The 70,630-nt window shown below is 42.8% G+C and overlaps 3 protein-coding genes and 2 long non-coding RNA genes across 11 annotated transcripts in view; 3 read left to right on the top strand and 2 right to left on the bottom strand.

The window, feature by feature from the left end:
* The window catches only part of LOC118393468 (uncharacterized), a 5,839-nt gene extending 1,825 nt beyond the window's left edge, over positions 1-4,014 (top strand). The window contains exon 3 of the long non-coding RNA XR_004827562.2: positions 3,191-4,014. This is a non-coding gene — a long non-coding RNA (uncharacterized LOC118393468). The remainder of the gene's footprint in view (positions 1-3,190) is intronic.
* Positions 4,015-6,355: 2,341 nt separating this feature from the next.
* On the bottom strand, positions 6,356-7,948 carry LOC118385000 (cytochrome P450 2F2-like; the record flags this gene model as incomplete). Its single annotated transcript, XM_052523352.1, has 5 exons — positions 6,356-6,576; positions 6,876-6,888; positions 6,974-7,078; positions 7,645-7,684; positions 7,801-7,948. Coding segments are annotated over 5 exons (444 nt in total), but the record flags the coding sequence as incomplete, so codon positions are not given.
* A 6,833-nt stretch (positions 7,949-14,781) lies between these two features.
* LOC118393474 (terminal uridylyltransferase 4-like) lies at positions 14,782-34,804 on the bottom strand. 7 transcript variants are annotated; one of them, XM_035786177.2, is made up of 29 exons: positions 34,700-34,804; positions 33,231-33,823; positions 32,901-33,061; positions 31,473-31,601; positions 30,978-31,155; positions 30,193-30,281; positions 27,831-27,882; positions 27,424-27,493; positions 27,033-27,159; positions 26,599-26,718; positions 26,234-26,419; positions 25,715-25,889; positions 24,056-24,624; positions 23,766-23,916; positions 23,469-23,555; positions 23,253-23,356; positions 23,081-23,138; positions 22,848-22,951; positions 22,470-22,673; positions 22,248-22,325; positions 21,902-22,079; positions 21,770-21,817; positions 21,381-21,463; positions 21,036-21,172; positions 20,606-20,766; positions 18,933-19,030; positions 18,125-18,731; positions 17,607-17,783; positions 14,782-15,347 (listed from the first exon to the last, which is right to left on the bottom strand). In XM_035786177.2, exons 2-29 carry the CDS (start codon positions 33,730-33,732, stop codon positions 15,259-15,261), a joined length of 4,722 nt encoding a protein of 1,573 aa, XP_035642070.1. In that variant the 5' UTR covers positions 33,733-33,823; positions 34,700-34,804; the 3' UTR covers positions 14,782-15,258. The 7 variants fall into 7 exon arrangements, with proteins under 7 accessions (XP_035642070.1, XP_035642115.1, XP_035642081.1 ...); XM_035786222.2 differs by lacking the exon at positions 34,700-34,804 and adding an exon at positions 34,543-34,692 and having other exon boundaries at positions 21,057-21,172; positions 31,485-31,601; XM_035786188.2 differs by lacking the exon at positions 34,700-34,804 and adding an exon at positions 34,543-34,692 and having other exon boundaries at positions 31,485-31,601.
* A 246-nt stretch (positions 34,805-35,050) lies between these two features.
* On the top strand, positions 35,051-44,540 carry LOC127907296 (uncharacterized). Its single transcript, XR_008064090.1, has 2 exons — positions 35,051-43,374; positions 43,502-44,540. It is a non-coding gene; the product is annotated as an uncharacterized LOC127907296 (long non-coding RNA).
* A 269-nt stretch (positions 44,541-44,809) lies between these two features.
* Positions 44,810-52,251, top strand: gpx7 (glutathione peroxidase 7). The gene is made up of 3 exons (XM_035786236.2): positions 44,810-45,042; positions 47,265-47,526; positions 51,433-52,251. The coding sequence occupies exons 1-3, from the start codon at positions 44,914-44,916 to the stop codon at positions 51,594-51,596; spliced, it is 555 nt and encodes a 184-aa protein (XP_035642129.1). The 5' UTR covers positions 44,810-44,913; the 3' UTR covers positions 51,597-52,251.
* Positions 52,252-70,630: the final 18,379 nt, after the last annotated feature.

A 70,630-nucleotide genomic window follows, 5' to 3' on the forward strand; every position in this document is an offset into this window, starting at 1 on the left:
TTACCGAGAACAAAATATATCTACGTTTTTTAAAAATCTTTCATCTCTCTACGTTTCATACACCCCTTCAATTCGCAAGTGGCTGAATGTATTTCACTGGAGAAAGCATCCGAGCGAAAGAAAAAGCACCTCTCTGTCTTACTATGTGAAGCACATCTATCTGATGCTGTCTGGTCAAAATTAATATGACATTGTTTCTGCCCATTGCATTGAATGCAATGGAAGCCAGCAGACATTTGGCCTCCCTTGATAAAAAAGAAAGAAGCTCAACTGAGTGAGCTCAACTGTGAATGGTCCTGTTGCAAAACAACAAAAAAGTGTCAGGTTTGCTAAAATCGTCCCTTTCTTAAATTAGGCATGGATGGAGACAGGGAATTGAACTTGTGGTTTTACTTAATTCTCCGTACTGGCCAATGATTATAACAGCGATTCTGATTCAACCATAAATTCATACATTGTGCCCCTGACCTGAGGATGGAAGTTCAACATGTAGCTAAATGTAGCTAGCTGTCAACTAGCTGGTAGCCTAGGACAACAAAAACTAAAAGCATGTAGAGTCATAGACCGTTTGAGTAACATGAAAGAGAGGAGGATGGCATTGGCGATTCTCTTTTTCTACTTAAACACACATGAATTAGTACCATGGATGATATTTTGCTGATGTTGATTGGGCTAAATTGTTTTTTGTATCTTTGTTGTCACTGTACTAGACTAAGCATAGGTGATTTGATGTTGAAATGGTGCTGGAATAGGGGAGTCAGCTCCTGTTTCCTCTGCGACTTGCAGTAACTCTTCCGTGTTCCAAAACAATAGTTGTTTAGTAGTCCGAAAAAGTTGGAAATATTAACTTGATTGGCCATGTAAGATCTGGGGAAGGGTACCAAAAAATGTTTGCAGCATTGAAGGTCCCCGAGAACACAGTGGTCACCGTCATTCTTAAATGGAAGAGGTTTTGGATCCACCAAGACACTTCCTAGAGCTGGCTGCCTGGCTAAACTGAGCAAACAGGGGAGGGAGGTCCTTGGTCAGGGAGGTGACCAAGAACCTTATGGTCACTCTGACAAAGCTCCAGAGTTCCTCTGTGGAAATGGGAGAATCTTCCAGAAGGACAACCATCTCTGCAGAACTCCACCAATCAGGCCTTAATGGTAGAGTGGCCAGACGGAAGCCACTCCTCATTAAAAGGCACATGACAGCCCGCTTGGAGTTTGCCAAAAGGCACCTAAAGGACTCTCAGACCATGAGTAACAAGTTTATCTGGTCTGATGAAACCAAGATTGAACTCTTTGGCCTGAATGCCAAGTGTCACGTCTGGAGGAAACATGGCACCATCCCTATGATGAAGCATGGTGGTAGCAGCATCATGCTGTGAGGATGTTTTCCAGTGGCATGGACTGAGAGACTATTCAGGATCGAGGGAAAGATGAACGGAGTGAAGTACAGAGAGATCCTTGATAAAAACTTGCTCCAGAGTGCTCAGTACCTCAAACTGGGGCAAAGGTTCACCTTCCAACAGGACAATGACCCTAAGCACACAGCCAAGACAATGCAGGAGTGGCTTCGGCACAAGTCTCTGAATGTCCTTGAGTGGCACAGCTAGAGCCCAGACTTGAACCCAATCGAACATCTCTGGAGATACCTGAAAATAACTGTGCAGTGACGCTCCCCATCCAATCTGGTAGAGCTTGAGAGGATCTGCAGAGAAGAATGGGAGAAACACCCCAAATACAGGTGTGTCAAGATTGTAGCGTCATACCCAAGAAGACTCGATACTGTAATCGGTACCAAAGGTGCTTCAACAAAGTATTAAGTAAAGGGTCTGAATACTTATTAAAATGTCATATCTGTTTTTATTTGTAATAAATTAGCTACAATTTCTAAAAACCTTTTTTTGCTTTGTCATTGAGGTATTTTGTGTAGATTGATGAGCATTTTTTTTTATTTGATCCATTTTAGAATAAGGCTGTAACTTAACAAAATGTGGAAAAAGTCAAGGGGTCTGAATTCTTTCCGAATGCACTGTATATATCACGGTGGCAAGGCATATGAACTAACAGGTTATAGAGCAAACAACTCAATTTCACAACACATAGGTTGTAATATGGCTTTTTTCACTCTGGTTTGCTTTCTCTGGTGATTTTACCTAAGCACCGACATTGCAATTATCCTCCATAGAATTTATTTTCCAATTTACAGATTATGTGAATATTCTAAAATCTACATAAAACAATATACGCATTTTCCTACTGGAGATGTGTTTCCAACTGACTTATTGTGGATAAACGGCTGTGCGTGATGACCTAGTGCAAATAAAAATAACTTCTGCAGTTAAATTCTCTTGTACCGAATGAAAAATACAAGTTAAATGGGTTCCATGGCATTATCAGCATTACTGATGGTTTTGTCACAAAAACTGTTGTTTTATAGCAAATGTGCGCATTATTAACAGCAGCCAAGCATCGATCATCATATCACCAGAATAAGACCCTCAATATTGATTGGACACTCACCACCTTGGATACTCACCACCCTGTGAAGTTCATCATTTCTTTAATCTGCTAATCAACTGCATGCTTTCACGAGTCGTAGTGAGAGGACCACTTAACATATCATCGCATGACTCCCCAGTTTACTTCGACATGGTCATTATATCAATATTTGTGCATAAAGGCGTTCCCACTGCCATTCCTCACATAATTCATTTTACACACAAAAATATCCAACCATGTCGACCAAACAAATTGTCTGTCGGTGTTTATGAAATTCTACCGGCATTTGCTGTTTCATCAGCCCAGGTTTTTAAAATGAATGCGTCAGGTAATTAATGAATGCGTCAGGTAATTAATCCTCATGAAATGTTTGTATGGAAACCTGGTGTCTGCAGCGGCTCTTGTAGTGTAATGAGTAGTGTAATGAGACAGACAGGGAGAGCGAGCTCGTCCATGGTGCTGGACGAACCCTCAACCTTCTGGCCGTTACATGCTGACCACACCGCTCACGTTACGTGTGCGAGCTTTCTAATTCTGAGGGGAGAGATTCTGCAAGTGATATACAGTACAAGGGGAGTCATTATTGGATCAGACCCCCCCCAGTACATTTTTAACTATCCCTAATTTGGTTATATTACAACAATGAGAGGATAGCACCTGAGTGCAACCTCATAAGATTTTATTTTCTTTTTCTTAAAAAGTAAGGACTTCTGCTAGACCAGCAGCCCCTACTACTGCCCAGAACAGTTACCTGACCAGACTGAGGAGCAGCCTCCATGACCTGATGAACCAGCACCCAGAGGGAGTACCCCTTTCCCGTATGAGTCAGGCCTGCTCTCTCCTCCTGCACCCGGAGGTAATTAAGCTCTATCCCTCCACCAGGTACCTCTTGGCCTCCCTCCCCACTGTGGTGAGGCTTCAGGGGATCGGGGTACAGACCCTGGTGCTCCCAGCACTAAGCCATTGTGGAGGTGGGACGGATGCTGGTCGCTAGCCTTCTCGACCTGCCAAGCAGGGACCAGGCCGTCCGCAAAGAGACTGATTTCAAGATTCCAATCAAAGCCAAGACAACAGAAGAACCTCAAATGTACACAGCCCATAATGATATCAGGGAAAAGCATTAGGAAAGTCTACATACAAGACAATGGCACGTCTTTTACAAGACGGGATACACACAATCAACACGTTACTCACCATGAAAGCACACGCCTGTGAATTACAGATGTATGATTTTTTACATTTTTAGACTGTGGCAATACAATTCATTCAATTATTTTATATTTATGATACATCATGGAAAACAAGATTTCACTTTAAAGTGTACATGTTTGAACCTAGATACTGTGCCCAATTTTATTCATGTTTGACAGATTTTAGACAAGTAAACCTAGAACGGTACATAAACCAATCACTGTTGTGCAGCGTCAATTTGATTATATTTTTCTTGGCGTGATAAGCGACATACTTTACCATATAATAACAGTTTTCCAAACATTTGAATAAAACATTCTGAAAAACATGGAAAGTGCTTTTTTTTTTGCCTCAAACTGAACAGGCAAGGTCTATTCTATCATGTTAAGGTCACATCCATTCAACAGCACTGTACAATAACACACCCACTACCTCTTCAACACTCTAGTCATCTTACTTTCCCACACAACCTATAACATACAGTACAATAAAGTCTAAATAAACCAAAAACTTTGAATGACACTGAGGGGCAACATTGTTACATTTAATGCCTCTTTGCCTGAGGCTGATGCAGTGCAGGTGTTGGTACGCATGCATACACACATTCATTCACACGTAAATAGTTACCATACATGCACTCAAAATGATTAAGTTGTCCTTTATGTCGTTTTATGTTCTCCTTTGTTTTTCGCTTTTGTTCATTGTTGTTGCATTGGGGGACGGGGAATGGAATTATTATTTTTTTTTATTTTTTATATTTCAACCGGCGTGTCGTTATCGCATTTGGTGTAGGGGACAAAATAAATGTGTGCACGATGGCGCAAGCGCGCAGCCGGTTTGGGTTCCGTGTTAGCCAAAAACATTTAAACTCAGTTTCACAATTCCTGACATTTAATCCTAGTAAAAATTCCCTGTCTTAGGTCAGTTAGGATCACCACTTTATTTTAAGAATGTGAAATGTCAATAATAGTAGAGTGAATGATTTATTAGACTTGTGGAGATCTACCATTTCTTTTTCTGAAGTCTTAGCTGATTTCTTTTGATTTTCCCATGTCAAGCAGAGGCACTGAGTTTGAAGGTAGGCCTTGAAGTACATCCACAGTTACACCTCCAATTCTCTCAAATTATGTTAATTAGCCTATCAGAAGCTTCTTAATTAAGCCATGACTTAATTTTCTGGAATTTTCCAAGCTGTTTAAAGACACAGGCAACTTAATGTATGTAAAACTTCTGACCCACTGGAATTGTGATACAGTGAATTATAAGTGAAATAATCTGTCTGTAAACAATGGTTGGAAAAATTACTTGTGTCATGCACAAAATAGATGTCCTAACAGACTTTCCAAAACTATAGTTTGGCAACAAGAAATTTGTGGAGTGGTTGAAAAACTTGTATGTAAACTTCCGACTTCAACTGTACTGTACATACAACAATATTCTCTATATGGCCATATTGTTCTCTCCAAACAAAAAAGATCATTTGGGCCAATGAGAAGAGGGACTCACCCAGAGAAAAGGCCAGAAAGTTAGCAGGGTTAAAAGGTATCTGGGTACTTCCGGTGGTCTTTTCCCGTCAGGATCGCAGTCAAGTTGACAAAGTTGGTACATTGAGGGGGTGCAGTCGAACCCCAACACATGAAAAATCTAATCACATCGTTCTGGGATTTTTAAATAAACACAGATAAGCAATAGGAAAGCAGGACTGAGTCTGAAATGGCTGCCTATTCCCTACATTAATATCAGCACTTTCAATTTCTCACACACACACACACACACACACACACACACACACATTGAATGTATGAGTGCTCCATCATGTTGATGAGTCCCCATCTGATGTGAAGGTGGTGTCAGTCCCGGCCAGGAAGAGATCAGCCACCGACAACACCATGTTCTCCTCGAAGTACGCAGAGTCCGCACGCAGAGTCCGTACGCAGAGTCCGCACGCAGAGTCCTTACGCAGAGTCCTTACGCAGAGTCCGTACGCAGAGTCCGTACGCAGAGTCCGTACGCAGAGTCCGTACGCAGAGTCCGTACGCAGAGTCCGTACGCAGAGTCCGTACGCAGAGTCCGTACGCAGAGTCCTTACGCAGAGTCCTTACGCAGAGTCCGTACGCAGAGTCCGTACGCAGAGTCCGTACGCAGAGTCCGTACGCAGAGTCCGTACGCAGAGTCCGTACGCAGAGTCCGTACGCAGAGTCCGCACGCAGAGTCCGTACGCAGAGTCCGCACGCAGAGTCCGCACGCAGAGTCCGCACGCAGAGTCCGCACGCAGAGTCCGCACGCAGAGTCCTTACGCAGAGTCCTTACGCAGAGTCCTTACGCAGAGTCCGTACGCAGAGTCCTTACGCAGAGTCCTTACGCAGAGTCCTTACGCAGAGTCCTTACGCAGAGTCATGCTGCTCCTCAGGGATCAAAGAATAGTGACAGATATGACATCATATTTATGACAACAGACAATTGAGACTTGAACAAAAATGTAGTCTCTATGGTTGCCATGTTTGATAACAGCTAAATCAACCAGGATTCAAAATTGACAAAAATACTATAGTTTATCTATAGTTTAAAAATATATATATTCCAGACTGTAGCTTTAAGGATGACCTCTAGAGAGCCTTTTATTCACAGATTTACCACTTATAGGAAAAAACAAGCATTATATAAAATATGGTGTTTGGAGAGACCTATTTGTCACTTAGTTACTCTTCATCTTCTATGGGTCACTTACTTCATAGACTATTACCTGATGGAGAGAGTATCAGAGGTTGTCCCTGTCCAGGGTCTTCCAGTGCTGCCTGGCCACCTCCGATATGAAGCCTTTCAGCTCTGACACATTCCTCTGGATGCTCTGGTGAGGCCCCGGGAAATGTTTCATAAACGGGAACAGATTAAAGATCTAAAGAAATGTATCAAGCCAAATATTTTGAAAGAAACTACCTGAAAAAACATCAGTTAAATATGGTACACATGATGCTATAATCTTATTTTGAATCTCATTAGCTGTTAAACGTTCCTGTTACTAATATGGTCACTTTTCACCTATTGCCTCTACATATTTTTAGAGTAGTGATACATTACTAGTGACCCATGTCACAAACCTTCATAACTCTAGAAGGGCAGACATTTTGGTCAAAGATAAATTCCAAACAAGTCAAATTGTAACCATTCAAATGTTTTATTTATTTCTATGGGTACTCCGTACTCGTACCTGGCCGAGAGCAGATCCAGTCAGGAAGAGATTTTAATTGTGGATGTCCAGGAGGCTGTGGAAACGGTGTTCTTGTACTCATAGCAGTCCGAACACCACTGAGCAGATGGTGTTGGACACGGCCTTCACGATCACGTGTTGTGGGTTGAATGGATTCTCATGATAAAACCACCACAGATCACAGTGAAAACTTTACACAGCTGGTCAGCGTCCTTCATCACACAACAGTAGATATAATATTCCACTGACAAGATTCCAATAAGCCAATAGAAAATGTCTATGTGGCACAATCAGGATTACTTTTCGGGGCAGTCCTGCCAAAAACTAATTACCGCCCTCCTTCTGTAGCACCTGTATAAGGTAGTGGGCCTCCTATGTGACCCCTTAAGGCCTTAAGAGTGAGAAAGACTAACTTCCTGTTGACACCCAACTTTCCCCTGTAGACATTAAAATCCCTGAGTGGCAAAATAGTCTGTAGCTCAGTTGGTAGAGCATGGCGCTTGTAACGCCAGGGTAGTGGGTTTGATTCCCGGGACCACCCATACGTAGAATGTATGCACACATGACTGTAAGTCGCTTTGGATAAAAGCGTCTGCTAAATGGCATATATTATAAATCATATAGGGTATATCTAGCTGGCACCCTATTCACTATGGAGTGCACAACTTTTGACCAGGGTCGATTGGGCTATGGTCAAAAGTAGTGCACTTGTGATAGACTTTGTGACGTGTCAATGCTTTATATCCATCCTAGCACTTGAGTGCAAGAGACCCAATCAAAACCATCTGTTCCAGCACTGAAACAATCTTTGATTAATGAAAAGGAAAATGTGTGCTTTTTAGTTACACCTGGTGGCAAATATTGCAGAAATAATTATGGTAGTATCTCAAATATGCTTTCTTTTAGCTCAGCAAAAGTGGGGTATACTGATCCAGTCCAGAACAGGCATAGATGGCCTCCCTGAAAACACAGCTCCATTCCGGACCAGAGTCACAATGGTGACGTGGAGAGTGTTCAGCACTATAGACGGCTTCCAGCTGTTAAAGGAATACTCCACACAAACATTTTATTTATTAGTCCCAAAATGTTTTGCAAGTCAGCAGTCACATTTTCAAGGCATAGGATTTTTTCCAGAAGCAAAATGTCAATTGCATCCTCATGATGTGGTGATACTTTGCCTCTTGAAAATGTTAAATCTTGAAAACGTGAATGTTATCATACAAAAACATTTTGGGACTGTATTAAGTAGACCTAATGAAAAACAATTCCAAAAAGTAGTTTGAGTGAATTTTCCCTTTAATTATTCTTTCGGGGCGGTTTTCCCTCACACACACAAATTAAACACTTTCAAATGGAGATTATCCATTACGTTTGCCTTTTAGTCCAGGACTAGGCTTAATCTTGTGTCTGAGAAACAGGTCCTTCATCTATATTAGTTAGGAAACTGCAGAAAGTCAAACTGACTTGACTTATACCCTTTTAATGAATAATAAATGGATCTTTTGGTGGGTCAGTGCCATAGCGCAGTTTCGTGCCCCCCCGCACGGTCCAACTTTTCCCCCACAAATATTTATCTTAAAATTAATATTTCAAATATATAACAAATCATTATTTTACTAACTGGATTTATGTCAACTCAGTGAGACACCATAAAAGCCTTTTCATTTTTACAATGATTGTCCAACAAGTGTTTAAAGGACTTGATTAATTCTAATATTCAGATATGTAACACAAATCTCCAAACTTCTTTTGGATTAATAGCCCTATTAAATGCTCCAGGGATAATGTATTTGGCATGGTTGTTTTTCTAGATTTAGAACATAAAACATTTATAAAGCAAACAATATCCCTAAAGTCTAGCACAGAAAATACTTCAATGTTTTAAGCATACGTTGCAGAACAGTGATTACAATACTTATTCAGAATATTGACAAAACATTATTGAGTCCATCAGTAGAGTTGACAACAGGTATTTGACCTAGATTGTGTGTCCAAATACTCAGACATTTTTGCCTCTAAAGAAACAAATTAACATTTTTAAAATATGGAAAAATATTTTTAGCAAATTTGCTTTTCCTCAGTTGCTTTAAGAGACTCTAAAACCTAATTAAATGTACCAGAATATGAATTTTGGTTCAAATATATATCTTAATCTATCAGGCAGATGGAGCTGACAGTTAATGGTTGTGACCACGGTGATTCTAATATTATTAAAATCTATCGAAAGTAGAGAACTTCAGACTACAAGTGGTCTTGTTGCACTACATGTAATGAAGAAATTAATAAGGAGTCCTTATGGTAAATAGCTGCCCCTGCTTATTCGTAATTTAGGATTTTTGACAAATCTGACAGACCAAATCTCCATACACATCTTTAAGGAATCATAGTTGAGAGAAATATTCTTTAAAGTCAGAGGGCTATTGCAAGAAACTACATAAGATAATGGATATTAACTGAAATGTTTTTGCCAGTTTGTAGAATTTTAAACACTTTTATTTGGATCCTTAACCATGGACAAGGGCATTTCCAGGCATAGAGCCGACATGGAAATTAATAACATTTAAAGTATTTAGAAAATACCAAAAATGAATATTTTCCCTTGTAAAATCCCTCTAAATGTAAAAATTCTCAACACTATAAAATAAAGTTTCCCTGCCGGACAAGGATTGTCCAACTTTCAAAAATCTCTGGACAGATTTCCTACACATTTTGTCATAAGGCTGAGAGAAAATGTTGCAATTTTAAAGCAAATATCATTTAATTCTAAACATTCTTTCATGGCGTGTTCATATGCTATCTGGGGAGGCCCGACCCCCGTGGGCCATGCCAGTGTGGTGGGGGCTTATATGTGTGTCCTATTTCACCCATGAACAAGTGTGTGTTATGTATGTAAACGACCACCCCTCATCACTGTCAAACGCTCCCTAAAACACTTGCGGACCTGTCTAATCGACCGGGCCCGGGTATCTTGGTAGGATATTGACCTCATCCCGTCAGTAGAGGATGCCTGGTTGCTCTTTAAAAGTGCTTTCCTCACCATTTTTATTTAACCAGGTAGGCTAGTTGACAAGTTCTCATTTACGATTACGACCTTTCCAAGATAAAGCAAAGCAGTGTGACACAAACAGAGTTATACATGGAATAAACAAACATACAGTCAATAACAATAGAAAAAGTCTATGTACAGTGTGTGCAAATGAGGTAAGATAAGGGAGGTAAGGCAATAAATAGGCCATCGTGGTGAAATAATTACAATTTAGCAATTAAAACACTGGAGTGATAGATGTGCAGAATAGGGGATGGGGTAGTTGGATGGGGTATTTACAGATGGGCAATGTACAGGTGCAGTGATCTGTGAGCTGCTCTGACAGCTGGTGCTTAAAGTTAGTGAGGGAGATAAGTTTCAGTGATTTTTGCAATTCATTCCAGTCATTGGCAGCAGAGAACAGGGAAGGAAAGGCGGCCAAAAGAGGAATTGGCTTTGGGGGTGGCAAGTGAAATATACCTGCTGGAGCGCGTGCTACGGGTAGATGCTGCTATGGTGACCAGTGAGCTGAGATAAGGCGGGGCATTACCTAGCAAAGAATTATAGATTACCTGGAGCCAGTGGGTTTGGCGACAACAGCATACAGGTTGCAATGGTGGGTAGTAATGGGGCTTTGGTGACAAAATGGATAGCTCTGTGATAGACTGCATCCAATTTGCTGAGTGTTGGAGGCTATTTTGTAAATGACATCGCCGAAGTCGAGGATCGGCAGAATAGTCCGTTTTACGAGGGTAGGTTTGGTAGCATGAGCGAAGGATGCTTTGTTGCGAAATAGGAAGCCAATTCTAGATTTAATTTTGGATTGGAGATGCTTAATGTGAGTCTGGAAGGAGAGTTTACAGTCTAACCAGACACCTAGGTATTTGTAGTTGTCCACATATTCTAAGTCAGAATCGTCCAGAGTAGTGATAAATGGGTGGGCAGGCAGGTGTGGGCGAGTGATCGGTTGAAGAGCATGCATTTAGTTTTACTTGCATTTATGAGCAGTTGGAGGCCACGGAAGGAGAGTTGTATGGCATTGAAGCTTGTCTGGAGGTTAGTTAACAGTGTCCAAAGGGACAGATGTATACAGAATGGTGTCGTCTGCGTAGAGGTGGATCAGAGAATCACCAGCCGCAAGAGCGACATCATTGATGTATATAGAGAAAAGAGTCGGCCTGAGAATTGAACCCTGTGGCACCCCCATAGACTGCCAGAGGTCCGGACAACAGGCCCTCTGATCTGTAACTTCATTTGTTGACTTCTGTAACCGTTAAAAGCCATGGTTTCATGCATGTTAACATTAGAAGCCTCCTCCCTCGGTTTCTTTTATTCACTGCTTTAGCACACTCTGCAAACCCGGATGTCCTAGCCGTGTCTGAATCCTGGCTTAGGAAGGCCACCAAAAACCCTGAAATTTTCCATCCCCAACTATAACATTTTCCAACAAGATAGAACTGCCAAAGGATGCGGTGTTGCAATCTACTGCAGAGATAGTAAGACAGAACTCAGCAGGCTAAATCATGTCTGTGCCCAAAAAAATAGAATTTTTAAAAGTAGAAGCGCACCTTTCCAGAAACAAGTCTCTCACCATTGCCACTTGCTATAGACCACCTTCTGCCCCCAGCTGTGCCCTGGACACCATATGTGAATTGATTGCCCCCCATCTATCTTCAGAGCTTGTGCTGTTAGGTGACCTAAACTGGGACATGCTTAACACCCGGTCATCCTACAATCTAAGCTTGATGTCCTCAATCTCAAACAAATGATCAATGAATCCACCAGATACAATTCAAAATCCGTAAACACGGGCAACCTCATAGATATCTAACCAACCTGCCCTCCAAATAACCCTCTGCTGTCTTCAACCAGAAGCTCAGCGATCACTGCATCATTGCCTGCGTCCGAAATGGGTCTGCAGTCAAACGCTCCCTAAAACACTTCAGCGAGCAGGCCTTTCTAATCGACCTGGCCCGGGTATTCTGGAAGGATATTGACCTCATGCCAGTCAGTAGAGAATTCCTGGTTATTCTTTAAAAAGTGCTTTCCTCACCATCTTAAATAAGCTTGCCCCATTCAAAAAAAATGTAGAACCAGGAACAGATATAGCCCTTGGTTCACTCCAGACCTGACTGCCCTTGACCAGAACAAAAACATCCTGTGGCGTACTGCACTAGCATCGAATAGCCCCCGCGACATGCAACTTTTCAGGGAAGTTAGGAACCAATATACACAGGCAGTTTGAAAAATCTAGCCTTTGCTTTCCTAACAGAAATTTGCATCCTGTAGCAAACTCCAAAATGTTCTGGGACACTAAGGTCGATGGAGAATAAGAGCACCTCCTTCCAGTTGCCCACTGCAGTGAGGCAAGGAAACACTTTCACCACCGATAAATCCACTATAATTGAGCATTTCAATAAGCATTTTTCTACGGCCGGCCATGCTTTCCACCCCCCTACAAATCAGCTGGGCTAGACAATCTGGACCCTCCCTTTCTAAAATGATCCACCAAAATTGTTGCAACCCCTATTACTAGCCGGTTCAACCTCTCGTATTGTCTGAGATCCCCGAAGATTGGAAAGCTGTCGCAGTCATCCCCCTCCTCAAAAGGGAGAGACACTCTAGACCCAAACCGTTATAGACCTATATCCATCCTGCCCTGCCTTTCTAAAATCTTCAAAAGCCAAGTTAACAGATTACGACCATTTCAAATCCTACTGTACATTCTCCACTATGCAATCTGGATTCCGAGATGATCATGGGTGCACCTCAGCCATGCTAATGGTCATAAACGATATAAACACCATTGATAAAAGACAGTACTGTGCAGCAATCTTCATCGACCTGGCCAAGGCTTGACTCTGTCAATCACCGCATTCTTATCAGCAGACTCAAAAGCCTTGGTTTCTCAAATGGACTGCCTCGCCTGGTTCACCAACTATTTATCAGATAGCTCAGTGTGTCAAATAGGATGGGCCTGTTGTCCGGACCTCTGGCAGTCTATGGGGGTGCCACAGAGTTCATTCTCAGGCCAACTTTTTTCTCCATCGCACCTGTCCACCCGACTAGCATCACTACTGTGGACGGTTCTGACTTAGTTGTCCACATATTCTATGTGTCTGGTTAGACTGTAAACTCTCCTTCCAGACTCACATTATGTATCTCCAATTCAAAATTAAATCTAGAATCGGCTTCCCATTTCACAACAAAGCCTCCTTCACTCATGCGGCCAACACTTCCTGGCCGCCTTTCATTCCAGTTCTCTGCTGCCAAAGGTGGAGTCTTATATATTCCCCTCTAACTTTAAGCATCAGCTGTCAGAGCAGCTTCCCGATCACTGTACCTGTACACAGCCAATCTGTAAATAGCATACTCAACTACCTCATCCCCATATTGTTATTTATCCTCTTGCTCTTTTGCACGGCAGTAGCTCTACTTGCACATCACTCCAGTGTTAACGCTAAATTGTAATTATTTCACCTCTATGGCCTATTTATTGCCTTACCTCCCTAATCTTCTACATTTGCACACACTATTCATAGATTTTTATATTGTGTTGTTGACTAAGGTCGTTTATGTCCAACTGTGTTGTTGTTGATGTCCCACTGCATTGCTTTATCTTGGCCAGGTCGCAGTTGTAAATGAGAACTTTTTCTCAACTGGCCTACCTGGTTAAATAAAAGGTGAAATAAAATAAAAATAAATAAAGTATTATAATAGTGCAAATTGAAAATGTGTGTTTTGCATATCCCATAGTGCATTCAAACTGACATTGGGTCTTCTGCATGTTGTCATGTCACGTATGCATTGCAGTACATATACAACTTGCACTATAGCAAGTTTAATTTAGGCAGTTTGGCGATGTTCGGTGCTGCTACCTAAATTACACGTGTTATAATAAAAATACCCTAATTGCCCACACTGATCATAGAACTGCGTGATTCCAAGCTCCAAGTCTTGTGCCATGCAAGTTTAAATAGTTTAAGCTATTACTATAGTAATAGTTTATGTCCCGATTCATTTTTATTACAATTTGTATTTGTATCCACTATTACTTGACCCTCACCCACAAGGATGCGAGTGTTTACAGAGGAGATAAATAAAAGATTGTTTGATTTAGACTATGAAACCCTACAAACGTATGGAAGGGAATGAACACTAAATTACAAGTGCAATATAGGTGGTTATTATTTCCTGAGGCAAATAGGAGAAGTCCTAGCTCCTGCCATTGAACATTGAGAAAAACACATGCCAGGGGTGTATTCATTAGTGCATACCATAGGAAACTGTTGCAAAACAAGAGTTCCTTACTGGAAAAGTTCAGCCGATCCCTCCAGCATTAAGGCCAGTTTAGTTCCGAGTAAATACACCGCAGGGTCTTTTCTAGGAAAAGGTTAACTTTGGTGACAACCACATTACCATTATGTAATAGCAGAAATCCATGACACAAAGTAAAGTTTACTATCAATGAACAATATGAATAATAATAGTACAGTGACTTTGCTATAAAAGTCGATAAGAGTCCATGCCCTGTTGATTAAACTCATGCTTTAGTAGTAGAGCAACTGCAGTTCTGGACATTATTACTAAAGCTGGATTGTAAACATCTGTACTCATACAATGAGTAAAATCATAAAACTCACCAATCATAAATTATGTGTATTGATACTATAATGAATTGTATGTAGAGCGGCCGTGGTTTGCGGTCCTGACCAGGCTATATCAGGGCATACAATTAAAAATATATAAAAAAACAAAAACAGATTAAGAATCTCTATTGGAAATACTTTTAGAACAGGAAAAGACTTAAGATGCTTAGGAAAATTACCGAAATTGTCTGCAGTCAACAAATAATGTCACCAAAAACAAAATGTTTGATTTAACTTTATTTATTTTTTATGGCTTTGTTTTTTTTCTTATTGTTTTCTTATTTTTTTCCCCCTTACTATAGGTATTTTTGGCACTACATAATTATCTGATAGGAGTGGGCATGTTAAAATGTTGTTTTTTGTTTGAACAAATGTCTATTCAAAGCTTTTATCCTTAAGCAAGCAAAGTATGAACACAGCTAATAAAAATAAAGGATCATTTTCCCTCCTTTACACAAAATAAAAACACTTTTTGGACCCCTTCAGAAATGGGGGTATTAAAATATTTAACATTTGTATTACAAATCAATGTAATGAGACAAAACACGTAAAAACTGTACAAAAATGATAAAATTCATTAAAAAAAGTATTGTGACCAGATGATGAAAAGTTAAGATTATATAGTTTTTGTTTTGTCAGGGTGAAGGACCATAACGCCTAAATGAAAGAAGATGCTATGGGAGCAGAGTTCACAATTCATTTCTTCTGCTGGATGTAGTTGAGATTGACGTGATGTCGTCCGTGGGGGAGGAGCGGGAAATGCTGATTGGGGTGCACCACAGAACCTGGGGCGGGGCCAAGACAAAGAAGGAAGTAAAATTAACTACAGTAGGGGCATTTTTGTAAGATCGAATGGGAGAATTATTTAGAGTAGACCAATCAATGAAGTATTACAAACTATACTAAATGAGAGGTGGATCCGTGGCTTTCCCACCCCACCAGATATGCAATAATTAATTGTATTTTTTAAACGGACACCCGTTCTGAATGGACTCAAAGATAGACCGACCCGTTTCCGAAAAGGACAGTTTGAAACTGACCCAAACAGACCCATGCTGGTTCAGGTTCCGAGACACCCGTTTAGATTCTAAAGAAAGCCATTTAAAATATCCAATTGGGTGCTGCCAGCGCCATCAATAAACAAGCGATGTTGGTCAAATTAACTACAGTTACGTGTCCTTAAAAACTGCCTATAACTAATTATTTAAAAAAAATATTAGTTGTGTTTCGACGTGTAGCGTATGGACTATACTTTGCAATTTTTTTTTTTTTATCTTTAGAGACGAGCTTAGGCCTAGCCCTAGAACAACAGAAAAGATAGGTATGCCGGTGTTGTGCCGAAAATCTCCCCCCTTCTAATTTCCTTAATTTTGTGGCTATCAAGTCAGGATAGGCAACCAAAAATGTATAATTAATTCATGTGTGTTTTATTAAACATGGAGGGAGTAAAATGTTGGCAAGCAATAAACCTTTCAGAACAACTATGGCTGAATTATAATCCATTGACTTTCAAAAATACTAGTCGAATAAGACATGGGAGAGATGACGAATTTTGGCAAAGAGATTTATTTATAGACCAATACAAAAATCAGTAGCGGATTTAGGTACGCGACAAGGGCAGCCGCCCATGGCGGCATCTTGCCGGGGGTAGCACGGGGCGCCCCAGGGGTGTCTGCGCTGACGGGGGGGTTCGCCCAGGGCGCTATACAAGCTAGAACCGCCACATACACTTGAAACAAATAGCCAAACCGAAAACTGCAGACAAAAATGCGTTCTGCTACTAAGATCAGTGAATGTAGGCTAAACTGACAAATGAGTGAAGGGCAGAAATCTCAACTAGCAAGCAAATCGCAGCAATGAAGAACACGGGGGGGATTCTGAGGGGGAGATTTGGCAATACTCCAGCGCCATGTTCCCGACATCTTTTAAATCCTTGTCAGATTACTAAACAGATATAGGCTGATGCGGTAGCTTTATTTCTACATTTTCTATCCAAATGTGTTTTTATAAAGATAAGTATTATAATGTTAGATTAAAGGTGTAACTCCGGTAGGCATAAAACATTCTTCCTCACCTCAAGTTCAACTCTCGGTGTGCACTGCCTTCATAGGTCTGCAGTACCTAAGCCGAATAGGCATACCACACCAAACAATCACAAAAGTTGCTTAACTTTATTAGGATAATATCAAAAGTAAGTCCCTGTTCACTGGGAAAATATGAATATTGCCGCACTAAATTCAATAACAACAAAGGTGACTGCCTACCGCAGGCCTACCCAACAAATGACAGTAATAGGTTAATGCTATTTCTTTTACAACAGGCCTACTTTTAGCCTTAAACTAAATACATAGCACAAAAATATAGATACGTTTTCGTTGACAAAAAATGTTCAACAAAATAAAACACTTTTTGCATTGGTAATTTAAAGAACTGGTTTAGATATTTAAAATAGACCTACAATAGTAATAAATAAACAATAATGGACTGGACGATAAATGAAAATAAATAAGGGAGAAATATGCATCAAACCTGAATAGCGAATTGCACACAGTCCATTTGGCTGTGCCAACATTTTTCTCATATTTGTCAACTACAATATCACAACTTGTCCCTGAGGACGTTCCCCTTGTCGACTTCTTTTCACTTTTCTCTTTCTCCTCTAACTTTCATTATACTTCAATGAAAAAGGACTCAATCTTCACGATCAACAGTAGACAACGGGTAATTAACAGAAGACAAGGGTAATCAACAGTAGACAAGGGTAATCAACAGTAGACAAGGGTAATTAACAGTAGACAAGGGTAATTAACAGTAGACAAGGGTAATTAACAGTAGACGGGTCCAAATCGGGACCAACGGTAATACATTTTAATTGCACATACCTGGTACCCGTGACAATTACGTCAGACCCGACCCAGATCCGAGCCAAAAGTCAGATTTTAGGGCCAGGACCCGATTGGGTCCCGGGTCAGATCTCGGGATTTCAGGTCTGTTGAAACCATGAAGACCTCTAATTCACATCTCTCTGTCGCAGAGCCTCTTACCTTGGGACATGAAGGGTTTGCCGGGTTGTGGGTAGCCCCCGTTGCCCTGCTGGATGAAGTTCTGTGGCATGCGGTAAGGCCAGGACGGGGACAGGGAGTAGTGGGCCGCATTGCTGTGCTCCCAGGTCCTAGATCCCTGCTGGCTCACACCCCCAAACTGGGTCTTGTAGCCTGGGTCTACAGGGAAAGGGAGGTCTTTAAATTTGGTCCACAAAACATAAATGGAAAATTTAAACAAGAAACTGCTCAGCCAACCACAATAATTTGATATCATCCTTCTGACCCAGCACCAGTTGAAGTGCACAGTGAATTAAGTGTGTAGCTCAAAACCACTGGTGTCTCTTACCTGACCACACAATCAGCACAGTTAACAAGGAAACAGACAGTTACTGCTAAAGACAAGGACAGAATCTGACCAGTTAGTCAGACAAACAAACGAAGACAGACTGTTCTGACAACTAGCAGAGACAGAAAGAGCAGAGACAGAAAGAGCCCAGACAGAGACACCCAGTGTGTACCTGACTTCCCCACAGTGCCGTTAGCCACCATTGCCCCCTGTTGTGCCAGGTGGTTGTGCCAGTGCCTGTCCCGTCCCTGCCCTCCTCCCAGGCCCATGGGCCTCCCCGCCGGCTGGGCGAAGATGATGCTAGGGTCGTTTAGGTTCATAGGGCTAGGGCTGCCACCCCCCAAAGAGCCCCCTGGCCCTGTGTTCCCATTCCCTGGGCCAGGGGCCTGGCGCAGAGGGAATTTAAGGCCGGGCGGGGAGGGCCCACCAGGGCCACTGGAAGTCTGGAGGATGGGGCCGTGGATGGGCCAGGAGTTGGAGGGGTGGTGGTGTTGGTGATGAGCCTGGTGCCCCTGGGACTGATGAGACTGGTGCTGGTTGTGGTGGGACGGCAGCAGTCCCAGAGCAGTGAGAGCTGCAGAGTGGTGGTACTGGCCCGGGTGGGAGGGAGGGAAGCCAAAGAGAGAAAGGGGAACCTGGGGGTGTTGGGGCTGCTTAGGGGGTCCCACTCCAGCGGAGGTCTTGGAGGAGGAGGATTGGGGGGAGCTGGAGGATTGGCTGGAACCCTGGGAGAACAGGTTGGGCTGGGGGGAGTAGGGCGGAGTTTGGTGGGAATCAGACTGAGGAGGGGGCGGGGGACAGCAGGGTAAGGATGTAGAGGGAAATACAGGAAGGGAAAAATACAGGAAGGGAAAGAGAGAAATCAATTAAAAGGCTTCACCATACATAGAGGTCTGTACTGATAGATAAAGAAGCAAGCTGTAGCATGTTTGAACATGGTTAGGGTGGCTCAGGGAGAGAGACAACAGAGTTGTACTCACACATTCGGAGGGTTGTCTGGTGCGTCCGGGGCGGTCCTGTGGAGGCTGGGGGATGGGGATTGACTGGGAGCTCACCATGGCTTGCACCATGTGGGGAACTGGAGGAAACGGAAGCAAACCATTACATCACTCAGTCATCGAGCCACTGCTGTCCTCTGCTGGGAGGTAGTAGTCATGACAAAACACAGGTCTTTAAATCAACAACTAACATTACATACTGTACATGGGCTACTATACAATACAGGAATGATAAGTTTTAGTTTGAAACGATTCGGTGCCATTCGGTTTGAATACAGAACAAATCGATGCGATTCGATGCAATACGATTCAATATACTAACATTTGTTGCACAAACACATTCATTTTCCATTCTAAATTAAAAATCTGCTGCTGATGGAGCTCATGAGTTGGGACTCTTGGAGCTTGATCTGTCTGAGATTGTTATTTTTTACAAATTAGCTCAGACATACCCAATGAATATATAGCACAACTTTGGATTTCACTCCCATCTCAAAATCAAATGGTTTTAACCGTTTTTACAGATTGATCTTCTCGTCATCTCTAGTTTTGGCCATGCAGTGCGACTCACAAAAGTGATTGCTGGCCTCTCGAGTGGAGCAGTGGTCTAAGTCACTGTATCGCAATGCTAGCTGTGCCACTAGAGATTCTGGGTTTGAATCCAGGCTGTTGCAGCCGCCCGCGACCGGGAGACCCATGGGGGGGCGCACAATTGGCCCAGCGTCGTCCGGGTTAGGGGAGGGTTTGGCCGATAGGGATGTCCTTGTCCCATCGCGCACTAGCGACTCCTGTAGCAGGCCAAGCGCATGCACGCTGACACGGTCGCCAGGTGTACGGTGTTTCCTCCGACACATTGGTGTGGCTGGCTTCCCGGTTAAGTGGGCATTGTGTCAAGAAGCAGTGGGGCTTGGTTAGGTTTCAGAGAACGCACGGCTCTCGACCTTCGCCTCTCCTGAGTCCGTATGGGAGTTGCAGCGATGAGACAAGACTAACTACTAATTGGAGACCACGGAATTGGGGAGCAAACGGGGTAAAAAAAATATATATTTATAAAAAGTGATAGCCGTCCTCGTTATGAAATAATTAACTTCACACTGATTGTTCGAAGCAAAACTACCAAAAATATTGCTGATGGTGAACCTGAATAATCAAAATAAACTCCATTTTAAGCCCTGTTCAGCAGGTAGGCCAACAGCCACTTGTCTCTCCGATAGCTTACTTTTATTCCAGTAAATCAGCTCACAGATGACAACCTAAATGACATCTGACTGATGCATGCTACATTTGGATCGGTTTAGGGTCCGCAGACCGATACACTTGTATCTTAAACATTTGAATTGGGGACCAATGCGTATCGGTGAATCGTTACATTCCTACCTGAATTTGTCCAAATGAAACTCTTGTTTTGCTCTGTTTGCTTCTCAAATGGTAGACTGTTTACGTAATGAATTCACCCCAGAGGTGTAATTATTAGACCAAGACGGTAGCAAACAGTTGCAAAACCCTTTGCGACAGAAACAGTTTACTCCAAACAGAAAAAGGTTTGGCAACGAAAACAGGAGTTTCTATTCGACAAATTCAGGTATGTCCCTCCCTGTTTAATTTCTGTTTTCTTCCTAGCGGATACACCCTCGATCAGGTGTGTGTGTGTGTACCTAGTCCCACTGCGGCTCTCTGTCTAAGATGACGGTACTCTTGGCAGTCCCTCCGTACGTGACCCATGTCACCACACTGGAAACAGCGACGCTCCCGCAGCTCATGATCATCTCCCTCCTTCACATCCTCCTCTTTCTCGTTCTCCTTCTTCCTCATCCCCCTGTTCAGACAGACACACACAGAGAAGCAGAGGATTAGCTCATTCAAACATGCAGCCACCACTTGACATAGGTTCAAATACTATTATAAATCATTTCAAATACTGTATCTGTGCTTGATTGAGCTCGTCCTTCCAACAGAACCCATGCAACAAAAAGTCTCAAAAGTGCAAAGCCCTCCCACCTGGAATTATTTCAAATAGTATTTGAACCCAGGTCTGTCACACACACACACATACACACACACACGCTAGTTCCGAAAGAAACTCACTGATGTTCTCTCCCAGTGTACCTGCGTCTCTTGGGGCAGTCCTTCATATAATGGCCGATCTTGCCACAGACCCGACAGCACCTGTCATTAGGTGCCAGCTCCCCGTCCGTTAGCACCTTGGAGTCAAAGAAGTAGTACTGCACCACAGAAGAAACAATGTTAGACAAATGGAATAATTTGACATCAACAGTGTACAGCCCGGGCAACAATGCCCATAATTACAACGGGTCTCAGAGTGCGGATCTTGGATCAGGTCCAACCTCTTGTTCATCATCATTTAAAAAAGGCAAAAATGATCCTATATCAGCACTCTGAATACAGCCCTGTATCTAGTGTGTGCCGTACCGCCTCCAAGCCAGGCTGGGGGTAGAAGGGAGTACCAAACAGCTTCCTGCCGTTGATAAAGGCCTTCATGATGAAGTTAGTCACTAAGGAGAGACAGAGAAGGGGTGTGTTGGGGACCATGATCACTGAACTACTACCTGGAGCACAGACCATAATCACTGACATACTGTGGTAGAAGATACATACTTGGCCTGATAAGGATAACTTAGGAGTAAGGTGGCAAAACTCTCAATAAATTCTGTGATTTTCCAGAAATCCTGGATGGCGTATTCCGGATATCCTGCTCATTATCTCCTGACAACCTCCAACCAGGATTTCGGGTAAACTAGGGAATTTATTGAAAGTTCCTGAAACGTTGCAACCCTATTGAGGACACATAGTTCACTTACTTTTGCGAGAAACTCCAGCACCAAGATTGTGATTCAAGTCAAAGGGATCTAAGGAACAAACAAAAAGTAACCAGTGATCAATCGGTCCTTTCATCATCACAACCATGTGAATGAGAAGGAAAGTTTCACTACCTTCAATAGCGATGCACTTGGAGGTCCACTGCTTCTCGAAGGTGGTGAGTCGTTTCCTCTGGCGGATGCTAATGACATGCTCCTTAAAGTCAAACTCCTCGGTGTAGAACCTGAGTAGGCCCAGCCACAGCTCCCCCACAGACTCACTGTTTTGCTGCAGCTCTGGCAGATGACGACGCTATGAGGGAGGACAAGGGACAGCGAGCTTTATCAGAACTCTTTAATAGAATGCTTTAGACTACAATGACGAGTAAGCAAAACAACAAACGTATTCAAGGTCATCATTTAGGAGAGGCAGGTGTGTGTAGGATTTGCTACATTCAGTTGCGTTGATGAATTAACTCACCAGTTCCTCGAGGTCATCACAGAAGAAGGCATTCCAACCATCCACCATCCTCTGTGGTACAGTATGTCCGTCAAAGACCTAAGGAACAGGTGGACATTGGGTTATTTCCTAAAGCTTTTACAAAGACTGAGTGGCTTCTGTTGGTGTCAGCTAAATCCACACTGACTGGCTATAACAGGATGGACCTGTAACAAGGGTTAGCAGAGGGTAAGTGAACAGTACCTCTTGGAGAACAGGGATGACGGGGGGCTTTCTCTGCTGCAGGAAGTAGAGCACCATGAGGATGTATGCATAGGACGACAGACTTCCTCTGGACGCGTCACCTATGTCGCAGCGCTTCGCAAACACCTTCATGGTGTATCCCAGGAACTGCACGCGCGGGTCTAGAGCCGCGTAGGTAGCCAGCATTCTGGTGTTGTGTTGAGCCTGAAAGAGGAGCGACACCAATGAATCCATACAGATGGATAGTACACAATCACTGATTACACAGCAACTTAGCTTGACATACAAAGGACATGTTACCCAATGATAGTACTCTGTCCCTTACCAGTCCTTGTTATGGCTATCTGTAACGTTAAGTAATGATCTCCGTTTACTCACTAGCGTATTGTAGAGGCTGATGTCTGCCTCCAGTCCGCTCGGTCTGTGTTCAAACTTCACAATCGGCACTTTGGCTGTCGTAATAGGCAGGATGTTCCTCAGACCTGACAGAGGAAAACACAGGTCATCAATCACCAAGTCACAAAATATGACAGTCTGCATTCATAACAAATAGTCAAACCACACATCCTGAAAGGGGTCAATGTAATGTGCTATGAAAGAACCTCTTTTACCTGCGTGTTTCTTTAGCACCTTGGCTAGGTCTTCGATGATCTCTTTGCAGTTCAACTTCTGTTGAGTAGAGGGATAGACAGATATACATCTCAGAATGACTGGGGAGTCAAAGACCTGCGGGAATGAGTTTCAATATTCAAAATGGACACCAATCACAGTGAGCCCACGTACCTCTCCGGTGTCGTGGCCCTCCAAGGTCATGCAGATGTCCAGGTCACTGTCACGGAAACCAAAGCCGTTCTTGGAGGAGCCAAACAAACACAGCTGGGCCTCGTCTGTGTGATGATATCATAGATGTTTATAATACCGAGGTTGTACTACAGGATGTAGGTAACTTCCATATTCTTGTGAACTGCTGTTACATATGCAATTTAGTTCTGTACGTACCATTGTATTCCTTTCGTATAAACCTCTCCAGACTACTCATGACCTGCTCTCTCTTCTGCTGCTCTCCAAGAGAGGGGGACAGCTCATCTACAAACAATCAGAAAAAGTATATTTAACGTGTTTGAGTATTCCTATTTGTGCATGTGAAGTCTATATATACAGGTTTTACCAGTGTAGTGTTCAAGACATGTCTTAGCTCTATAATATAGAAGATCTGCTTGGACAAAATCTGGACATAATCACTCAAACAAACTCCTTCCAAGACAGCAGAATGATGTTAAGCAGTAAATGACTTACGGTAGCAGAGTCTACAAAGGCCATCCAGGATGTCTCTGAAGCGACCGGTCATGGGAGGCAGCGGTTTGAGCTCGATCTTCTTGAAGTCCTCAGGACAATCGTCCTTCAGATGGCCATCTCTCTTACAGATGCTGCACACGACTGTAGGAGGCTGCAGAGAAAATAAATAAAGATAATTAAGCAAAGCCTGTGAACTTAATTCTGGAACTTACACTAAACTTCTGTCAAAGCAAGTCTAGAATTTTCATTATCCAATTCAAAACAATCAAAAAAGCATTTTGTACAGGTACCTTTCCTCCTGTGAAGATCATCCTGTCAAATATATAATGCAGGTCCTCTGGTGGAATATGTCCCTGCATCTTAAACACAGGCTTAACTTCCTCTTCCCCCTCTTCATCACTGTCCAGCAGGCCGTTCTGGGGCGAGGGGGAGGCGGAGGAATACTCCAGGGTAGCGCCAGGCTCAGCTCCAATCCCATCTGTAGAACTGTACCCCTCACTGAGGACCAAGTCCATAAGGCCAGCGTTTAATGCCCGCTCTGCTCCAACCTCTTCATCACTTTCAAACTCATCATCCTCCATCTGTCCTGTCTCAGAGCTCAGACTGTTCCCTTCTTTCCCATTGCGCTCTCCACCTCCACTCTTCTCAGCCACCTCTTCTCCCTTTCCGTCTCCTTCCTCCGGTTTCATGTCGCCATGTTTGCATGTCTTCTTGCCTCTCTGGCGCCCTCCTGTGTCCCTGTCCTTGCTCTGCGGGCAGGCAAAGTATTTGTAGGCAGTACGAAAGCGCTCCTGGACGTACTCAAAGACCATCTGACTGTTCAGGCTGCGGGCAACATTCCTCTTCAGGGCAAACGGATCTGAGAAGAAATAGAAGAGGATAAGTTTAAAGGTGGTAAAGCAGTGGTGTGTAGAAACTGACTAAAATAACTAGCCATGAAAAAAAAGTTGATTCTGACTCCACTACATTACTTTAAGCTATTCACACCTAGTAAGTCAGCAGTCTCATTGAGGGAGACAAGTAGAAAGGACAAAAGTGGTAACAATCAAAGGGAGCTAGTCATATAGAAAACAAATCTGACTGTCTGCCATTTAGAATTGTGTGTGGGGGAGTCACATAGAAATAAGAATGAACAGAATGGGCTTGGAACCTCTAACCCTGGCAATTTAACAGGTAAACTCATTGGTACACTCACAATGGCTGTCTAGTATTGTGATGCAATAATTTCCATGGTAAAATAGAATGTTCATTCAAATGATGTTAACTGATGTGGTTCATGCAATTGTATGTATTGTTTGTAATGACATTTGAGTTGAATCACAGCACAAATTGATAGTTACACTTCCTGCTTTGCTCCTATGGGTACACTCACAATGGTTGCCGGTCCACCCATTATGCCATAATTGATTGATCATGTCAGCTCTGTTCATTACATTTCTATCTGCAACATTCTGAATGTTTCAACTCTCAATACTCTGTTCAGTGGTCTCTCTCCCTCTCCCTCCCCAGCCTGTCTGTTCAGTAGTCTCTCCCTCGATGGCCCGCCTGTCTGTTCAGTGGTCCGTCTCCCTCTCCCTCCCCAGCCTGTCTGTTCAGTAGTCTCTCCCTCGATGGCCAGCCTGTCTGTTTTAGTGGTCTCTCTCCCTCAGTCTTACCCTTGATGGCCAACCTGTCTGTTTATTGGTCTCTCTCCCTCAGTCTTACCCTTGATGGCCAACCTGTCTGTTTATTGGTCTCTATCCCTCAGTCTTACCCTTGATGGCCAACCTGTCTGTTTATTGGTCTCTCTCCCTCAGTCTTCCCCTCGATGGCCAACCTGTCTGTTTAGTGGTCTCTCTCCCTCAGTCTTACCCTTGATGGCCAACCTGTCTGTTTATTGGTCTCTCTCCCTCAGTCTTACCCTTAATGGCCAACCTGTCTTTTTAGTGGTCTCTCTCCCTCAGTCTTACCCTCGATGGCCAGCCTTCGTCGGGGCCAGTTCTTCATCTCTCTGGAGAGGAGCTCTTTGAGGCGGATGCTGATGATGCGTTCCTCCAGGGCGAACTCCAGAGTGTAGAACCGAAGCAGCTCCAGCCACAGCTGGCCCAGGGACACCCCCTTACCCAGGTCCAGGGCCAGGCGCGTCTGAGAGGGAGCAGAGCGAGAACAGAGTGAGATGGGACATATGAACGAAGCCTAAGACTACATGGACAGTAACCACAAAGAAAAACAGAGGCACTCAACGCCATAGGTGGCATTGATAAAAAAGTAAATGGACTGGTGTAAGAAATATGGTGAGTAATCAGTCCAGCTAACACACCAATAGAATGCTTTGTAGCACTCCTGAGAAAAGGGGATGCACTCAGTCCTTTGAACTCTGCTTTTAGCACTGCAGAATGTAAACATATTACAATATGCAGTCATATCATTTCTTAAATGAAAAAACTTTATTTGAAAAATAAAATGAAAGCCTTGTCGAGAGTACTCACCATTCCCTCTGTATGCTGGTTCTTCATAGCTGGTTTCTTCTGCTCAGGCTTGACCTTCCCTCCTTCCCCCCTGCCGTCCCCCCGTCCCTCTGTACTGGGGGGCCGGTGCTCCCACCCCACAAATATATCCATCTCTATCCCTGTTAGATGGTACTCATCCACAGCCTTCACATCAAAGCCTTCGATCTGAAATCAAGCACAAAGTTAGAAACAGCATTAACAAAAAACAGCAACAAGCACAGTAAAAACATCTTAAACAAAAGCAAAAAAAATATGACCTGAAAGAAAATGAATCAGTTCAAATGTGTGCAGCAATAGTGGTGACTATTTTAATAAAATATCGACCTGTGTGTGGTGTCACCTACCCAGTAGCCAAAGTAGACAGGAAGGATGGGCTCTCTGCGTTGTTGGAGGAAGAAGATGACCATGAGGGAGAAGGAGTAGGACGGGATTCCCCCTTCTGCCTGGCAGTCAATGTGGCACAACTAGAGGGAAAAACAAGCACACAAACGATAATCTTTATTTAAATCAGGTAAGTCATTAAGAACACATTCTCTCTGGTCAGGGGCTGTCGTTGTCATCAAAACCACTAAAGCGACAATATGCTAAGTTATGTAAAGCAACCATATAATTTACAATGAAATCCACTCTACACATAAATGCTGGTTCAGTCATCAAAGGCCAATACATTTAGTTACATTTGCTATTTCCACTAAAAGCACTAGCGTTAACTAGACAGATGCTATTTATATCATATGCTGGTATCCATAAAATACTATTTTCCCTAGACCAGCCTTACCTTAGCCCAGAGGCGGAAGGCCAGGACCAGAGGCACCAGTCTGGGTTCCAGTCTAGCTAGGGCAGCCAGGTGGTTGGTGGTGAGGCAGGCCACATCATTACCTGCACTCACCTTGCACATCAACCCACTGTGGAGATACAACACACGGATCAGGGTTGTATTCATTAGACACCAAACAGAAGAAAACGTACTGAAGCAGAGATGGGTTACCTGAACTTGTCCAATAAGGAACTCTCATTTTTTATTCTGTTGCAAAATGTTTTGCTATGCTGTACCCAGGTATTAAAAATGCACCCAGGAACAACTAACTCAGAGGATATTTCAAAAAAGTAGTTTGTAAATGGATAACAGTAGAGCTCATAGAAAACAGTAGAATTAACCTTCCACTGACCTGTTGACATCTCTGCAAAACACTACCGGAACTTTGGCGTGAAAGTCAGACTCAACCTCAGAATATTGAGCTGGAAAAAGAAAGGCCAACATTCTTTGACTGCTCCCAAACCCAACACAATTATCTCCTGGCTGGCTACCTAATTTACATAGCTTAACACCTGAAAAGGATTAAACAATCTAATTTATCAAAGGTGTTTGTATTAAAACTACTGTGCATTAGTTCGGATTTCTATTAATTTTCTCATAACCTTCATTCGAGGTGGTTAATATGAGCTCTCCAAGCTAACAAATAACTCAATATAGCTTCTTATGCTGAATTTACAGTCTCTCTCAACACTGCGTGTGTGTGTGTGTGTGTGTGTGTGTGTGTGTGTGTGTGTGTGTGTGTGTGTGTGTTTAGCACACCACTGTTCTTCACGATTTCCAATACTTGTATCAGCACATCTGGTTGAGTCATCTAGAGAGACAAAAACATTAAATACAATATTAAGAGTCAAGGCATCAACATTTATCATATTAAATTCAATCACGTCTTCATAAAGCAGTTTATACATCATCAGCAGCAGTCAAAGTGCTTTTACTGTGACCGCAGCCTAGAACCCAAAGACCTAACAGGAGTGGAGGCAAATCATATTCAGTCCACAGTTCATTTGAGTCCTGTTTTAGAGTCCTGTCTAGGAGTCCTGTCTAACTGATAAATATACCCAATCAGTTAAATCCTATCCAAGACAATCAAGGTGAAAGCGATCAGAGATCATCCGATACAGACTGACAATAAGGCAGTAATGCAAATCAAGGCTGTGTCCCAATAGTCTTGAATAACCTCCTTCCTGTTTCCTACGTTGATTACCACTGATCTTACAATCATTTGACTTGCACCCACATTGCATTTAACACCTGCACACTTCGCATTTACACTCAGTGGCCAATTTATTAGGTAGTGTGTGTCCGATGGGTGCACCTAGTACTGGGTCGGACACACCTTTGCTTCCAGAACAGCCTGAATTCTACGGGCCATTGAATCATTGCTCAATTGGTATCAAGGGACCTAACATGTGTCAGGAAAAAAAAACATTCCACACACCATTACAGCACCACCACCAGCCTGTACTGTTGACACCAGGCAGGATGGGGTCATGGTCTCATGCCGATTTCGACAATCCTGACTCAGGAACCAGGATTCGTTGAACAAGGCACTGTTTCTGCACTCCTCAATTGTCCAGTGTTGATGATTGCATGCCCCCCGGAGCCGCTTCTTCTTGTTTTTAGCTGATAGGAGTGGAACCCGGTGTGGTCGTCCGCTGCAATAGCCCATCCCTGACCAGGACCGACGAGTTGCGCATTCCGAGATGCCGTTCTGCGCCATTTGTGGCCCGACTGTTACCTTGCATGATTCGCCTTTGACCTCTCATCAACAAGCTGTTTTCACCCACAAGACTGCTACTGACAAGATGTTTTTTGTTTGTCGCGCCATTCTCGGTAAACCCTAGACACTGTCATGCGTGAGAAGTCCAGGAGGACGTTTGAGACACTGGAACCGGCACGCATGGCACAGATGACCATACCACACTCAAAGGTCACTTGTTTGGTCTACTAACGTTCAATCGAACAGTAACTGGATGCCCGTCTGCCTGCTTTATATAGCAAGCCAAGCCCACATGACTCACTGTCTGTAGGAGCGAACCATTTTCGTGAACAGGGTGGTGCAGCAAATAAACTGGCAATTGCGTAATTATAATTTGCATTAGTGAGTTGTTAACCTCTCTTGGGTAGGGGGAAGTATTTTCACGTCTGGATGAAAAGCGTGCCTAACGTTACCTGCCTGTTACTCAGGCCCAGAAGCTAGGACATACATATACTTGGTAGATTTGGATAGAAAACTCAAAAGTTTCTAAAACTGTTAAAATAATGTCTGAGTAAAACAGAACTGATATGGCAGGCGAAACCCAGAGGACAAACCATCCAAAAAAAACACTTGTTTTCAATTGCTGTCGTGTTTATGAGGCGAAATCTTCCCAGATTGCAGTTCTAGGGCTTCCACAGTCTTTAAAAATAGTTTCAGGCTGGTTTTTGGAAAAATGAGCTCGAAGTTGTGGTTTTTCTAAGTGGCTCCCATTTTGGCTGTAGTGTTTCCATGCGCATGGATGAAAGCGCGTTCTTTGTTATTTATCTCCGGTAATGAATATATTATTCTCCATCTTAAATGTTATCATTTATTTACATATTAGGTTACCTGAGGTTTGATTATAAACATTGTTTGACTTGTTTGGATAAGTTTATTGGTAACGTTTGGGATTGATTTTGAAGGAGGGAAACCGGTGGATTATTGAATTAAGCGCACCAGCTAAACTGAGTTTCTATGGATATAAAGAATGACTTAATCGAGCAAAATGACCATTTGTGATGTAGCTGGGACCTTTTGGAGTGCCAACAGAAGAAAAACTTCAAAGGTAAGGCATTTATTATATCGCCATTTCTGGCACCTGCCTGGTTAAAAAATGTTTTTCATGCTTTTGTATGCAGGGCGCTGTCCTCAGACAATCGCATGGTGTGCTTTTGCAGTGAAGGCTTTTTGAAATATGACACAGCGGCTGGATTAAAAAGAAATTAAGCTTTATTTTGATGTAAACCTTGTATTTTCATGAATGTTAAATATTTATATTTCTGTCATTTGAATTTCGCGCTCTGCAATTCCACCAGATGTTGGCCAGGTGAGACGCTACCGTCCCACCTGCCCATAAGAAGTTAAGAAACAGACAAGACTTACAGTGGAGGGGTAGGTGACGTCAATGTTGATGTCACTTGTCTTGAAGGCAAATCGGGTGAGACAGGAGCCGTAGAGGCGGAGGGCGCAAACTGAAAAGAAAAATAACAGCAACAAAAGCCATTAATTAACCAGGGATCTATTGATACCATACATTAACCAGGGATATACTCATACCATTCATTAACCAGGGATCTATTCATACCATACATTAAACACTATTCTATTCATGCCATACATTCAACAGGATTTAATTCATACCATTTCCCTACTATTGCATTTTATTTGTTTATTGCCACCCTGGGAACCTTTGCCACTCCTGTAAGCAGATACTTACAATAAGCTACTTTCAACCATCTAGACATGGCAGATGAACAGTCTAGATGATAGGAAGGAGACAGGAGGATAGAAATACTTTACACAATTTTGCCTACCTCATCCCCATACTGTTTACATTTATTTACTTTTCTGCTCTTTTGCACACCAGTATCTCTACCTGCACATGACCATCTGATCATTTATCACCCCTGTGTTAATCTGCAAAATTGTAATTATTCGTCTACCTCCTCATGCCTTTTGCACATAATGTATATAGACTCTTTTTTTTCTGTGTTACTGACTTGTTAATTGTTTACTCCATGTGTAACTCTGTGTTGTCTGTTCACACTGCTATGCTTTATCTTGGCCAGGTCGCAGTTGCAAATGAGAACTTGTTCTCAACTAGCCTACTTGGTTAAATAAAGGAGAAATAAAAATACATTTAAAAAAAATAAAAACAACTAGGTTACCTGAGAGGTGCTGCTGGATGATGATCTCCATCCTGGTGACCACTTCCTTTCGCATCAGGAAGTCCTGGTCAGAGATACCATGTTGTTGGGTGACCTGAAGGACGGCTGCGTCCACGGCTCTGAGCTGGGCTGGGGAGGGGGCAGGCAGCGCACGCAGCTCGTTCTCCTCCTGCTTCTCCTAAACACATCACAGGGGAGAGAGACAAAGTCAGGGTGAATCCAAATCCCCTCTAATGGCACTGTCTAATTGATTGGAGAGAATGTGGACGGAATTTGGGGTTTGGGGGAGATACAAAATGGCCGACGTAGGCTTAGGAAGCCGCAAAATAGTACGAATGTATACAGATACACCAAAAAGGTCCACCTCAATTAACCACTTCCACTTCTGAAATAACAAAGTTGGAAATAACAGCCTAGGATTTTCTTTCGAGTTACAGTACATATCAGTTGTTGGAGAACATGACAATTATGACAAAATAAATAAAAGTTGCTAACTTTTTCTCTCACCATGATGCTCTTCTTGTGTCTCTTTTCCTTGATGTGTTTGTGTGCCCCCTGTATGTTCTCTATGTGTATTGAACATAGCTTGCATAGGTACTGGAAGTTAGGGTACTCTGGAGACCGCTGTAGAGACAGAAAGCAGTGAAACCAATTATATATGTGAGAGACCAGTCACTGATAGTGCGCCTCACTGTACACATACAAATTATTTATTTTTTAAACCCCTCGGCGATGTGTTGAACTGTTGACTATTAACATTGTTATTGTTTTTCCTGGTGGAGGGTTCTCAGCAACAAACAACAAGTTGATAAGACATCTGACCTAAGAAGTTGCCTTAAAATGTAAAGTTGTGTCCACAAATTCTAGTCAACTGTTACAGACAACACAGTGGCTTCAGGAAGTATTCACACCTTGACTTTTTCCACATTTTGTTGCGTTATAATCAGAATTTAAAATGGATTTAATTGAGATTTTGTGCCACTGATCCATACACAATATCCCACAATAATCAAAGTGGATTTCTTCAAAGAACTGTTTACAAATTAATAAAAAAACTCAAAGCTGAAATGTATTGACTCAATAAGTATGAAAAGAATGAGAAAAATATTCCGAAGCATGCATCCTGTTTGCAATATGGCATTAAAGTTACACTGCAAGCTTTTTGTCCTGAATACAAAGCATTGTGTATGGGAAAAACACAACACATCACCGAGTACCAGTCTTCATATTTTCAAGCATGGTGGTGGCTGCATCACGTTATGGATATGCTTGTCACCTGCATGGACTAGAGAGTTTTTTAAGGATAAAAATAAATAGAAGAGCTAAGCACAGGCAAAATCCTAGAGGAAAACATGGGTCAGTCAACTTTCCAACAGAAACGAGCGGACAAATTCACCTTTCAGCAGGATAATAACTGAAAACTCAAGGTCAAATATATTGCTAAGCTAACAAAAAGATGACAGTGAATGTTCCTGAGTGGCCTAGTTACAGTTTTGAATTACATCTGCTTGAAAATCTATGGCAAGGCTAAAATGGCTTCCTAGCAAATATCAACAACCAACTCGACAGAGCTTGAAGTGTTTAAACAATCCAGGTGTGTGAAGCTCTTAGAGACTTACCCAGAAAGACTCACAGCTGTAATCGCTGCCAAAAGTGATTCCAACATCTATTGACTCACGGGGTTCAATACTTATCTAATCACGGATTATTAGCATTTACTAATCTTTAAAACATGTTTAAAAAATCTTCCACTTTGACGTGAGTATTTTGTGCACATCATTGACAAAAAAAAAAGACAACTACATCAATTTTAATCCCAATTTGTAACAAAATGTGGAAAAAATTAAGGGGTGTTAATACTTTCTGAAGGCACTGTAAATACAGGCAACTGATAAACTGAAGTAACTTATGTTCTCGCCTCACCTTGACCAGTCTGTGTATGTAGTCTCTGTACAGGCGATCTTCAGCCTGTCTGAGACCCAGCTTCTGCTCAGAGGTCATGTTCCTCCCATGACCCTCTTCATTGACCGCTGACCCCTCCACAGCAGGTTGCCCTGTCTCCAACACAGCACTGGCCTTCACACCTGAAAACACAGACAAACCAACTCTTCACTTACAGTCAGCATGTAGATAACACATTTTATGACCAGGAAGTGTTTATATAACAACAACGAAAACTGCAACAGGACATATTGTAGCAGCAAATGGCTCAAACATGAAACAGTTATGTAGCTAAAGTATAGAATAACGCACCAGGTGACTTCTCCTTCAACGGCCCCATCTTGGGGGTCTTGGTCTGTGCAGTAAGGACTTCGTCAGATGAGTTGGACACCGTACCTGCCCCTGTGTCTCTCCCTCCACCAGCCGGACTCCTGTCTGAAGCCACCATGGGCCTAGCATCACCCCCCTGCCAAGCCTGCTGCTGGCCTCCCAGTCCCACCTTCCCCTTCCTCCTCTCCCCAGAGCTGGTCCTCCCAGTCAGCCTGCGTGGCTTCCCTCTCCCTGGGTCCTGAGGGCTGGCCGTGGAGGCTCTGCCTGTCCCACGGTTACTGCCTTGGTCCTTATGGTCCTCCCTGGCTGTGGTGATGTTCTCCTTGCTCCGGCAGGCAGTGCCAGGCTTGGGGCCAGACCCCTCTCTCTGTGTCGCTGGAGCCTCTTTCAGGGACCTGGAGCTGGTGGAGGATGGAGCTGTGGCTCCCCTGTCCTCATTGCGTGAGGGCTTGATTAATTTTAGGGGGCTTTTTGATTCCTCCATGCCACGATCCAGTCCTCTCCCTTACCCAGGCTGAAGAGAACAAACTACTACTCTGTATTGAGGATGGGGAGGCAGCTAGTTCAATGAAACTCTGAAGAGATGAAAGTCATACATTTTTGGCATTACTTACATTGATATTAAAAGAACAATAGCCTAAACTATTCATAGACACTCAATACTATCAAAACATATCATATTGAACTAATTCTGCATCTGCTAGGAATAACTGAGAAAGTAGCCAGTGGCAAAACATTTAGCTTGCAATGAAGCCACAAAGGCCTGATCAAAACAAATACATCCTAGTTATGGACACATGGGTTACAGTAGTTAGACCAGAGCATAAAGGGTAGTAATAGAACTTGCGAATTTTATTGCAAATATACATTATTACGATATAACGAAGAGTGGCTAGCTGAGAAAAAAACCTAGGCTGAAGCACTTGTGTTTGTTATGAAACGAAACCAACCCACAATATACTGCAAGGGCCTTCTCGCGGAGCGAGACACACTGCAGATGGAAACAAACGGGGCAAGTGACATTTAAAATAACAGCTAGACAAATAAATACCGTGCAGCTAGAGCAGACTTGTTAGCTACCTGACAAATGTTTGTATTTGATAACGGAAGCTAACTAGCCACCTCGTAAATCGAAGTACCTGATAAATGGCTAGCTAGCAAGTTAGCCATCTATCCGCTAGCTGGCCAGCGGCTGGTAAGCCTTTCTATAAAGTGTTTGACTAGCCACCCGACCCTATACAACTGACACACGACAAAAGCACCAGAACATGAAAAATAATATACAATGCCTTACTGTAACATGCAGATTTTAGCTCTAAAATGCGTCTAATTTCTCTTAATCTTCCTGCTCAGTATTTTGTTGTTTTCATTCACGGATCAAAACCATTGCGGTATGATCAAAACAGCACCATAGACGCCATGTTAATTCTTGCATAGGGCATTGTGGGTACCTTTATTGAATGTAGGTGTATCAAAGAATATGGATATACTGACAAGAAACTTGTCTAACCGCCCTAACAATGGGAGTCGGCACCTCGGGCTGTCTTCCTCCCGCCTATCTTTCTTTGGATTGGTGCATACATCTCATTATTTTTAATACTTCTTTGAATATTCGATGAGGGTTGTCGTCAACCGACAGTAATCTCCCCGGATATAGATGGTATGCTGCCAGCCTCATGCCATGAATATCTATATCTATCTGCGCTTCCTCTCTGGTTGTATTCATGAAAGCATTATGGGATGAAAGCCATTGAAATTTTAAGGAAGTATTTTTAATGTAAAGTAAATTTAAATTCATAGAAAATTGCCAAGAAATACAAAAGTATTTGGAGGGATGGGGTCCCTGAACCATTTACAGTGGGTTGTATTCATGAAAGTCTTATTGATAGAAAATAGCCAAAGCCCAAAAATACAAAAGCAGGGTGAATTCAGAAAAAGGGAGAGACATTTTGCTTTTCCATTATATATTATATTAGCGCAACACCTAATACATTTCTAAAATGATATTTCCTAATCACACAAAAAAATAACATGTTGATATGATATTCGCAGGAGGCATGACACACACATTTGTGTACACAACCAAAACCATATTTTCGGTTCACATTGGGTAAACTGGGACGCAATTATCATAGTCCTAATAGTTTTTTTATTTTAATTTTAATTTATTTCACCTTTATTTAACCAGGTAGGCTAGTTGAGAACAAGTTCTCATTTACAACTGCGACCTGGCCAAGATAAAGCAAAGCAGTGTGACACAAACAACAACACCGAGTTACACATGGAATAAACAAACATACAGTCAATAATACAATAGAGAAAGTCTATATACAGTGTGTACAAATGAGGTAGGATAAGGGGGGTGAGGCAATAAATAGGCCATAGTGGCGAAATTATTACAGTATGGCAAATTAAACACTGGAGTGATAGATGTGCAGAAGATGAGTGTGCAAGTAGAGATACTGGGGTGCAAAGGAGAAAAATAAACAAAATAAATAATAATATGGTGATGAGGTAGTTGGGTGGGTTATTTACAGATGGGCTATGTACAGGTGCAGTGATCTGTGAGCTGCACTGACAGCTGGTGCTTAAAGCTAGAGAGGGATATATAAGTCTCCAGCTTCAGTGATTGTTGCAGTTCGTTCCAGTCATTGGCAGCAGAGAACTGTAAGGAAAGGCGGCCACAGGAGGAATTGTCTTTGGGGGTGACCAGTGAAATATACCTGCTGGGGCGCGGTTCTGTGGGTGGGTGTTGCTATGGTGACCAGTGAGCTGAGATAACGCCTTGAGCCAGTGGGTTTGGCGACGGATATGAAGCAAGGGCCAGCCAACGAGAGCATACAGGTCGCAGTGGTGGGTAGTGTATGGGGCTTTGGTGACAAAATGGATGGCACTGTGATAGACTGCATCCAATTTTCTGAGTAGAGTGTTGGAGGCTATTTTGTAAATTACATTGCCAAAGTCAAGGATCGGTAGGATAGTCAGTTTTACGAGGGTATGATTAGCAGCATGAGTGAAGGATGCTTTGTTGCAAAATAGGAAGCAGATTCTAGATGTAATTTTGGATTGGAGATTCTTAATGTGAGTCTGGAAGGAGAGTTTACAGTCTAACCAGACACCTAGGTATTTGCAGTCAGAACCTTCCAGAGTAGTGATGCTGGACGGGTGGGTAGGTGTGGGCAGCGATCGGTTGAAGAGCATGCATTAAGTTTTGCTTGCATTTAAGAGCAGTTTGAGGACACGGAAGGAGAGTTGTATGGCATTGAAGCTCATCTGGAGGTTAGTTAACACAGTGTCCAAAGAAGGGCTAGAAGTATACAGAATGGTGTCGTCTGTGTAGAGGTGGATTAGAGAATCACCAGCAGCAAGAGCGACATCATTGATGTATACAGAGAAAAGAGTCAGCCCAAGGATTCAACCCTGTGGCACCCCCACAGAGACTGCCAGAGGTCCGGACAACAGGCCCTCGGATTTGACACACTGAACTCTGTCAGAGAAGTAGTTGGTGAACCAGGCGAGGCAGACATTTGAGAAACCAAGGCTGTTGAGTCTGCAGATAAGAATGTGGTGATTGACAGAGTCGAAAGCCTTGGCCAGGTCGATGAATACAGCTGCACAGTATTGTCTCTTATCGATAGCGGTTATGATGTCATTTAGGACCTTGAGCGTGGCTGAGGTGCACCCATGACCAGCTCGGAAACCAGATTGCATAGCGGAGAAGGTACGGTGGGATTCGAAATGGTCGGTGATCTGTTTGTAAACTTGGCTTTCGAAGACCTTAGAAAGGCAGGGTAGGATAGATATAGGTATGTAGCAGTTTGGGTCTAGAGTGTTCCCCTTTGAAGAAGGGGATGACCGCGGCAGCTTTCCAATCTTTGGGAATCTCAGTCGATACGAAAGAGAGGTTGAACAAGCTAGTAATAGCGTTTGCAACAATTTCGGCTGATCATTTTAGGAAGAGAGGGTCTTCCCTCAGCTCTGCTGATTTGTAGGGGTCCAGATTTTGCAGCTCATTCAGAACGTCAGCAATCTGGATTTGGGTGGAGTAAAGTTGCATATCGCGGGGGCTGTTCGATGCTAATGCAGAACGCCGCAGGATGTTTTTGTGCTGGTCAAGGGCAGTCGGGTCTGGAGTGAACCAAGGGCTATATCTGTTCCTGGTTCTACATTGTTTGAATGGAGCATGCTTATTTAAGATGGTGAGGAAAGCACTTTTAAAGACAGGCATCCTCTACTGACGGAATGAGGTCAATATCATTCCAGGATACCCGGGCCAGGTCGATTTGAAATGCCTGCTCGCTGAAGTGTTTAATGGAGCGTTTGACTGTGATGAGGGGTGGTCGCTTGACTGCAGACCCATTACGGATGCAGGCAATGAGGCAGTGATCGCTGAGATCCTGGTTGAAGACAGCAGAGGTGTATTTGGAGGGCAGGTTTGTTTGGATGATATCTATGAGGGTGCCCGTGTTTACGGATTTGGGGTTGTACCTGGTGGGTTCATTGATCATTTGTGTGAGATTGAGAGCATCAAGCTTAGATTGTAGGATGGCCGGGGTGTTAAGAATGTCCCAGTTTAGGTCACCTAACAGCACGAGCTCGTATGTACCGCACGATTGTACCGCAATAACAATTAAATTCACACTTTTTTGTTATATTATAATCTTGAGAATTTTTGAAATGTACTGTATCATGTGTTGGGCTAATATGTTGGATAGATGTCGAAAGAGGTTAGAGAAGACAGAAATGGAATATATATAAATTAAACAGGATAACGGTACTTCAACAACCGGAGCTCTGCCTAACCTAAGTACAAGGGGTCCCTATAAACGGGATCTGTCCCACTTTAGGTACTCCATGCTATCTTACCTTAGCTAGCAATGGTTGGTAAAGTGGGACAACAACAAAAATGACTGAATTACAAAATTGAAACATATCAGCAACTTGTTTTTATTTATTTTCAAGCACCAGTAGATTGTATGACTATTTACATCACAATTTGGCACAGTGCATTATCTATGACTGGGTTATAACTAACCCAAGATAGTTAATCTGTGTCAGTTTCAATGGGAGCAAATTAAGCATAGTGGGCAGAACAAGCAAGGAGGTGTGTTCTAGCATGTTGTTGCATATTTCTGTTAGGGGACGACTTCTCTGTGAAGTGCACGTGTGCAATAACTCAATTCGCTCTAGAACTTCTTGTAAACAACACTTTTTTTCCCTTTGGCAAAAGGCCATGTCAACAAAACGTGTACTCTGTTCGTAACAGATTTTAGTTTTGGGAACAGAAAACCTTATTGCGATGAGACTTTTCTTCGATCAGAAAATCAACAGAATGTTGGCCCAGTTCCATCTTGTTCCAACCTATTGGAAGCTGGGGTGTCTGATCTGTGTGCTAGTAGTTCAAACAGACAACTCGGTTCATTCAACATTCAATACCTCTCACAAATACAATCAGTGATGAGGTCAATCTCTCCTCCACTTTGATCCAGGAGAGATTGACATGCATATTATTAATGTTAGCTCTATCTTTCCATTGAAAGGCAAGCTGTGCTGCCCTGTTCTGAGCCAATTGCAATTTTTACAAGTCCCTCTTTGTGGCACCTGACCAAACGACTGAACAGTAGTCCAGGTGTGACAAAACTAGGGCCTGTAGGACCTGTCTTGTTGATAGTGTTGTTAAGAATGCAGAACAGTGCTTTATTATAGACAGACTTCTCACCATTCTAGCTACTATTGTATCAATATGTCTTGACCATGACAGTTTACAATTGAGTTTTACTCCATTTACTCAATTTCCCCCATTTAGTCACCTCAACTTGCTCAATTTCCACATAATTCATTACAAGATTTAGTTCAGGTTTAGGGTTTAGTGAATGATTTGTCCCAAATACAATGCTTTTAAAAAAATATTTAAGACTAACTTGTTCCTTGCCACCCATTCTGAAACTAACTGCAGCTCTTTGTTAAGAGTTGCTGTCATTTCAGTCGCTGTGGTAGCTGATGTGTATAGTGTTGAGTCATCCGCATACATAGACACTTTACTCAAAGTTATTAGTAAAGATTGAAAAAAGTAAGGGACAGCTGCCCTGGGGAATTCCTGATTCTACCTGGATTCTGTTGGAGAGCCTCCATTAAAGCACACCCTCTGTATTCTGTTAGACAGGTAACTATTTATCCGCAATATAGCAGGGGGTGTAAAGCCATAACATATATGTTTTTCCAGCAACAGACTGATCAAAAATGTCAAAAGCCACACTGAAGTCTAACGAAACAGCCCCCACAATCTTTTTATCATTAATTTCTTTCAGCCAATCATCAGTTGTTGAATGTCCTTCCCTATTTTTTAACTAGGCAAGTCAGTTGAGGACAAATTCTTATTTACAATGATAGCCTAGGAACAGGGGGTTGACTGCCTTGTTCAGGGGTAGAACAACAGATTTTTACCTTGTCAGCTCGGGATTTCAATCTAGCAACCTTTCGGTTACTGGCCTAACGCTCTAATCACTAGGCTCCCTGCCGCCCCAATAGGTGTGCTGAAAGTCTGCTGTCAATTTGTTTACTGTAAAAGAGCATCGAATCTTGTCAAACACAGTTTTTTCCAAAAGTTTACTGAGGGTTGGTAAAATGGGTCGGGTATTTGAACCAGTAAAGGGGGATTTACTATTCTTAACTAGGGGAATAACTTTCGCTTCCCTCCAGGACAAAGGGCACACACTTTCTAGTAGGCTTAAATTGAAGATATGGCAAATACAGTGCCTTCAGAAAGTACCCCTTGACTTTTTCCACATTTGATTAATTTACAGACTTATTCTAAAATTGATGAAATAAAAAACAATCCTCAGCCATCTACACACCATATCCATAATGACGTTTTTGGAAATGTTTGCAAATGTATAAAAAATAAATAAATAATATATAAATAATATATGCCATTTAGCAGACGCTTTTATCCAAAGCGACTTACAGTCATGTGTGCATACATTCTACGTATGGGTGGTCCCGGGGATCGAACCCACTACCCTGGCGTTACAAGCGCCATGCTCTACCAACTGAGCTACAGGACCAATAAAAGACAGTAATGTCCAAAGTTTGAAGACAACTACTCATTCCAGGTTTTTTATTTTTGTTTTTACTATTTTCAACATTATAGATTAATAGTGAAGACATCAAAACTATGAAATAACACATATGGAATCATGTAGTAACCCAAAGAGTGTTAAACAAATCAAAATATATTTTATGTTTGAGGTTCTTCAAAGTATAGTCGATGACAGCTCTGCAAACTCTTGGCATTCTCTCAACCTGCTTCATGAGGTACTCACCTCGAATGCATTTCAATTAACAGGTTTGCCTTGTTAAAAGTTAACTTGTGGAATTTATTTCCTTCTTAATGCGTTTGAGCCAATTAGTTGTGTTGTGACAAGGTAGGGGTGTTATAAAGAAGATAGCCGTATTTGGTAAAAGATCAAGTCCATATTATGGCAAGAACAGTTCAAATAAGCAAAGAGAAATGACAGTCCATCATTACTTTAAGACATAAAGGTCAGTCAATCCGGAAAATTTCAAGAACTTTTAAAGTTTCTTCAAGTGCAGTCGCAAAATCTATCAAGCGCTATGATGAAACTGGCTTTCATGAAGACCACCACAGGAAAGGAAAACCCAGAGTTACCACTGCTACAGAGTAGAGGTCGACCCATTAATCGGAATGGCCGATTAATTCGGGCCGATTTCAAGTTTTCATAACAATCAGAAATCTGTATTTTTCGGCACCGATTTGACGTTTTTATACCATTATTTAACTAGGCAAGTCAGTTAGAACACATTCTTATTTTCAATGACGGCCTAGGAACAGTGAACCGTAATCAAAAACCAAGACTATCAAAGGCCTTTGTGTCCAAACATCAACAGATATTTGTACTAGCTCCAATGTATCAAGGAGGGGGACTTTGGCCTATCTAATGAAGCTAGAGGAAATATGTAGGCTACAGTAAGTAAAGTGTGATATCGTCTCTAGACAAGCTGTGCCATTGAATTGTTCAAGCATCATCATTATAAAATGTATTGGAGGATTTTTACTCCACTGGCTGGCTACAAATAAAGGTCCTTTTCAAAACACTGAAACTGTAGACCGTCAATCAGACTCAGGAATTACCATTGGTTGAAATTGGAATCCTCGGATGTTGTGACAGGCCAAATCAAGGAGTTGGGAAAAAAGTTCAGTGAACGCAGCATGTCTCCCCGGAGGCGGTGAGAAGAGTGGAAGAAAGGAGTGAAGTTGAAGAAATATTGGTAGTAGGAGTAGAGACACCAGATAATATTCCTTGTCAACCGAGGGATATGTTGTATGTTAGGAAGGTGGATTTTTTTGGCGTGTATTGCATTGGGTAGCACCTGCACAGCTCAAACAAAGAGGAAATCTGAGAAAATTGGAGGGTTTGCAGAAATAAAGCGTTTTTTGGGACTGATATATTTTACAGCATTACAAGGAATCCTGTCGATGAATGCTCCGTTCTTCCAGGTACCTGAGCCTGTTTATGGATGTGATTAGAACTGGGACTGAAGTGGTGCGATATATTTATTTTTATTTTCTATTTTTATGACGTCCGATCGTCGTCCCCTCCCTCAATGGAATATTTGTTTGTTTCAATACCCGGAAGTGATGGTTCGTCGGCGAACTAGTCGGCTGTAAGAGCCGGCTCTTGTAAATGAATGTTGGGAGCCAACTCGTATATCAGAAGAGCTGAATCTATTTATAAAAATATACAAAAATTAAGGTATGAATAATCAAACATTTTAAATTAATAGAATGAACTAATTCAAAGAACGAAAAAATAAATAAAATAATATAGGCCTATATGCTCACACACATTCAATCTGACTGTCTGCTGAGACTAACAGCCTCACCTGTTCTTCCTGTCAATCAGACATGCAGTGTCAACCAATGAACCAAAGAAGCGTGAGGGATGGCCGAGCCAACTCACTCACAGTCACACACTTAGCAGCTGAGGAGAGAGAGGAAGGACAGCTGTGAAAACAACAGCTGGAAAATGAGTCGGAAACACAGTAGCTTTTGGATGCATTTGAATAATGTAGACAATGTTAGAGCACAATGTATTTGCCCAAACAAAATCTCATATAAAGCTGGTTCTACACACAACCTACACCGGCATATGCGAACTGTGCACCCAACTGTGAAGCTAGCTGGAGCGGAGCTTTGAGAATCTAGCGGGCCTGCTAGTGATACTGGTGGAGCCAGCACCTCCACACGTGGAGATGTATCCACTCAGTCAAGTAGGCCTACTCTTACTCTGTATCCACAGCAATGCAGTATTTTATGGACCAGTTTATACCAAAGTCTATGTCTGTAGCAAAACAAGGCCAAATTGATACTGCATTGGCTAAAATGATTGTCACCGATTTCCAGCCATTTTCGATTGTGGAGGTTTTATAAATTATAGCAATAGTCTAAATCCAATGTACACAATTCCAAGCAGGAAAACCCACTGCTGGACATCAAGGGTAACCACTTCTTACATTTCTGTTACATGTCACGTCTTCGAAGATTTGTCGATGTCTAGCTGTCTTCTGGGCTGCTTTGAGTTCAGCGACAGACACACCTCAGAGAACTGCGCAGAGGAACTGATGAGAGTGGACAGAGAATGGCAATTAGATGGAAAAGTGGTATGTTGTGTTAGCGACAATGCAGCTAACATAACCAAAGCCATTAACATTTTTAAATGGACCCATCATCCATGTCTTGCCCACACAATCAACCTGATTGTAAGAGATGCTCTGAAGGTGATGAAGCCCACTGTGGACAAAGTGAAAGCAGCTGTGGAATACTTCCACAGGAGCACAGTAGGTGCTGAAAAACTCAAATCTACACAACGCCAGATGGGGATGCCTGAGCTGAGGCCTAAACAAGACTGCACTACAAGGTGGAATTCAACATTTTATATGCTGAAGTGGTTTCTTGAGTCAAAGGGTGCCATCATCTCTACCCTGGCCATTGTTAATGTACCTGTTGATGCTCTGACCCAAGAGGAATGGGAGGTGATGGAGAAGATGTGCAGAGTCCTGGAACCCTTTGAGCAGGTCACTGTGGAGATCAGTGGAGAGAAGTACAGTAAGCAGTTATTACTACATCATGATTTAATCCAGTATTATATATGTATATGAGCAGTAGATGAAAATGTAGTATCAGTAGACAAAACATGAACCTGAACTAATAAGTTACTGTTCTCTCTTTTCAGCTATGTGACAGCCTCAAAAATGGTACTCCTGTGTAAGGGTCTGCAGCGAATCACAGCCAGCCGCCAGAGAGAAGCAAATGTAACCACAGGACATGTGACAGAGTTGATGGACACCCTATGTTCATAAATGGACAGAAAGTTCCACAGAAGGGAATATAATCACGTGCTATAAGAAACTGCTGCACTTGACCTCATGTTTAAGAAGTTAGCCTTCAGTGATGCCAGAGGGATTGATGAGGCTCTTCAAAGAATAACCTCAGCTGCAGGGAGGAACAGCCCAAGCAGTCAACTGGCTCAGGCACCAGGGCAACAGGAAGAAGAGGGAGGGACAGCCCCAGCAGTCAGCTGGCACAGGCACCAGGGCAACAGGAAGAAGAGGGAGGGACAGCCCCAGCAGTCAGCTGGCTCAGGCACCAGGGCAACAGGAAGAAGAGGGATCAGATGGAGCAGAAGCACCAGCAGTTGTGCCGCAAACAACTGTTGTTTGAATGCTGTTTGACGAGAAAGCAACTGGGGATGCAGCACGAAGGAATCCCTCAGCAGATGCCATAATGGAGGTCTGATCCTATTTGGAGGAGCAACTCCATGATCTGCAGATCATCTGAGCTGGTGGAAGAACAAGGCCTCTGTCTACCCACGGCTTACTAAAGTCATGACAGGGAGACTCTGCATAGTGGCCACATCCGTTCTCTGTGAGAGGGTCTTCTTGAAAATGGGACAAATAATTACTGAGAGATGAAACCGCATCAGCCCCTCGAAAGTGAGGCAGCTTGCATTTCTGAATGCAAATCTCTAATAAAAGCAGCATTGGTCAGCATTGTTGTGTGCTGCTGGTTACAACATGGCAAGAAAGAAGAGAGAGAAAAGAGAGACCAGTTAAATGTTTTAAGTGGGATGCTGCAGTTTTGCAAATTGTTATTTATTTTTCTTTGATATAGTGCAGTATTCTATTATGCTGTTCAGATTGTATTCGTTTTGAATGGTTAGATTTATATGCACTTTGTTTATATACATTAAAAAGTTATACTTTAAATGCAAATGTTTAATAGCATTATTTTTCATAACAAACTAATGCATTTTTAAATACATTGTGGTTAATGTAGAGTATGATTTCATTTAATAATTTAATTAGAATCGTTTTAACACCAATCATAATCAAACTATCGCAACAGTTTGACTTGAAAAAATACAAAACATGTATTTTTTTAAAGAGCCGTTTTGGAGCGAAAAGAGCTTACTGAAAAGAACCGGAATGTCCATCACTAAACCCGGTACATTAGGTGGCGGCAATTCACCGAAATATGTAGTCTGCCATAAAACCTTGAAGAAGAAGAAGAAGAAGAAGAAGAAGTTCAGTGCACAGAAGCTTCTACAGTAAATAGCTTACGTTGTACATTGATAAATAAGAAGACATGCTTTCCGTCCTCACATTGCTATTGATCTTATTCAGTCTAAATGAGGCCAAACAGAAAGATTTGTACACTTTCAAAGTTGTTAATAGCAGAGGGAGATTAGTCTCTTTGGAAAAATACAGAGGTTCGGTAAGTTTGAAACTCGAGCCTACCAATTTTTGCACGGTAGCCTATGCAAAAGTGCCATTTGTTGACCGGTGAATGCATGCTGCGGATTTTCCTTTCACAAGGCATGTATGACCTATGCACGTTTTATAACAATAGCATCTTACTCTTATGAATAAAATGCTAAGTTTAAGACCAAATTCTTTGTGTCTATCATCTGTAGACGTGGCAACTGCTGCTGGACTCCAACGTTGCTTAGAATACTAAATTGATTTATAGGCCAATAGCTAGCCTTAGTTTGATCCAATTGTTATGTCTGGTTGTGTATTACTGACTATAATGTAACCTGCATGCAGTTATTTCATAAGCCCTATAAAAGAGAGGTCATATTCCCTTCTGTAGTCAGTGATAGTTTAATATTTTTTAAAACATCAAGGTGGGCCATTTTAATACATATTTAAAACTTCACAGGACACATTTTATAGACCGTCTGCATGCTGCATAATCTGAACAGAATTTAAAGTGATACAGTAGAGAGGCGTTCCCAAATCTGCCCATTTTCTATCCTTACCACGTGTAGTTCCGTCGTATTGACACTAGAGGACAGCAATACCATATGAGCACTACAGGTAAAACCTTTTTTTCTCTCGCAGTGTTTACCTCCGAGCTCCATTTATTAAAGACCGGGTGCACAGCCAGGGATACTGATGCAAACACTTTTTGACCTAAAGAAGTCCAAGTAACCTATTAATAAACGAATGCACAATTAAAAGTGCATGTCTGCTAAATGGAGCATTCATGAGGAATGTATTGCGAAGCATTTATTTATTTATCCTTTTAGAGTTTATTATTGTGCAGTATTATTCTAGCGCTTTATACAATTTTACAAAAGAGATTTATAAAATCATAGAAGCTCAATTAAAAAATAAATAATGAAACAGTCCTGTGTAGCTCAGTTGGTAGAGCATGCAATGCCAGAGTTGTGGGTTTGATTCCCATGGGGGACCAGTATGAAAATGTATGCACTCACGTAGTAAGTAGTTCTGGAGTAGTGTAAAATGTCACATTTTGGAAATGGAATAGCAACTTTTCATTTTGATGGATACAATTATAGACATTGAAGAGGAAGGGAGATGTATAGAAAAATACAGAAATATAAAGTTGGCCATAAACATGGCTCACAAATCACTTTTTTTTGCTGCCGCCTCCGATGAGTCACACATTCACATAAGAGAACATAGGACAGCCCACAGGGCACAGATATTACTTCAACATCTATTCCACATTGGTTCAACATAACTTGAATGAAATGAGATGGAAACAGCATTGATTAAACCAGTGTGCGCCCAGTGGGAAGTAATGGCTCAAACATTCACCTCAAGGATGTTTGGAATGTGTTTGTGCAATTCTATAATTTCAGTGTTCAAGTGATTCATTGGATAATTATTTGGGGCATAGAAGTAGTGCACTGGGCCTTTACTAGTCCTGCATTAGAGGACCCATCTGTAGTGCAGGCAAAAAACACATGTGTCATAGCAAATCACATGTAATATATCTTATATTTGATCAAAAAGTCACTGCATCTGGTCAATACTAAAACCAAGCTATTAGCCCAGAATTGCTCAAATATTTTAATGGATATAAAGAATTTGACTTGACCAAACATTATTGCAACGATTTACCATTTTCCAGGGCTTCTTTCACTATCGCCATCATTACTATCTGGCCTGAACCTCCACTATTCACTCTGCTCAGAGACTCCTCATCACTTACATTCACCTCCAAACCTTTGATCTTGTTTTCCTACCATGCCCACTCAGCTCTTAGCCTTGTAGCTCTGTGGTAGTCCCTACACAGAGAGCAGGAGGGATAAAAGGGTCAAACTATTTAATGGAATAACCCCTGTGCCCTTACCAAATGTGTCATCTGGTCACATAGACAACAAATCATCACATTGAAATAGCCAGTGCGTGACTTTGGCAGCTCACTGGAGCTGAGTACCGGCACCTCAAATGTTCTAATTGTTGAGCTCCTGTTCCTCTTATAGAATATTTGCTCAAAAGTATTGTGGAGCTCCTCCACCTAAATATAAGAAGTACCAGCACCCACAATGAGTACTGGTACCTATTTCAGTCAAGCTCTGGAAATTGCATTCAGCACCAATGAAAGGCTACTGGTTATTTTCATATTATCGATAACAGTTTTCATCAGTCCATTTATATTTTTAGTATTATGGTTGCCTGCAGGTGTCTCTTGTGGTGAATGTGGCCAGTGACTGTGGCTTCACTGAGGATCACTACACAGACCTTCAACAGCTGCAGAGGGACTTTGGGCCATCCCACTTTAACATCCTGGCCTTCCCCTGCAACCAGTTTGGCCAGCAGGAGCCTGGCAGCGACAAGGACATTGACGCATTTGTCCGGCGTGTCTACGGAGTCTCCTTCCCCCTCTTCAGCAAGATTGCTGTGGTGGGCACCGGGGCCAACAATGCCTTCAAGTACCTTGTGGGTGAGTGAACAGATGAGGGATGGATGGGGGCAGAGGCATACACACATATACATCTCGCTGTATGGGCGGCAGGCAGCCTTGTGGTTAGGAGCGTAGGGCCAGTAACCGAAAGGTCGCTGGTTGAAATTCCCCAGCCAACTAGGTGAAAATCTGTCGATATGCCCTTGAGCAAGGCACTTAACCATAATTGCTCCAGGGTCACTGTCAGTAATGGCTGATTCCTGGCTCTGACCCCACTCGCAGGGGGAGTGGGATATTCATTTGTGAAATAGGACAAATGTAAGCACCCACCTAACTGGATGTGTTTTGGGTGTTGAGGGGAGCTCTAGGACCTCAGATGTAATCATTTAATAACCTAATATCCAATGTTTCCACAGACGAGCAGTCTTTATCAGGGTATAATGACAAACACTGCGGGGTGACTATGTTTATATAGTGTCAAAGGACACACACAGGTGTCTGTAATCATGGCCGGGTGTGGCCTGATATCATTGGTTAATTCTCATATAAAAATAACATATGAATGGATAGCATTTGATCATAGATAGAATTTGGCTACATAGGCCTACAAATGTTTACAATGAATAGCAAAATCACAAGAATTACTTCAAGTCTAAGTCTACGTTGAGACCGAAAGGAGTAAGGGTCTTTAAATTAAAGATCCAGGCAGCCTCTCGTTTTAATAATACATTGTCGAGGTCACCGCCTCTCCTAGGGAGGTTGACATGTTCGAAGCCAATATAACGTAGGTACAAAATCGAGTGGTTCACGTCCATAAAGTGGGCCGCAACTGGGTAAGTCAAGTTTTTGCTCCGAGATTCATACTTTTAATTCACGCTTATAAGTTATAAGATAAATAACTGCCTTAGTGGAGCACGTGATAACACCTTTGATTGGGATCTGTTTCCCGGTTTGTGGGTGTTTGAAAAATCTACATTTTACCAATTGATCTCTGAGATTTCTGCCCCGTGAGAATACGACCAAGGGAGGGTCTGAAAACACATTAACGATACTGTCATCGGATCTTAGAATGTGCTAATGTTTGTGAACGATTCCCTTCATTTGTTCAGAGCACTTTAAATAGCTGGTAGTTAGAACGCAAGAATGCTTCTTTTTGCGAGACTGTCCTTGTAAGAGATCATGTCTCGATTTGTTTTGAATTTTCTCAATGGCAGTATTATTAATCTGACATTTTTTGTACCCCTTCTCCTTTAATTTTCTTTGTGTCTCAGCCATATTTCTGTTGAATTCTGAGTTTTTTGCAAATTATTTTTATTGCATTCTAAGATGCTGTTTTTTTTTACTGCATCCTAAGATGCTGGGTTCTTTTACTGCATCCTAAGATGCTGGGTTATTTTACTGCATCCTAAGATGCTGGGTTCTTTTACTGCATCCTAAGATGCTGGGTTCTTTTACTGCATCCTAAGATGCTGGGTTATTTTACTGCATCCTAAGATGCTGGGTTCTTTTACTGCATCCTAAGATGCTGGGTTCTTTTACTGCATCCTAAGATGCTGGGTTATTTTACTGCATCCTAAGATGCTGGGTTATTTTACTGCATCCTAAGATGCTGGGTTCTTTTACTGCATCCTAAGATGCTGGGTTCTTTTACTGAAGACTCAGAAGCGTACTTATAATAAACAGAACAGATTTATTTAATGTTCTCCTTTAACACATTAGTCAACTACTCTCTACGGGGTCTTCAGCCCAACTCTCCTATACATCATTGAACCTTTTCCTCAATTCCATCTCGTAATCCAATCACTTCAATGCAAGAATGGAAACCCCATTGTCATTTGTTAATTCAAATAACTCAACCTCTGCATACAAATATCATTGGCTATTTGCAACCATTTTAAATCTAAACTCATTAACACATAATACATTTCTCAATACACCACACTTTTGATTCGACAGAATTGGCTGTAGGGCAAACTGCTTTTCAAGGGATGCGGGTGACAACTATCAGCCCTCAACAAACTGTTAGGATCAGTAGGTTTCCTGTAAAGATCAGTGTATAGAACATTATCCTCACATAAAATCAGAAGATCAAGGAAACTGATTTGACGTGTGTCAGATTGCATAGTAAATCTCAGATGCTCAGAACAGGAGTTAAGCATAAAACGCCTGAAGCTGTTTTGCATCACCCCTCCATAGAACAAAAATATCATCAATATACCGTTTTCAAATAGTAATGTTCGGCAAGAAAACATTTTTGAGAGAGTTGAAAATGAACTGTTTTTCCATGTAACCCACGTACAAATTACCATAGTTAGGAGTCATAGGGGATCCCATCACAGTACCCTTTGTCTGAATAAAGAAATAATTTAGAAACATGAAGTAGTTGTGTGTGTGAGTACTATTTCAGCCAATGTTATAATGCAGGCACTGGAAGGTAATTCATTAGGGTCACGTTGCAGAAGAAAATGTTCCATGCCTTCAATACTGCCCTCGTGTGGAATATTTGTGTATAACGACTCAACATCAAAAGTGACGAACAAGGTATTCTCAGGGAGAAGAAGAGATTCAATGATAGAGATCATACTGCTGGTGTCCTTTACAAAGGAGGGGAGCTGTTCTGCGGGTGGTCTAATAAAAAAAGTCAACGAAAGTCGATAAAGGGGCCGTTACTGCGTCAACTACATTCTTGTGTAATTCTGTATAGAAAGTGGCAATTTTAGGGTGTTGAATAGCCAAAAAGTTGTGTTCTTTCTTGGTGATCTGACCAGAAATTAAATACCCATCAAGGACAGTAAAGAGAGTATTCTGCAATTGGGAAGTGGGGTCACTTCTGAGTTTGTTGTTAAAGGTGTTGTCAAGTAGTTGTCTATGCCACTCATTTACATAAACTGTCCTATCCATGAGTACAACCGACCCACCCTTATCAGCAGGACGAATAAGGCCAGACGTATCGGATTGTAAATCAAGCAAAGCTTGTTTTTCATCCTTGGGTAAATTATGGAAAGATTTGGACTCCTGTTTGTTCTTAAGGAGATGAGCAACATCTTTTTCAACGAGTCTGCAATATGTCTCGATAGAGTGATTGTGATTGGCTGGAGGCATAAAATAACTCTTACTTCTAAAAGGAGTCAGAGTATGTGCAGGTGAGTAACCTACTGGTTCAGCAGAAATATAACGATTAGCGGAGCTAAAGTATCCCCTTAAACGGATGTTACTAAAACACTTAAACTTGTCTACCTTTAAATCAAAATCGTTGCACTGAGTTGTATGCACAAAATAACCCTTTATTAAGCAAAGAGACATGGGCATGGCTCTATATCTTGCTTGATAAATTAAAGTCAGTCCCGTGGGTTCTGGGACCGTGTGAACGGTCTCCTCTGCGCGTGCCTGCGGCCACCTCCGCCTTTCCGTACCACTGGAAGCCGATGAGGCGCTGGTTGTAGAGCGTTGGTCAGACAGGGGTGGATAGAAGTAAGCCGCATCCCTCCTGCGTCTGCCATGGAGAGGAGGAGCAGGACCTCTTGTCAGGGTTTCTCCAGAAGTAGACTTTGTTCTCAGCCTTGTCTTTTATGTCTTGGTTGAATTTCTTGATTTTAAGCTCCTTTATTTCTGTAGACAACTTGTCCTGGAGCGCTTGGTTAGTTTTCATCAGTTCATTGAATATGCCATCATCATTAACAGATATTGGCAGAGCTGTGCGTTTCGCTTGAATTGTTTCCATTTCAATAAAATCCCTTTTCAACTGGTCAACAATTAATGTCATTAAATCAATAGAGCATTTGTTCAGGATGGCACACCAGCGCTGTACCAATGACGGTTCTATTTGCCACCTGTGTCCCCGTGGAATAATGCCTTGACACACATTCTTAATACACACGTGAAACTGTTGAGCGTGAAAAACCCAGCAGCATCACAACATTTTTTTTCTCTTTTGATTCTTTACAGAGATGTCAGGAAAAGAGCCTGACTGGAACTTCTGGAAGTACCTCATCGATACAGATGGGAAAGTCGTGGATGCCTGGGGACCCAGTGTCTCTGTCAAAGAACTCCGACCTAAAATAGCTGAAATGGTACGGAATATCATCCTCAAGAAGAAAGAGGAACTTTAACTCAACACCTCAAGACCCATCTGACAATCTATTCAGGAATATCCTATGTGATTGAAATTCATTGTCTGCAACAAAAACACCCCGAGCATCATAGAAATACGCACCAAGCACCACACACTCCAAGCACCACACACTCCAAGCACCACACACTCCAAGCACCACACACTCCAAGCACCACACACTATATATGGTAAATGTTGTATTCTACAGGTGTAGGATCTTAATTTGAGCTAGTTTGCTACATCAGGAAAATAATCCTGCAGCAATAGAAAATGTGAATTATTATGTGGATTATAATTAATAGGCATTTTTGTAGGTGTTGATACATTTTTAGGGAAAATCAAGTCTGGAATTTCAAATGTGAAATTACAAGCTTCAGAAGCCTTTTTAAACCTCAAATACACTAAATAGTTTAAAATCTCCTGCAACAGGGTGATCAAATTAAGATCCTGTATCTGTGCCCCTGTTAACTTTTATGAAACCACCTCTACGACTGCATTCAGCATACTGATATCCTCTTTTGGAAGCAGTTGATCTGCCTGCGAAAAACTAATCAGTAATCAGAGCTTATTGTTGTGCTGTTGAGGTTCTTTGTATTGGATTGCCTTTTCATGGTACATGTGTGCACATTAATAAATATACTTTTACAAAGTGGCATGAATGCTTTCATCAGTCTTTTCTCTACACAAAGCTGTACATGGGAATGTGTAGGAGGTTAATTTAGGTCTAACTTGACTTTTGCATTAACGTTTTTCTCAAATAGATTTGTTTGTTTTTTGACTGTCTCTGCCTGTAAGGAATACTCACATTCCTTTGTAGATAAGTCTTTCACTCTCTAATGTTTTCAAGGTTAACACTGTGCTTTGTGCTTTTGTGTTAGTTCTTTACCTTGTTGTCATTTACACTTTTCTTAGACTGTGTGCTTGTCCTGCCACCGCTTTGCTTTCAACTCATTTGAAACCATATCTTTGGAGAATGAAAATACATTTTGGAAATTGTTTTAACAGCCTTCCCCTATTACCTGTCCTGAATGTGTTTTCTATGGTACAAGGTGTCGTTTCTCTGTTCAGCAAAGTGTTTTTATCCTTGGAAGATTTTGGTTGATTACCTTGGTAAAAGAATAGCGCTGTTGATTTCGGAGAAGACCCAGTTTGGCTGACACTGCACTGTCAGTAGGATTGAATTCCGATGAAATAACAACCTGGAATGTTGTACCAACATACAATGCATTCAGAGCTCTGTGTCATTGAACAGCAAGAACGTGGGAATGTACAATAGGCCTCGGATCTCCACCACTGACAATTACCATTCCCTCTCATGTCTCTATCAGGAACAGATTTACCACAAGGGTCTGTAAATTAACCCTTACAGATGAATGAGGGCCGGGGACACAGACTGTAGGACCTTTGAGACTATCATGACACACCCCTAAGGGTATACAGTTGTGGCCAAAAGTTTTGAGAATGACACAAATATTAATTTCCACAAAGTTTGTCTCTTCAGTGTCTTTAGATATTTTTGTCAGATGTTACTATGGAATACTGCAGTATAATTACAAGCATTTCATAAGTGTCGAAGGCTTTTATTGACAATTACATGATGTTGATGCAAAGAGTCAATATTTGCAGTGTTGACCATTCTTTTTCAAGACCTCTGCAATCCGCCCTGATATGCTGTCAATTAACTTCTGGCAGCCCATTCCAGCATAATCAATGCTGGAGTTTGTCAGAATATGTGGGTTTTTGTTTGTCCACCCGCCTCTTGAGGATTGACCACAAGTTCTCAATGGGATTAAGTTCTGGGGAGTTTCCTGGCCATGGACCCAAAATCTGGATGTGTTGTTCCCTGAGCCACTTAGTTATCACTTATGCCTTGTGGCAAGGTGCTCCATCATGCTGGAAAAGGCATTGTTCGTCACCAAACTGTTCATGGATGGTTGGAAGAAGTTGCTCTCGGTATTGGTATTGGTACCATTCTTTATTCATGGCTGTGTTCTTCGGCAGAATTGTGAGTTAGCCCACTCCCTTGGCTGAGAAGCAACCCCACACATTTATGGTCTCAGGATGCTTTACTGTTGGCATGACACAGCACTGATGGTAGTGCTCACCTTGTCTTCTCTGGACAAGCTTTCATCCGGATGCCCCAAACAATCGGAAAGGGGATTCATCAGAGAAAATGACTTTACCCCAGTCATTAGCAGTCAAATTCCTGTACCTTTTGCAGAATATCAGTCTGTCCCTGATGTTTTTCCTGGAGAGAATTGGCATCTTTGCCTCCTTTCTTGACTCCTGGCCATCCTCCAAAAGTATTTGCCTCACTGTGCATGCAGATGCACTCACACCTGCCTGCTGCCATTCCTGAGCAAGCTCTGTACTGGTGGTGCCCCGATCCCGCAGCTGAATCAACTTTAGGAGACTGTCCTGGTGCTTGCTGGACTTCCTTGGGCGCTCTGAAGCCTTCTTCACAACAATTGAACTGCTCTCCTTGAAGTTCTTGATGATCCGATAAATGGTTGATTTAGGTGCAATCTTACTGGCAGCAATATCCTTGCCTGTGAAGCCCTTTTTGTGCAAAGCAATGATGACGGCACGTGTTTACTTGCAGGTAACCATGGTTGACAGAGGAAGAACAATGATTCCAAGCACCACCCTCCTTTTGAAGCTTCCAGTCTGTTATTTGAATTCAATCAGCATGACAGATTGATCTCCAGCCTTGTCCTCGTCAACACTTACACCTGTGTTAACGAGAGAATCACTGACATGATGTCAGCTAGTCATTTTGTGGCAGAGCTGGAATGCAGTGGAAATGTTTTTTGGGGATTCAGTTCATTTGCATGGCAAAGAGGGACTTTGCAATTCATCTGATCACTCTTCATAACATTCTGGATGCAAATTGCCATCATGCAAACTGAGGCAGCAGACTTTGTGAAAAATAATATTTGTGTCATTCTCAAATCTTTTGGTCACGACTGTACAACAAGGCAGGATAAGCGAGTTAGCCAGAAATAACTCAATTTTATGGATCAATAAAAAAGTTTAACTTAGATGTATTTTTGTTTGTTGTATTAATTAGTCCATGGCCATTTCAAGCCTCTTTTTCAATTAAAAGTTAAGATAAGTTAGCTGGCTAAATCCTTAAACCTACTTTGTAGTATCCCTATGACCTTGCTCTGAGTTTAAAGACTTAATTTAACACATTTAAACACCATAAGCTATGTTTTTATATTATCCAATAACTTTTTAGGACTTGTCCTCAGACCCCATGTGCAGTAGGCTAGAATATCAGAAAGAACCCTGTTGTTTGTCGACTGCACATGTTCCTTACCACGGAGAGAAAAGGCAGCAGGGTTGTCGCTTTTTGTTTTCTGTTTATGTGAAGACTTCAGAGCAGAAACATAAAAGTATCATTAATATGCATGACATTATATAACACAGATCTTCATATGCATGTCATTATACAACACCGATTTGTGAGCAAACGATGTTTCAATCCACCTCCCAATTGAATTTAGCAAATTGTTGGATGGCTTTGTGAGACATTTTGATGCAAGTTAAAATGCACCTGGGCTGTGAAAGTCAATATAACCCCAATTCCAAGGCAAATGTGTTACTGCTGAGGTTTTGATTGTCACGTTCTTTCAAAATCGAACCCAGAAGCAGACCAGGACAAGGAGAGTAGGAAGAAGGTGAGTATTTATTTACAAGTGAATGTGAATGGGTAGATATATCCAGGTGGCGTAGCGGGTAGCGGTGGTGAGTTGATGGGAGTAAATAAGTGGATCCAATGGGGTAGCGGAATCCTCCGGCGACCAGGCGGGAATGGGGTAAATGATCCGAGTGAGTAACTGAAGACAGAACAAACGGAGGTAAGTTTAAGGCAAGCAATACGTAACAAAACAAATTCTATCCAACTTGAGGCTGATACTATGGCGCAACATACTGTTCATGGCTAACGATCCGGCAGGGAATGGATGTCAGGTCCGGGCTTATGAAGAGGAGAGATGATGATCAGGACCAGGTGTGCAGATAGCTGATGGGATACAGGTGCGGGTGAACATCGATCTCCCAACAAGCTAATTCGCCCGGCAACCAGACAGGGTGCGTTCCAGGACACCGGAAACACACTCCAGGACAGAAACACAGACTCAGGAAGCGGGATTCGTGACATTGACGTTGTTCAAGCAACTGCTAAATGATTTAGTGGTTTTTGTTCCCACAAGGAATAATTGGAACCTGAGCTGTTGAAAATTCTAACAACATTAATAAAAATGTAGGATTTACCTGATTTGTTTTTGAACATTACATTTGTTGAATATATTGAATGTTTTAAGAACTCCCACATAAACTGATATAACCGTCTCTGGTGGCCAACAAGAAGAAAGGTAAAGACATATTTTTGAAATTGTGTTACATAATTTACAAAATGTGCTTTAGGATCGGATACAGTAATACCAATTAATCATATTGAGCAGCTTCTTATGAGATTGAAGAATACTGAACAGGTCTTGAGAGATTGAAGAATACTGAACAGGTCTTGGGAGATTGTAGAATACTGAACAGGTTTTAGGAGATTGTAGAATACTGAACAGGTCTTGGGAGATTGAAGAATACTGAACAGGTCTTGGGAGATTGTAGAATACTGAACAGGTTTTAGGAGATTGTAGAATACTGAACAGGTCTTGGGAGATTGTCTGACCTTAGCTCCTTTGTTTTGTCTTTGTTTTAGTATGGTCTATGTTGTATTTTGCGTTTGGCCTGGTATGGTTCTCAATCAGAGGCAGGTGTCGTTAGTTGTCTCTGATTGAGAATCATACTTAGGTAGTCTTTTCCCAACAGTGTTTGGTGGGTGATTATTTTCTGTTTTGTGTGTCATCACTACACAGGACTGTTTTGTTTGTTCGTTCTTCCTAGTTGTTTTGTTTAGTGTTCAGTTTTGATTATATTAAAAATCATGAACACTTACCACGCTGCACCTTGGTCTTCACCTTCTTCCACCGACGACGGCCGTTACAGAATCACCCACCACCAAAGGACCAAGCAGCGTGGTTAACGGGCAGCAGCAGCAGCGGCGGCGATCTCAGGACTCCTGGACATGGGAGAAGATCCTGGACGGCAAAGGACCCTGAGCACAGGCTGGGAAATATCGCCGCCCCAAGGCTGAGCTGGAGGCAGCGAAAGCTGAGAGGCGGTGGTATGAGGAGGCAGCACGGCTGGAAGCCCGAGAGGCAGCCCCAAAAATGTATTGAGGGGGGCACACAGGGAGTGTGGCGAAGTCAGGTAAGAGACATGCGCCAACTCCCCGTGTTTACCGTGGAGAGAGAGGGACCGGGCAGGCACCGTGTTATGCCGTGAGGCGCACGGTGTCCCCGGTGCGCAGGCATAGCCCGGTGCGATACATAGCAGCGCCTCGTATCGGCCAGGCTGGAGTGGGCATTGAGCCAGGTGCATCTGGTCTCCAGTGCGTCTCCTCGGGGTGGGGTACATGGCACCAGCCCTACGCATGGTGTCCCCGGTTCGCCAGCACAGCCCAGTGCGGGCTATTCCACCTCGCCACACTGGCCATTTAAACGTGTCAACCCTCACAAGGCTGCAGGCCCAGACGGCATCCCCAGCCGCGCCCTCAGAGCATGCGCAGACCAGCTGGCTGGTGTGTTTACGGACATATTCAATCAATCCCTATCCCAGTCTGTTGTTCCCACATGCTTCAAGAGACAATGCAATCTCAACCACACTGCACACTGCCCTAACCCATCTGGACAAGAGGAATACCTATGTGAGAATGCTGTTCATCGACTACAGCTCGGCATTTAACACCATAGTGCCCTCCAAGCTCGTCATCAAGCTCGAGACCCTGGGTCTCGACCCCGCCCTGTGCAACTGGGTACTGGACTTCCTGACGGGCCGCCCCCAGGTGGTGAGGGTAGGCAACAACATTTCCACCCCGCTGATCCTCAACACTGGGGCCCCACAAGGGTGCGTTCTGAGCCCTCTCCTGTACTCCCTGTTCACCCACGACTGCGTGGCCACGCACGCCTCCAACTCAATCATCAAGTTTGCGGACGACACAACAGTGGTAGGCTTGATTACCAACAAAGACGAGACGGCCTACAGGGAGGAGGTGAGGGCACTCGGGGTGTGGTGTCAGGAAAATAACCTCACACTCAACGTTAACAAAACTAAGGAGATGATTGTGGACTTCAGGGAACACCCCCCTATCCACATCGATGGAACAGTAGTGGAGAGGGTAGTAAGTTTTAAGTTCCCCGGCGTACACATCACAGACAAACTGAATTGGTCCACCCACACAGACAGCATCGTGAAGAAGGTGCAGCAGCACCTCTTCAACCTCAGGAGGCTGAAGAAATTCAGCTTGTCACCAAAAGCACTCACAAACTTCTACAGATCCACAATCGAGAGCATCCTGTCGGGCTGTATCACCGCCTGGTACGGCAACTGCTCCGCCCACAACCGTAAGGCTCTCCAGAGGGTAGTGAGGTCTGCACAACGCATCACCGGGGGCAAACTACCTGCCCTCCAGGACACCTACACCACCCGATGTCACAGGAAGGCCATAAAGATCATCAAGGACAACAACCACCCGAGCCACTGCCTGTTCACCCCGCTATCATCCAGAAGGCGAGGTCAGTACAGGTGCATCAAAGCTGGGACCGAGAGACTGAAAAACAGCTTCTATCTCAAGGCCATCAGACTGTTAAACAGCCACCACTAACATTGAGTGGCTGCTGCCAACACACTGACTCAACTCCAGCCACTTTCATAATGGGAATTGATGGGAAATGATGTAAAATACTTTAAACAATGCTACCTAATATAATGTTTACATACCCTACATTATTCATCTCATATGTATACGTATATACTGTACTCTATATCATCTACTGCATCCTTATGTAATACATGTATCACAAGCCACTTTAACTATGCCACTTTGTTTACATACTCATCTCATATGTATATACTGCACTCAATACCATCTACTGTATCTTGCCTATGCCGCTCTGTACCATCACTCATTCATATATCTTTATGTACATATTCTTTATCCCCTTACACTTGTGTCTATAAGGTAGTAGTTTTGGAATTGTTAGCTAGATTACTTGTTGGTTATTACTGCATTGTCGGAACTAGAAGCACAAGCATTTCGCTACACTCGCACTAACATCTGCTAACCATGTGTATGTGACAAATAAAATAGGATTCGATTTGATTTTGGCTATGGGGAGCATTCAGCCAGGTAGGGTTGGGCAGGCTCGGTGCTCGAGACCTGCAGTGCACCTCTATGGTCCGGTCTATCCGGTGCCGCCTCCACGGTCCGGTCTATCCGGTGCCGCCTCCACGCACCAGCCCTCCGGTGGCAGCCCCCCGTACCAGGCTGTCTCTCCGTCTCCTCCCAACAGGTGCTCCCGCCTGTCCAGTGTTGCCAGAGTCTCCAGTCTGTCCGGAGCTGCCAGAGTCTCCCGTCTGTCCGGAGCTGCCAGGGTCTCCCGTCTGTCCGGAGCTGCCAGGGTCTCCCGTCTGTCCGGAGCTGCCAGGGTCTCCCGTCTGTCCGGAGCTGCCAGGGTCTCCCGTCTGTCCGGAGCTGCCAGGGTCTCCTGTCTGTCCGGAGCTGCCAGGATCTCCCGTCTGTCCGGAGCTGCCAGGATCTCCCGTCTGTCCGGAGCTGCCAGAGTCGCCCTTCTGTCCTGAGCTGCCAGAGTCGCCCGTCTGTCCTGACTTTCCAGAGTCGCCCACCAGTCAGGAGCTGCCAGAGTCGCCGGTCAGCCAGGAGCTGCCAGAGCCGTCAGTCAACCAGGAGCTGCCAGAGCCGTCAGTCAGCCAGGAGCTGCCAGAGCCGTCAGTCAGCCAGGAGCTGCCAGAGCCGTCAGTCAGCCAGGAGCTGCCAGAGCCGTCCGTCACACCGGAGCTGCCGGAGTCTCTCGTCTGTCCGGTGCTGCCGGAATCTCCCGTCCATTCGGGACCCGGGGCTAGGGTCCCGTCATTTTTAAGAGGCCTCGGTGGCGGAAAAAGAGGCGGAGAACAACTATGGTGAAGTTGGGTTCACATCCCGCGCCAGTGCCGCCACCTCGGACAGACTCCCACCCAGACCCTCCCCTATAGGTTCAGGTTGTGCGGCCGGAGTCCGCACCTCTTGGGGGGTACTGTCACGTTCTGACCGTAGTTCCTTTGTTTTGTCTTTGTTTTAGTATGGTCAGGAGGTGAGTTGGGGTGGGCAGTCTATGTTTGTTTTTCTATGTTGTATTTTGCGTTTGGCCTGGTATGGTTCTCAATCAGAGGCAGATGTCATTAGTTGTCTCTGATTGAGAATCATACTTAGGTAGCCTTTTCCCAACAGTGTTTGGTGGGTGATTATTTTCTGTTTTGTGTGTCATCACTACACAGGACTGTTTTGTTTGTTCGTTCTTCCTAGTTGTTATTTTGTTTAGTGTTCAGTTTTGATTATATTAAAAATCATGAACACTTATCACGCTGCACCTTGGTCCTCACCTTCTTCCTCCGACGAGGGCCGTTACAGATGGTAGAATACTGAACAGGTTTTAGGAGATTGTAGAATACTGAACAGGTCTTAGGAGATTGTAGAATACTGAACAGGTTTTAGGAGATTGTAGAATACTGATGTTACTACTGAATTATAATGTAATTAAATAGAAAATACGCTTACAATAATATAATTAAAGCTTACAGTAAATGCATATGCATGAATATCTGACATAATGCAATCTGTCACTATACATTGATTTTGTTATGTACTGTATGTGTGAGGGAATCAGGAGATGGTTTAGAATTTGTCATAGATGTAGCATATGTATCCTACTGTATTTCCAGTGCTTGCTGAACTAGGGCTTGAGAACTCTGGAAGCTTTGGACACAGCGCTTCCACCCTCAGACTGAGCAGAGGTACGACATTTGGCAATCAAAATCGAGAGGTAAACTTAAATAAACTTAACACGGCAGAAAAATTGCATGAATAGCCCCCAATATCTAATTTCCTGTCTGTCCGTAGAAAAGTACATTTTAGCTGATAGTTCAGACAAGTCTGGCTGTCTCAGTGAGTTCCTCATCTGATGTCTAGGGTCTTGGCTTTCAAACTCAGACAGGATGATTATAGGCAATGCACTGTCATTATCTCAATACAAAGAGATTAGAATAGTTTTAGGTTTCTTACTTAATTTGAATATCATCAGCACTATTTTTAAAATTCCCTAATCTGCCTTACCTGCTTCACCTTTCACGGTACTGTCACGTCATCATTGCCTGTTGCACAGAAGAAACTTGTATATGTATGTGTTGGCCTAGAGTGTGCTTGTATTCCCAGTGAAACGCATTACTCCCTAACCTGCCATGTACGTAAAGAACAGCAGCACAGTGTGGAAAGAGAGAAAGAGAGAAAGAGTGTTGCTAGGGAGATGGGGATAAACAAAGAGATGTACGATGTCAACATGGAACAGGTTAGAGGTAGCATTCTCTTTTGTGCTTGTGAAGGTTATTTATTTTAATACCCACCAATTAGTGCTACACTGGGTACTTTCCATAGCTTTGGTCAAAATGTATGCACTATACATTTACGCTGTCATTAAAGTGCACTATGGAATAGGCTGCCATTTGAGACACATACGCTATACATGCCCAGGGGTTAAAAAGGTTCAAACCTACAGATATCTGTTCTTTTGCATTGGATGCGTCTCAATCTGCGTCTCAAACTCTCTGACCAGTTTGGGCTGCACACTAATATGACCCATTTGTGGAACGATGAGACTCTCACGAATATGTTTTGACTCTAGGATGCCCACAGGCCTCACAAGACTCATCTGAAGGTCCCCCGGTGCAAGTTTAAAAAATGAATGGAAGTATATAGGAGATAGTTTTAGTACCAAAAATAAGGGGTTAAATACATGTACAAAATCAAATAAAAGACATGTTTCTTTATTTTATCTCTCAAACATACAGACAGACACTTCAAAATAAACTTCCTTTAGATTTGTTTGGGGGACTATGTGTTGTTCCATGTAATGAATGTGTTATTGAATGAGTTTGTATGGGCTAATAGCAGTAAGGCCAAAAATAATTTTTGATGTATTTTTTTAAATCTTAAAAGGGTCTTAAAATGCCTAATTAAATAGTCCCTCCCCTGGCTTAAACACAGTTTAGACTGTAGTTAAACCCTGCTTCCCGTACGCAGAGAAACATATAATTTGCAGTCATGTCTTGTGATAAATCAAATAATCTACAGGTAACTGCCAAAATACTTGAATAAATGAGGGATCCAAAGTATATTGAAAGAAGGTGCCTCCACACAAATGTGGTTCCTGAGTTAATTAAGCAAATCAATTGTTTTATTTTATTTTTATTTAACCTTTATTCAACTAGGCAAGTCAGTTAAGAAAAAAATCTTATTTACAATGACGGCCTACCAAAAGGCAAAAGGCCTCCTGCCGGGATGGGGGCTGTGATTACAAATACAAATAAATAAAATAAAAATAGGTGACAAAACACACATCACTACAAGAGAGACAACACAACACTACATGAAGAGAGACCTAAAAACAACAACATAGCATGGCAGCAACACATGACAACACAGCATGGTAGCAACACAACATGGCAGCAGTACATGGTAGCAGCACAAAACATGGTACAAACATTATTTTGCACAGACACAAAGGGCAAGAAGGTAGAGACAACAATACATCATGCAAAGTAGCCACAACTGTCAGTAAGAGTGTCCATGATTAACTAAACCTCGAAATTTGATGTTTATGGACACACGTTGGATTTAGCAGTGAGACTGTGAGAGCTTGTTGCAGGAGGTGTGTGTGTGTGTGTGTGTGTGTGTGTGTGTGTGTGTGTGTGTGTGTGTGTGTGTGTGTGTGCGTGCGTGCGTGCGTGCGTGCGTGCGTGCGTGCGTGCGTGCGTGCGTGCGTGCGTGCGTGCATGGTGTTTGGGTGTGGTTGATTAAATGGATACAGCCATTTTGATCAAATGATTACAGGCATGCAGTGCTTGATCAAATGGAGAGATGTGTGTCTCAGTGAAACTACACTGAACGAAAATATAAACCCAACATGTTAAGTGGTGTCATGTTTCATGAGCTGAAATAAAAGATTCCAGAAATGTACCATATGCACAAAAACCTAATTTCTCTCAAATTTTGTGAACAAATTTGTTTACCACCCTGTTATTGAGCATTTATCATTTGCCAAGACAATCCATCGACTTGACAGGTGTGGCATATCAAGAAACTGATTAAACAGCATGATCATTACACAGGGGGGACAATAAAAGGCAACTCTAAAATGTGCAGTTTTATCACACATGTGGAATTGGTATGCTGACTGCTGGAATGTCCACCAGAGCTGTTGCCAAATAATTTAATATAAATGTTTCCACCAACGTCATTTTAGAGAATTTGGCAGTACCTCCAACCAGCCTCACAACCGCAGAACCACATGTAACCACGCCAGCCTTGGACCTCCACATCCGGCTTCTTCACCTGCGGGATCATCTCAGACCAGCCATCTGGACAGCTGATGAAACTGTGGGTTTTCACAACCAAATCATTTCTGCACAAACTGTCAGAAACCATCTCAGGGAAGCTAATCTGCATGCTCGTCGTCCTCACCAGGGTCTTCACCTGACAGCAGTTTGGTGTCGTAACCAACTTCAGTGTGCAAATGCTCACCTTCGATGGCCACTGGCACGCTGGAGAAGTGTGCTCTTCACAGATGAATCCCAGTTTCAACTGTACCGAGCTGATGGCAGAAAATGGAAGCTGAAAATGTCCCATTTTTTCCATGGCCTGCAAACTCACCAGACATGTCATCCATTAAGCACGTTTGGGATGCTCTGGATCGACATGTACGACAACATGTCACAGTTCCTGCCAATATCCAGCAACCACAGCCATTGAAGAGGAGTGGGACAACATTCCACAGGCCACAATCAACAGCCTGATCAACTCTATGCAAAGGAGATGTGTAGCACTATATCAGGCAAATCTGAAATCCATAGATTAGGGCCTAATGAATTTATTTCAATTGACTGATTTACTTATATGAACTGTTGCATGTTACGTTTCTAATTTTGTTCAGTATACTAAAGCTTTTTATTCCCTGTTTGTTCTCCTGTGAGATGGCCAGGGGCTCATTATGCTTAGTAACATTCTCCCAGCAGGGTGTTCTGTGGCAGGGAAAGATCAAGCTTGTGTGGGTGTGTTAATGAAATGTTGACATTACAACCTACCTGAATATACAAAAGAAAGAGAGTGACAAGAGCGAGAAAGAGAGAGAGAGAGCATGAGAGAGAGGGAGAAAGAGAGAGCACGAGAGAGAGAATGCGTGAGAGAGAGCGAGAGAGAGAGCGAGACAGAGAGAACGAGTGAGAGAGAGAGAGAGAGCAAGAGAAAGAGAGGAGCAAGAGAGAGAGAGAGAGAGGGCAAGTAACCTAGCTGTAAAACGATTCTCTTACAACAGTATCATCCCAGTTTTATGGCTATTTAATCATCAAACTTTAAGCTCATCCACACTGAGGTCATCATCAAACATCAAGCTCATCCACACTAAGGACATTATTAAGCATGAAGCTCATCCACACTAAGGACATCCTCAAACATCAATCTCATCCACACTAAGGACATCATCAAACATCAAGCTCATCCACACTGAGGACATCCTCAAACATCAAGCTCATCCACACTAAGGACTTTATTAAGCATCAAGCTTATCCACACTAAGGACATTATTAAGCATCAAGCTCATCCCCACTAAGGACATCATCAAACATCAAGCTCATCCACACTAAGGACATTATTAAGCATCAAGTTCATCCACACTAAGGACATTATTAAGCATCAAGCTCATCCACACTAAGGACATCATCAAACGTCAAGCTCATCCACACTAAGGACTTTATTAAGCATCAAACTCATCCACACTAAGGACATCATTAAGCATCAAGCTCATCCACACTAAGGACATCATCAAACAACAATCTCATCCACACTAAAGACATCATCAAACATCAAGCTCATCCACACTAACGTCATCATCAAAATTTAAGCTCATCCACACTGAGAACATCATCAAACATCACGCACATCCACACTAACGTCAACATCAAACTTTAAGCTCATCCACACTGAGGACATCATCAAACATCAAGCACATCCACACTAAGGACATCATCAAACATCAAGCTCATCCACACTAACGACATCATCAAACTTTAAGCTCATCCACACTGAGGACATCATCAAACAACAATCTCATCCAAACTAAGGACTTTATTAAGCATCAAGCTCATCCACACTAAGGACATCATTAAGCATCAAGCTCATCCACACTAACGTCATCATCAAACTTTAAGCTCATCCACACTAACGCATCATCAAACATCAAGCACATCCACACTAAGGACATTATTAAGCATGAAGCTCATCCACACTAAGGACATCCTCAAACATCAATCTCATCCACACTAAGGACATCATCAAACATCAAGCTCATCCACACTAAGGACATCCTCAAACATCAAGCTCATCCACACTAAGGACTTTGTTAAGCATCAAGCTTATCCACACTAAGGACATCATCAAACATCAAGCTCATCCACACTAACGACATCATCAAACTTTAAGCTCATCCACACTGAGGACATCATCAAACAACAATCTCATCCAAACTAAGGACTTTATTAAGCATCAAGCTCCTCCACACGAAGGACATCATTAAGCATCAAGCTCATCCAGACTAAGGACATCATCAAACATCAAGCTCATCCACACTAAAGACATCATCAAACATCAAGCTCATCCACACTAAGGACATTATTAAGCATCAAGCTCATCCACACTAAGGACATCATTAAGCATCAAGCTCATCCACATTAACGTCATCATCAAACGTTAAGCTCATACACACTAACGCATAATCAAACATCAAGCACATCCACACTAAGGACATCATCAAACATCAAGCTCATCCACACTAACGACATCATCACACTTTAAGCATATCCACACTGAGGACATCATCAAACATCAAGCTCATCCACACTAAGGACATTATTAAGCATGAAGCTCATCCACACTAAGGACATCCTCAAACATCAATCTCATCCACACTAAGGACATCATCAAACATCAAGCTCATCCACACTGAGGACATCATCAAACATCAAGCTCATCCACACTAAGGACATCCTCAAACATCAAGCTCATCCACACTAAGGACTTTATTAAGCATCAAGCTTATCCACACTAAGGACATTATTAAGCATCAAGGCCTTCCCCACTAAGGACATCATCAAACATCAAGCTCATTCACACTAAGGACATTATTAAGCATCAAGCTCATCCACACTAAGGACATTATTAAGCATCAAGCTCATCCACACTAAGGACATCATCAAACGTCAAGCTCATCCACACTAAGGACTTTATTAAGCATCAAGCTCATCCACACTAAGGACATCATTAAGCATCAAGCTCATCCACACTAAGGACATTATTAAGCATTAAGCTCATCCACACTAAGGACATCATCAAACAACAATCTCATCCACACTAAGGACTTTATTAAGCATCAAGCTCATCCACACTCAGGACATCATCAAACATCAAGCTCATCCACACTAAGGACATCATCAAACATCAAGCTCATCCACACTAACGACATCATCAAACTTTAAGCTCATCCACACTGAGGACATCATCAAACAACAATCTCATCCAAACTAAGGACTTTATTAAGCATCAAGCTCATCCACACTGAGGACATCATCAAACACCATGCTCATCCACACTAAGGACATTATTAAGCATCAAGCTCATCCACACTAAGGACATCATTAAGCATCAAGCTCATCCACACTAAGGACATTATTAAGCATCAAGCTCATCCACACTAAGGACATTATTAAGCATCAAGCTCATCCACACTGAGGACATCATTAAGCATCAAGCTCATCCACACTAAGGACATTATTAAGCATCAAGCTCATCTACACTAAGGACATCATTAAGCATCAAGCTCATCCACACTAAAGACATCATCAAACATCAAGCACATCCACACTAAGGACATCACCAAACATCAAGCTCATCCACACTAACGTCATCATCAAACTTTAAGCTCATCCCACTGAGAACATCATCAAACATCACGCACATCCACACTAACGTCAACATCAAACTTTAAGCTCATCCACACTGAGGACATCATCAAACATCAAGCACATCCACACTAAGGACATCATCAAACATAAAGCTCATCCACACTAACGACATCATCAAACTTTAAGCTCATCCACACTGAGGACATCATCAAACAACAATCTCATCCAAACTAAGGACTTTATTAAGCATCAAGCTCATCCACACTAAAGACATCATCAAACATCAAGCTCATCGACACTAAAGACATCATCAAACATCAAGCTCATCCACACTAAGGACATCATCAAACATCAAGCTCATCCACACTAAGGACATCATCAAACATCAAGCTCATCCACACTAAGGACATCCTCAAACATCAATCGCATCCACACTAAGGACATCATCAAACATCAAGCTCATCCACACTAAGGACATCATCACACATCAAGCTCATCCACACTAAGGACTTTATTAAACATAAAGCCCATCCACACTAAGGACATTATTAAGCATCAAGCTCATCCACACTAAGGACATTATTAAGCATCAAGCTCATCCACACTAAGGACATTATTAAGCATCAAGCTCATCCACACTAAGGACATCATCAAACATCAAGCTCATCCACACTAAGGACATTATTAAGCATCAAGCTCATCCACACTAAGGACATTATTAAGCATCAAGCTCATCCACACTAAGGACATCATTAAGCATCAAGCTCATCCACACTAAGGACATTATTAAGCATCAAGCTCATCCACACTAAGGACATTATTAAGCATCAAGCTCATCCACACTAAGGACATCATCAAACTTCAAGCTCATCCACACTAAGGACACCATCAAGCATCAAGCTCATCCACACTAAGGACACCATCAAGCATCAAGCTCATCCTCACTAAGGACATCATCAAACATCGAGCTCATCCACACTAAGGACATCATCAAACATCAAGCTCATCCACACTAAGGACATCATCAAACATCAAGCTCATCCACACTAAGGACATCATCAAACATCAAGCTCATCCACACTAAGGACATCATCAAGCATCAAGCTCATCCACACTAAGGACACCATCAAGCATCAAGCTCATCCTCACTAAGGACATCATCAAACATCGAGCTCATCCACACTAAGGACATCATCAAGCATCAAGCTCATCCACACTAAGGACATCATCAAACATCAAGCTCATCCACACTAAGGACATCATCAAACATCAAGCTCATCCACACTAAGGACTTCATAAAAAATCAAGGGTCCATTATGGGCTTGCTTGAAGTGGTGTGCTGCCTCACAGCCAGAGTTCAGATACGTGGTTACTTGCAGGACAGAGCCAGTTGGCAAAAAGTCATCAATGTAAGGGAAGTTCGTATTTTTTTCACCCGACTTTGAACCTAAATCCAATGACATCGTGACATTTTTTGTTGATTTCACATTACTTGACAACTAAACCAAATGTAAATGAAAACTAAACGTGAAACTGATGTCTCTGCCCAGTGGGTAGGCTGTGAGTTCTCTCACAGAAAGCATCGACACACATAGCCGCTTTTCAGAACCTCGAAGTCTATCTACCGGTAAGCCTGAGTGTATGAACCCACTGCACCCAGAGATAGAGGAGAGGAAAGTCTGGCAATCCATCCCAGTCTGGCAATCCATCCCATAATTGGCCTGACTCACCCCTTGTCCGCTTGCATAGAGTATGCGAACTGAATATATCTGCGCTACTGTAGATATGATAAAAGGGACTCTCCTTGTGAATCAGGACTATTAGTCCATGCACTCTTCCCTTCCTGAGAGTAAGGTGAAAGAGGTCTAAAACCATAGTACATTTCAGAAGAGGTGCTTTGACAGGTGGAAGTTTGATAATTAGATTGGTTACGCATTTACATTTTAGTCATTGAGTAGACGCTCTTATTCAGAGCTACTTACAGGAGCAATTATGGTTAAGTGCCTTGCTCAAGGAATCAAGGGCACATCGTCAGATTTTTCACCGAGTCGGGTCGGTCAGGGCTCAACTTTTTTATCCACTTGTCCTTTGGACAAGTAGGACAGATTTTTTACACAATTTTTACATCATTGTATGATGCAAGGAACCACTTAACAAAATAAACAGATTTTTTTTACCATCGAGATTAAGACAAAAATGGAGGCTTGTGTCACGATCATCATTGTAATCATACTCAGACCAAAGCGCAGCGTGGAATCGGTTCGACATCTTTTTATTTAAGGAGAACCGAACAACAAAACAATAAAGAGTAAGCGATACGTGACGTTCTGTAGAGCTCACAGGCATAAACACAAAAACAAGATCCCACAAAAACCCATTGGGAAAAGGCTGCCTAAATATGATCCCCAATCAGAGACAACGATAGACAGCTGCCTCTGATTGGGAACCATACCAGGCCAACATAGAAATACAAAAACTAGAGTACCCACCCTAGTCATAACCCGACCTAACCAAATTAGAGAATAAAGGTCAGGGTCAGGGCGTGACAGTACCCCCCCAAAGGTGCGGACTCCGGCCGCATAACCTGACTCTATAGGGGAGGGTCCGGGTGGGCATCTAGCCTCGGTGGCGGCTCCGGTGCGGGACGTAGACCCCGCTCCACTCGCGGATCCGTCAGCGTCGGTGGCGGCTCTGGTGCGGGGATCGCCACTGGAGGAACCGGACAGTGGATAGACGCCGGAAGCTCCGGACTGTGGATCATCGCTGGGGACTCCGGACCGTGGATCGTCACCGGAGGAACCGGACCGTGTATCGTTGCCGGGGACTCCGGACCGTGCATCGTCGCTGGAGGAACCGGACCGTGGATCGTCGCCAGAGAGACCGGACCGTGGATCGTTGCCGGGGACTCCGGACCGTGGATCATCGCCGTAGGAACCGGACGGTAGATCACCGCCGGAGACTCCGGACCATGGATTGTCGCCAGAAGAACCGGACCGTGGATCGTCGCCGGGGACTCCGGACCGTGGATCGTCGCCGGGAGAACCGGACCGTGGATCATCGCTGGAGGCTCCGGACATGGAACCCTCGCTGGAGGCTCTGGACTGGGAACCTTCGCAGGAGCCTCTGGACTAGGAACCTTTGCAGGAGGCTCTGGACTTGAAACCCTCGCAGGAGGCTCTGGACTGGGAACCCCCGCAGGAGGCTCTGGAATGGGAACCCTCGTTGGAGGCTCTGGACTGGGTTGGCGACCCCCCCTTGGGTTGTGCCATGGCGGAGATCTTTGTGGGCTATACTCAGCCTTGTCTCAGGATGGTAAGTTGGCGGTTGAAGATATCCCTCTAGTGGTGTGGGGGCTGTGCTTTGGCAAAGTGGGTGGGGTTATATCCTTCCTGTTTGGCCCTGTCCGGGGGTGTCCTCGGATGGGGCCACAGTGTCTCCTGACCCCTCCTGTCTCAGCCTCCAGTATTTATGCTGCAGTAGTTTATGTGTCGGGGGGCTAGGGTCAGTTTGTTATATCTGGAGTACTTCTCCTGTCCTATTCGGTGTCCTGTGTGAATTTAAGTGTGCTCTCTCTCATTCTCTCTTTCTCTCTTTCTTTCTCTCTCTCGGAGGACCTGAGCCCTAGGACCATGCCTCAGGACTATCTGACATGATGACTCCTTGCTGTCTCCAGTCCACCTGGCCGTGCTGCTGCTCCAGTTTCAACTGTTACATTGATGACTGCCTTATTATTATTGGACCATGCTGGTCATTTATGAACATTTGAACATCTTGGCCATGTTCTGTTATAATCTCCACCCGGCACAGCCAGAAGAGGACTGGCCACACCACATAGCCTGGTTCCTCTCTAGGTTTCTTCCTAGGTTTTGGCCTTTCTAGGGAGTTTTTCCTAGCCACCGTGCTTCT

Source organism: Oncorhynchus keta, chromosome 1 (assembly GCF_023373465.1).
Source record: "Oncorhynchus keta strain PuntledgeMale-10-30-2019 chromosome 1, Oket_V2, whole genome shotgun sequence".
NCBI classification, from domain to species: Eukaryota; Metazoa; Chordata; class Actinopteri; order Salmoniformes; family Salmonidae; genus Oncorhynchus; species Oncorhynchus keta.

What these genes read in the sequence shown, in the direction of transcription:
- LOC118393474 (XM_035786177.2), bottom strand. Translation starts at nt 33,732, where the DNA reads ATGGAGGAATCAAAAAGCCCCCTAAAATTAATCAAGCCCTCACGCAAT. An exon ending in CTGTCTACTTTGGCTACTGG is followed by an intron (nt 26,420 to 26,598) that starts GTAGGTGACACC and finishes GCTTGATTTCAG; the next exon opens with ATCGAAGGCTTTGATGTGAA. An exon ending in GAGAGCCGCAGTGGGACTAG is followed by an intron (nt 19,031 to 20,605) that starts GTACACACACAC and finishes CGTTTCCTCCAG; the next exon opens with TTCCCCACATGGTGCAAGCC.
- gpx7 (XM_035786236.2), top strand. Translation starts at nt 44,914, where the DNA reads ATGCTTTCCGTCCTCACATTGCTATTGATCTTATTCAGTCTAAATGAG. An exon ending in TGGAAAAATACAGAGGTTCG is followed by an intron (nt 45,043 to 47,264) that starts GTAAGTTTGAAA and finishes GGTTGCCTGCAG; the next exon opens with GTGTCTCTTGTGGTGAATGT. An exon ending in TGCCTTCAAGTACCTTGTGG is followed by an intron (nt 47,527 to 51,432) that starts GTGAGTGAACAG and finishes GATTCTTTACAG; the next exon opens with AGATGTCAGGAAAAGAGCCT.